Source organism: Pan paniscus, chromosome 14 (genome assembly GCF_029289425.2).
Source record: "Pan paniscus chromosome 14, NHGRI_mPanPan1-v2.0_pri, whole genome shotgun sequence".
NCBI lineage: Eukaryota > Metazoa > Chordata > Mammalia > Primates > Hominidae > Pan > Pan paniscus.
In genome coordinates, this window is record NC_073263.2 from 58,226,127 (window position 1) to 58,298,215 (window position 72,089).

A 72,089-nucleotide genomic window follows, 5' to 3' on the forward strand; every position below is an offset into this window, starting at 1 on the left:
AAAATGGACCAATCAGCTCTCCATAAAACAGACCAATCAGCTCTCTGTAAAATGGACCAATCAGCAGGATGTGGGTGGGGCCAGATAAGACAATAAGATCAGGCTGCCTGAGTCAGCAGTAGCAGGTGGTTGTAGTCGCTTTCTATCTTGTGGAAGCCCTGTTCTTTTGTTCTTTGCAATAAGTCTTGCTACTGGTCACTGATTGGGTCCACACTGCCTTTGTGAGCTGTAACACCGCCAAGGTCTGCAGCTTTGCTCCTGAAGCTAGTGAGACCAGGAACCCACCGAGAGAAACGAAAAACTCCAGATGCACCACTTTAAGAGTTGTAACACTCACTGTGAAGGTCTGCAGCTTCACTCCTGAGCCAGCGAGACCACGGACCCACCAGAAGGAGAAAACTGCGAACACATGCGAACATCAGAAGGAACAAACTCTGGACATGCCGCCTTTACTGTAACACTCACCATGAGGGTCTGCAGCTTCGTTCTTGAAGTCAGTGAGACCAAGAACCCACCAATTCTGGACACTATCGCTTGTTTTCTGTTTCTTGAAATAGCCATGCTAACGAGTGTGAGGTTGTACATTATGGTGGTTTTGACTTACCTTTTCTAAATAGAGATGTTGAGTATCTTTTCATGTGTTTTTGTCTATTTGTATATCTTCTGTGGAAAAATGTCTCTTCAAGTTCTTGCCCAATTTTTTTTTTTTTTTTTGAGACGGAGTCTCACTATGTTTCCCAGGCTGGAGTGCAGTGGCGCAATCTTGGCTCTCTGCAAGCTCCGCCTCCTGGGTTCACTCCATTCTCTCTGCCTCAGCCTCCCGAGTAGCTGGGGCTACAGGCGCCCACCACCACGCCCGGCTAATTTTGTGTGTGTGTGTGTGTGTTTAGTAGAGACAGGGTTTCACTGTGGTCTGGATCTCCTGACCCCGTGATCCGCCCGCCTTGGCCTCCCAAACTGCTGGAATTACAGGCGTGAGCCACCGTGCCCGGTTGTTCTTGCCCAGTTTTTGAATGGGGTCATTTGGTTTTTGTTGAGTTTTGGGAATTCTCTATATACTCTGAAAATTAATTCCTCATTAGACATGTAATTTGCAGGGTTTTCTTTTCACTTTGGGGGATGTCTTTTTACTTGTTGATAGTATATTTTGATGTACATTTTTAATTTTTATAAAGTCTAGTTAGTCTTTATTGTTCCTTTGTTGCCTATGCCTTCGGTGTCACATCCAATACATTTTCTATTCTTTTTCAATGTAAGTATGTCTTTGGAACTGAAGAGAGCCTCTTAATAAACAGCATATAGTTCAATCATGCCTTTCTTTTTAATCTGTTGTGCCCAGTTATATTTCTTATACATGAAGTATAAACTTACACAAACTCTTTGTTGTTTTTAATATTTTCTATTCTATACATACAACAGTGAAAAGGTTTGCAAGTCCAATGATTTGTTTAGGACTCAGGTAGTTCTTCATATGCTGCAATTCACTTCTTTAGTTTCTTGAGAACATTCAAGGAAGTCCCTGTGCTGAATCAGCACAATGGTTGGACTAGAAATTTTCAGCAATCTCCTGCACTTTTGACATTCTCCAAATTAATAAATTGACGTGGAGGAATATTTACAAAATTTCTTGCTCTTAAAGTGCATATACCTGATGTGGAAGTTGAAAGAAACATACTATAGACAAAGATAACCACCATGGTAGGTCCCAACTAAATAGCAAAGAGTTATTCAGACTCAGGAAAATGGATTCAGTTAACAATAAAATTAAAATTAAAAATTAACGAATAAAACCAAAAAGTGAAAATCTCCACCAATAGAACATTTCAAACAGACCCAATAGGATTGCCAGCCTGACCGGTTCACTCTATTACCATTGATAAGCTACATAAGGAGCAAAAGCCTCTTGAGATTATTCGGTGAAGATAAAATGTGAAAAAAAAAATGTTAGTAATGCAAGTCAAAGGTATATTGTCAGGCTCTGAAAACCGATGCCTTAGGTCCTAAGGTACGTATCTCCACCATAGGGTTATACTTGGCAGAAAAATCAGATGGTAGCATTAGTCTGGTAAGGCATTTTTTCTCCTATACAGGGTTTCATTAGATAAAACCCTTCTGACTAATTTAATATTTCTGCATAGACTCTGTCCTTGAACATTACATTAACTTATAATTGTATTCTCGCTTTTTTTTTAAGACAGACTTGAGTTATTAAGGGACGGTTCTTAATGTACCTTATATTCAAATAATATGAACTTAAATTCTCCAACCTATTTGAGTATTTTTAGATTTCTGATAGGATGTGGTGAATTGTGTCACTTACCCTGTCTGCACTTCTATGATATATTTCTAAAACAACCTGCATCTTGGGATACTGTCGTAAGTTACACATGTCATTTGTCTCACTTACATAAGAAGACAGCAACAATATTGATCATTACTCAGGATAAATAAATGTTTGAAATGTAACCCTTCCCCTGTGTGACAATATGTAATGTGGGTTCTACAAAGGTGGGGCAGAAAGAGCAATTGTTCAACCTATGGAAGGATAATTACTGGAATACAGGAGGAGTCCATTGTAAGACTGCAGGGACACCCACATCTTGGCCGCTGAGGGCACCTAAAGCTTTGAGAATATCTCTGCTTTACAGAGTAGAGAATATATTATTCAGGTCAGTCAGTCTAAAATGATGGACCAAATTGAGCACTTTCAATTTCAGACTTATTTACACTGACAAGACATTTTAAAGTAAGGGATTACTAGTGTTTGAAGCTGGGAAAATTGGTCCCCATTTTAAAACCAGATAGCTTATCCTTGCTGTTACGGGCCTCATCCTCAAGTTGGTTTTATTTAAGCAGTTTAACATTAATAGACTTATTTGAGCAAAGGACGTATTTGAGGTTGATGTATGCTCAGAAAAAGTCATTTCAATATCACATGGTCATGCCTACTTTGAGCATTTATTTTAATGGCTCAGAAATGAAAAAGCTACAAAATCTATTAGTAATCAAAATCTACAAAATTTATTGAGAAGTTACAGATTAATGGTCAGTCCTAACTAAAGGATGATAGATAGGTATGCAGATAGATACTAAACATGCATATAACTATACATATATACATACCACTGATATTTGTTTCCTATATCTGATTGGTAAGATACTATTACTTGTACTACCTTATGTTAGATAATACTCTTATACTGCCCCTTCATTTTTGAAATAATTCAGTTTATAACTTGGTAATACGTTGTAGAAGTGGTTGCTGTTAAAATTGTTATTGGCAGTTGTAGTTCTATGAACTGGTTGACAATTTAGGTTTCTATAGAGCATAGCTACTAAAACCAATACAAAAAAATAAAAATTCTGGATAAAAAGCATAAAATTTTGTTGATATAAATTTTAGAGCTGAGTTTATTTTTTAAAATTTTTCTTCTCCTATAGAATTTTCTAAGGCATTATTTTATTTCATTGTAGATTTCTTCATTATATTTCTCAATCATTTCTTATGTTTTCTGGCACAGGTACATTTGTCCACAGTGCTGTATTTGCTTTCACAGACTTTAAGAAAAAAAATAATTTTTGAGAAAGGATGGTAGGGATTATCACCTCAATCAACACATAATTTATCTTATTATGCATGATTTGGATGTGAAAATATTTAAAATGATTACAGAACTGTGAAGCAGTATGCCCTGAATAAGTTTCTTCCTCTGTGTTAAAACTCCAGAATATTTTTGATCATTCTCCAATCATGACAATAAAGACCATTAATTTTTGAACACTTCTTATTTCCCAGAAACCTTAAATATATTGTCCTTTATATTTCTCACATCAGCTTTGTAAACTTGATATTATTGTCCTCACAGTACAGATGAGGAAACGGAGATTCAAATCAATTTTCCTAAAATTATAATTTTTAAGAAACAGTACCAGAAATCAATCTTAATAAAAATGTGATATTTTTCACCCTTGCTTTCTGGTTATTTTGTCTCAGTAGAAATTACACTGTTGAACATGATGGAAGTGGAAACTACAGAACAAAGTCCACGTAATAAACAACTACATTCTTTCTGCTCCACACATAGCATATACTTGGTAAATACATGCCAGTTTTTTCTGTCTCACAGATACTGTGTGTCAATGTTCTCTCTCACAGTCACTCTCAGGGCTGGTTGTCTCTGATTATTAGCAAACTTCGGTCAAGAGACAGTCATTAAGAACACGTTTCTTGGATTCAAATAGTAGAGCCGTGCTTCTCAAAGAGGGCAGTTGTGTACATTGGAGGCATCAGACAATGTCCCAAGGTATTTTTTGTTGTTGTTCCAGTGTCAGAGTGTGCTACTAGCATCTAGTGGGTAGAGGCAAAGGATGCTGCTAAACATGCCACATTTCACGTAACAGTCTCTGACAACAAAAAGTTATCAGGTCTAACATATCAATAGTGCTCAGGTTGAGAAACCCTGGTGGATTGCAATATTGGGTCTGCCTTTCCTAACCTAGATTATTAGCCTGCTTCAAAGGTTTTCTGATCCTTGCTTTTATAAATTTTCAAAAAGGGGTATTTTCCATTATTATAAGGTAGTTGGGAAGATTATGTGGGGTATTGTGTGCTATCCATTTAATACCATGCCAGAAACAAAGTTTAGAAAATCATTATTATTGATATGGGCCACTAATCAATCCCTGACATATTTAATGTAAATTATTTTACTATCTCAATGAAATTGATGGTATATTAAATATTTTCAAAATCAGTTATATTTTAATTAGCTTTATACATAATATCCTTATTAGTGCAAATAATAACTTGTGAATTAATTATTTTTATTTTTCAAAATATTAGCTAAATATATTTTAATATTTAAAAATTTAATAAATGTATAGGAGCTCTATTTGATGATCAGAACCAATAATAGGAAAATTAAAATTATGCTTATGTTTATAATTTTTCTATGCATCAGTACAAACAAGCATATTTGTGTGCATGTTTATGTGTATATAAATATATGTGCATGTATAATAACTATATTAATCTCTTCATCTGAGACAATATATCGTTTTTATTCCATGTGTTATTTAATAAAAATAAAATTTTCTACTTTGTCTTTAATATGCAAAAATTAATTATCTCTGAAGTTGTCTGTGCCTCCTACACTATCCCCAGAAATTTAGATGTTTTCTTTTAAAAGGGAAATAAGTTGAAATTGTAAATTGAAAAATCTATACTGTTTCTATATATGTGGCTGGGTATGTTTGCATATGTGTGTGTGTGTGTGTCGATATATATATATACGTAGGGCTGAGAATATTTTAATTCTGACAGTAGAAATAAAGCAATAGATATAGTAGGTGTTTAAAGGCCTGATTTCGATAAGGTGTTTTAACTTTATACACACTGCTAGGCATGGAAATAGACATTCAGTTTTTCTTTCTCTCTTCTTTCCTGCCTTTCTATGATCAATTCCACAAAATTATATTAATTGCCTAAAGGCAAGTTTGGCCTCTGATGGCACAATTACACAGAGCTTAGTAATGTACTGTTTCCACTCTCTAAGAGGATACAATGTGGCATGCACCCTGACAGATGAGGCAAATGCAGCACATGAACTGAGAAAAATAGCCAGTGGATGATGTGACAAATAATGTCCAAATGCTACCAGAGCATCACAAAGCTACTGATTCTGCCTGTGAGGGTACAGAAAAGCTTCCAGGAAACTGGAGAGCTGAGGAATGAAGCCTAGAAGTGTTTTAATTTAATTATACATTTAAAAATAACTAAAAGAATTTAATTTCCCACTCTTCAATTTTGGTAACTGAATTTCTAGAAAAGACCAATGTAGCCATTTTCTGAAATAGAAATCTGACTCTCACAGAAACATATTTTGGTTTGTTAATAAAAGATCTATGTATTATCAGTAGGGTAGGTGCCATACCAACCCTCCCCCACAAAAACTGAGCTTCTGTCAAATATAGGGACTCTCCTACTATTAAAAAGAAAACAAAGAAACAAACTCTGCTAGAGCAAAAATCCAAGACTACACAAACTGAATTAATTACTGCTTTAGATTTACTGTTTAATAATTGAAGTTGGTGCGAGCAAATAGGACAAAATTGAGCACAAGCATATTCAAGAAGAAAAGAGTGCACTTAGAGGGAAATACAGTCTCTCAGAGAGCACTCTATAGCAGTATCTGACTTCAGGAACCGAATACAGGTGAGTGCCTTAAGGTTATTGCCCTGCTTCTAAGGCAGATCTGAGCCGGTTGACTAGACTTAGGTATATTTTGTCACAAAGGAAAGAAAGTGAAAGGAAAAATTTTTTTAAAAGTCAGAAACCCTCTATTGTTAAAGCATTCTTTTCCTATGACCACGTATTTCTCCTAATTTGTAGTAGTTCCTGGCTTTTAAGGGTTCTAAACTATGCTTTTTGCCTCTGCATCACTTTCCAATGAAATCATCTAATTTAATTTCCTCTCAGGGCATTCTGACAAGGCTGGGGTCTATTATGAAAGACATAAAGTAGAAATATTTGTTATGTGACTTGTTCTCTTTTCCTGTTAAACCTGCTCTAATGGGCTAACTGAAACTAATACCTGTACAAGCATCCCCTGGGCACAATTGCACCTTTTCTTTCTTCAAACCCACTAGTTTCTTGTCAGCTTCATGCATTTCTTTGTCTGGGTTCTCTTTTTATTTTTCTGTGACTTACTCATTGTTATAGTACTTCTTTGCCTCCTTTCTCTATTTTTTTCTTATATGCTCACCATGTTTTGCCTTTCATGGCTATTGTTTCCTTCAAAAACAAAACAAAAACTTCTTTAATGTCTTTATTTTCTTTTTCACTTCTAACCCATTTTTGTCTTTTAAAATTGTTCCTGTAACTCTCTTTCCATTCTGTGACTTAATCCTGTTTTCATATTCTATAATTCATTCTTTTTAACACCCCTACTTTATTTTCACTTATAGTGTGGGCACTAAACAATGGGTACACGCTGATATTAAGATGGAAACAGTAGATACTGGGGACTCCAAAAGCGGGGAGGAAAGGGGAAGACAAGGGTTGAAAATCTACCTGTTAGGTACTATGTTCATCATTTGAGTGATGGGTTCACTAGAAGCCCAAACCTAGGCATTAGATAATATATCCATGCAACATATCTGCACATATACCCCCTGAATCTAAAATTAAAAAAAATACTTTATAACATTCTCCACCTTCGATGTTTCCATTACTTTTATGTTTGTTATTACATTGCTTTACCTATACTGCTCTTTTATTTTGTGTAGCCCTGTCCATTGTTTATTGCTATCAATAAAGAAGGCAAAATGAATTATAAATAATTTGTTGACTGATATTTATTTGCTTCCGCTACCCTATCATCTTGACCACTGCTCGCCTATATTTTGAATGGAATGATCATAAGCTGCTAAGGTTTCTTGGACTCAGATAATGTGAGTGATGATTTAATCCAATGATCATAATAAATATAATAAATTCCCTTTGTTGCTAAAAAAGAAAATATTCCACATAATAGTTAAGTTGTTAAATCAAACATGTTTAACACTCATATATGGATCAGAACATTTTAGTTACAGTATAGATACAAAAAATTGAAATCTGGATTGAGCCTATTAAAATATATACTATTGCCTCTTGCAATAGTATAAGACTTTCTCTTGAGGTCTAGAGTTATGATTACTACTTTTATTTTAAATAATTGCTTGATAATGTTAAGGCTTCATTTTGTAACATGCCATTGTGCTGTCAGATTTACAAGTACATAGAAATGTAAATATTTATGTATATATATGATAGCAGCAGGAGGCAGACAAATTCCTAGGCAGATAGCGGCAGGTCCCCAGTGAAACCCGACCTTCAAGCCTAACACAGCTTGAAGCCTGAAAACAGGGCTTCCAGTTCCAGGTACAATTCACAATCCAGAATAAGAACTTCCTGATGCCTTGCAGTCAATCAAATGCTGCTATTTCCAGGCCCACCCATGGACAAATCAGCATGCACTTTCTCCATTCTGAGCCCATAAAAACCCTGATGGACTCAGCCACACCTCAGGACTGTTGCCCCAGGGTAAGAGCTACCCACTTTGGGTCTCCTCTCTGCTGAGAGCTATTCTGTCATTTAATAAAACTGTTTCTGCCTTGCTCACCCTCCAGTTGTCCCTGTAACCTCGTTCTTTCTGGATGTGGGACAAGAACTCAGGACTCGCCAAGTTGTGGGCACAAAAAGGGTTGTAACCCTTTCCTGGCTGGATTGCCACACTGTAGATGGGGGCAAAAGGGTTGTAACATATTCCTGGCCAGCTCGCCAAGCTGCAGGCAGTGACGTGAAGAGCACTGACCCTTCTGGGATCCCATATCTTGGGATATCCAGAGTCAAAGATGTAACATTATACCCTTCTACCGTTTGCCCGCCATGGGCAGCCACTCCACGTGATAGGAAGTGGGGGCGGGGCTGGGCCAGCCCAGGAGCCATGAGCCTGAGTGAGGCAGCAGAACTGAAGGAGCTAAAGCAGGCACCCCCGCCCCCGCCTCCCTGGCAAAGTTGTGAGCAGCCGGAAGGAAAGAGCTGTAGTATATACCACCACCCCCCTAGTATACCACCACCCCTCAACCCGGCCCCCACCGCTAACAAAGCTGCCGGTTGCAGGAATGAGAGAGTGGTAGAACGACACCCCCGTCTCACTCCTTGGGACTCCTGAGTTGCTGGCAGCTCCAAGTTTTCAGGAGCCACGGTGTTCCCCTCTTCCAGATGCTAGTGCCAACAGTGGAAGCAGCTTGCGATATGCCTAGTCCAGCTACAGCCTCTTACCGAGCTGGCACCTGTATCTGCTCCTGGAGCTGCCGGCTCCGCCGGAGGCAGCTGGTGCACTGGGCTGTGCGCAGTGGCTGGACTTTGCACTCATCCACTCACACACCCCTCACTGCTCCACGCCTGGCTCAGCCTCCACCGAAACGGGATCCCGGCCAGAAGCACGAGCCTAGTGCATCCTGATGAGCTGAGTGGGCGAAATTAGCACAGCGAGTGCAAGCAAAACTCAAGCAGAGGTGCTGCCAGCCACAGAGTTTTCCAGCTAGCTAAGTGACACCCAAGGGATCCTGTGACATATACATATATATATGATATGTACATATAGAGATATATAGGTTAAATACGTATATGTGTATATATACATATATCATACAATATATATTATATATACATATATACTATATACTATATATATTGTGTGTGTATATATATGTATATCAAAGCAAATAGCTTTATGCAGATAGGTGGTACAAGATCTTATTCAGTAACAAGCGGTTGAGACATAATACGAGGAAAATATCATGGCATATGGAAAATTAAGACTTGTGTTTGACACACAAAATCAACTATTCATTAGTTACTGGGCAAAAGTATGTATTTTCTAAGTGGAAGTTTATAAAAATTGTACAATATTTTAAAAATTTAAATGAAAGTAAATAATGTAAAGCATTATACCTTTTAAAATGTAATGCATGATGTAAATTATTATCACTAATAACAGAAGAAGAAAACAAACATTTAAGAATGTTTGCTTAAGATACAGGCCAGGCGTGGTGGCTCACAACTGTAATCCCAGCACTTAGGGAGGCCCAGGAGGGTGGATCACTTGAGGTCAGGAGTTTGTGACCAACCTGGCCAACATGGGGAAACCCTGTCTCTACTCAAAAGACAAAAATTAGCCTGGTGTGGTGGCACACACCTGTAATCCCAGCTACTCGGGAGGCTGAGGCAGGAGAATCACTTGAACCCGGAGGTGGAGGTTGCAGTGAGTTGAGATTGCACCACTGCACTCCAGCCTAGGTGAGAAAACAAGACTCTGTCTCAAAAAAAAAAAAAAGATATAATCATATGTTATAATCATATTATAGAATTAAAGACCTGTCATTATTGTGTGGGTTTTTACCATGGAATGATTGAAAGAATTATGAAAAGGCTATGTGTGCTTTGGAAAAGCGTGTATTTGGTTTATTTGTATTACGTTAATAATACTCATCTGCTAAAAAGAATGTCGGAAAAATCAAATTGCTTGAGGGACTTTAGCCAGATTGGTGAAAAAATTTAGATTATTGTTGCTCATGAGTACTAGAAAGCATTATGCAAATATGGAACAGGTTATAAAAGCACTTATTTTTCAAACTATCAAAGGTTTTTAAAATTAATGTCTTAGCAGAAACCAAACTATCATATCATGTTGGCAAACTTTATATAATATGACTTTTCTGAAACTCAATCTTTAAATTACTGTTACATTTTGGAAACTCTTTAACAGTGCATGAAATGCTTGAAATAACCTAAATGCATTTTTACTCGCTTTCACATTGTCTTATTGGATATAATTTGCATCATTTTCCACAATAACTAATGTATTATTATTTACCCATAGGGAAAATGTTTACTAGGCCCTGAATAGTGCCTTGAGCTCCACAGAGCAAATGAAAAATTAGACTCTGTAATAACTTCATGGTAATTGAATCTTGGTCTTTACCTCAAGTGTACAAAAACTTTCAACTGCCCTGAAATTTTGTAAATTAGTTGTTGAAACTTCTTCTGGTTGTTTTGGGAAATTTCTTGTCATTTGTTACCCAAAGCACTGCAAAGATCTGAAGTCTGCATATTGCTAAGGCATTAGATGGGATCTTTAATAATTTCATCAGTCCGCATTGGCTTATTGCCAAAATAACCATTACTTTTGTCTACACGGTGTCTTCAACCCTCTGATTCTGTGTCTTCCATATCATCCTTGGAACCTGTGATTTATTAATGAGGCTTGAAATTCCTCTTTATGGGATTGACTTTTTCGTCACATGAAACAAACCCAGTGGACACTTCCTTTCAGTAAGTGATATCCCAGAGGTTTTATTTAAATCGTTTGCACAAACATCTTCTGAGGGAAGGAAGGCAGAGCTAATTATCCCTTCTGATGATGGATAAAGAGAGAATCACAAAGTAATAGCTGAAACTTGATGCCCTCACATATCCTTTTATTTTGAAAACAGAGATCAAGCATGCTGCACTGAGTAGTAACATAATATTGGCAAAAAGAGCTATATCTCCATTCTATTCACTTCCATAAACATCTTTTCAAGTTAGAATTTCTGCTGTAATATTTGTGAGGACATCTGGGAGCAGAAAGAGAGATGAAACAGTATGCTGGGACAAGAGGGTATGGCAGTTGACTCAGAGCTTATATTTAGTAAATTAGCTGTGGATTAATGATGATATAGCTGATGACTAGTAATCACAAGTACTAATCTATGTTCAATATCCATAGCATTTTGGTATGTAATGTAAATATAAGCTAGCTGTGATTTTAGAGACAAAATTTAATAATAAAATAATAAAATATTGCTCAGTTGCTGTCCTGATACTGTAACTTCTAAATTCACGAGAATCTTATTGATTCTAGTTGAGCTCCTATGCTGAGTTACATTGTGGTATACCTGACCTTATTCACTGTACTTTGGAAGCAGCCATCTTGGAAGGGTGGAATGGAAGGAGCTGTAAACTCTCTGCTAGAGATCCCTACATTTGCACAGTAGCTCTAGTTCCCCTAGAGACCACTGTTTTGGGGATAGTTATATGGTGATGTACCTTAAAAGAATGCTTGCTTTTTTGTTTATTCCCTAAGAAAAGTCTTTTTTTTTTCATGTTCTCAGAAACCACCTTGTATTTTCCAGCATTTGAAGTATGTAGGCAAAATGAGTTACCAAAAAATGTACTGATAAATTTTGGGCAAGAAATTAAATTTCTGCACTTCTTTTCTAACAGATTTTGAGAGTATTTTTAAAGTTATTTTGTTGCAAAATCATACTGTGTTGATGTAAATATAGTATAGGTTATGATAAAATCCTGTAGTAAAGCATAAGTTTGTTATAACCATTAATATTATACTAGCACTGAAAAAATAATTTAAGGCTACATAGTCAGAAATAATACATTTATTTGTATACTGGTAAATACTAGGCTACAAAACTCTGTATAAGCAAATACTGTAATTTATTTGAGTAATGATGGTAAGTAGAAAGCAGGACATAATGTACAATAAATTTGAATGAATTCCTATGTAGCACATGGGGACAAGGTAAATATGAGTAAAATTTCATACAAAGCAGGCAGGAAAGCAAAATAAATTTCAACAAATTCTTGTATAGTTAACCTCAGTACATGTAGACAAACAAATATTTCAGTAAATAGTGTTCTAATGCGGGGCCAGGTGCAGTAACTCATGCCTGTAATCTCAGCACTTTGGGAGGCCGAGGCGGGCAGATCACAAGGTCAGGAGATTGAGACCATCCTGGCCAACATGGTGAAACCCTGTCTCTACTAAAAATACAAAAATTAGCTGGCCGTGGTGGCTCATACATGTAGTCCTAGCTTGTAGGGAGGCTGAGGCAGGAGAATCGCTTGAACCAGGAAGTTGGAGGTTGCAGTGAGCCAAGATTATACCACTGCACTCCAGCCTGGTGACAGAGCGAGACTCCATCTCAAAAAAAAAAAAAAAATTCTAATGCATTAAAAATAGTGTATTGAAAGGAATTCTAATGACATAACTAAGTATTCAGTAAAAGTAAATAATATGAATTATTAGTTTAGTAGCAGAAATAAAAATATATGCATTAATGTTTATTAATGACAGGTATTAAGGAAGGTCATAGCTTTACAATAATCAGCTATAAGATCCATTCCAAAACTATTTCAAATATTTCAGTCTTCACTTTAAAATCAAATAAATAATTTCAGCAAAGCCAACTCACCATACAATTAAAGTCAAAAACCAAAGTTGTACAGCAGCCTTTCTAGTCAATTAATTTTATAGCAGAAGGGGATTCTGCCCACTCTTACAAAGGTCTCACAGAACGACCTGCAGTCCAGCTTTCTCAGAACTACTACTCAACCTTAAACTCCTTCTTTCAGCATCCAGGACTGTGGAACTAGTTAGCAGGGAGAGAGTATGCATGATTGATCAGACTCAGCATAGATGTTTGCATTCATAACCAAAAGCCATTTGATGTGACATACTTTGTGCCTCTTTTCTCCTAAGTAGGAAGTTTTCTTAGTCTGTTTTTTGTTGCTACGAAGGAACATCTGAGACTGGATAATTTATAAAGATAAAAGGTTTATTTGGCTCATGATTCTAGTGGCTGAAACATTGAAGATTGGGACTCTGTATCTCATGGTAGAAGGCAAATGGGAGTTGGTGTATACAAAGTTCACATGGGAGAGAGGAAGTAAGAGAGAATGGGGAGGTGCCAGGCTCTTTTTAACAATCTTCTTTCGTGGGAACTAGTAAAGTGAGAACTCATCACTGAGAAAAGGCAATCTATTCATAAGGGCTCCAATCCCATGATCCATACACCTCCCATTAGGCCTCATCTCCAACATTAGGGATCAACTTTCAATATGAGTTTTGGAGGAGACAAACATGCAAATCATAGTAGAGGTAATTCCATTTTTTATGATTGCAAATTATATACTTAAATTGACATTCACAATTTGACTTTTTTGACACATTTCCTGTCTCAGATTTTAAAAATCTTCAAACATCTGGGTTAAATATGTAATGACCCAGTGCTTAGAGGAAATTATACTTTATTTTCTTCTCCACAAGAAATAGCAAATTATGAACATACACTGGGGAAAGGACAGTCTTTTCAATAAATGGTACCAGAAAAACTGAATATCCACATGCATAAAAATAAAACTAGATCCCTATATCTCACCATGTATAAAAGTCAATTCAAAATAGGTTAAAGTTTTAAATATAAGACCTGAAACTATGAAACTACTAGAAGAAAACATTGTGGAAATGCTTGAGGATATTGGTTTGGGCAAAGATTTTTGGAGTAAAACCTCAAAAGCACAGACAACAAAAGCAAAAATAGTCAAATGAGATTACATCAACTTAAAAAGCTTCTGCTCAGCAAAGGAAACAATCAGTGTACATAAGCTTGCAATTCTGTGTTACTTATATTCTAATAAAATGGAGGATTTAGTAATGTACATATGACTGCCGCTGCTGTCATATTCCTGTTGCTGTAAACACAGAGAATGGAGTTAAGGAGCCACTAACCCAGGGATTCTACAAAGGATTCGAGTGATGTTTATTCCATCAATTTACATGAATTATTTGTCTTATCCTTCTTTATTTTTCTATAATACTTGCCTAAGATAGATGATCCTTGAGTGGCAGTCACTTCATTGCTAACATGATCTTTCAATTTGCACAAGCACATATTCATTTTCTTCCCTTTTCACAACTCTGTGCACTTTACAATAAACATCTTTTATTTTTTTGCATCTTCGTTGCTCAAAGTCAAGGTTAGAAGAGACCCTAAACTGTTCTGTATCAACAGCCTCCACCAAATAAACTAAATGGCATTTTCATTCACTGTGATTGTTAGTACTGACACTCAGTAAATACGTTCTAAATAAATAAAATAAGCTCTTCCATTTTAAAACAGCTCCCATGCTGGGCATGCTACCTGAGCATTCTGCTAGTTGCAGAGAGCCCAGCTGTTACTACTACTAATCTGTTACCTACAGGCATAGAGAATTAGCTCTGCTGAATTCTTACATCTGACCAGGCCCTAAACCATGGTTATATTCATGAGCAGTAGCTGCGTAAATATTTATATTGAGAAAAATTTAACTGTCCTGCCCTGCAACATTAGAGAAAATGGAGTCATATTTCATTATCCTTCTCATTGTAAGGCTTGGGCTTTCACTAAATGTGCGCCAAAAGAGTGGAAGAATCTTACAGTATTTGTATAATTGTTAATTCTAAAATGTGTGTTATATAATAAGAATATTAAACTACTTTCCGCTTGTTTATTTCAAATATTAGCAGCTGGTTAAACTTATTTCACTTGACATGTCAGGTAATTGATAATAGAACACACCTTCTACTGTAAAAAAATTAATACCACCTCACGTGTTTGTTATTCATTGAGTTCTGGGCAGAGTTGAGCAGATTGTTATGGGTGATTTATAGGAGGTAAGGTTGGAGTAATCGGAGACTGCCAAGCTTTTTTGGCAGAATGGGTTTTTTTTTTTTTATAAAGTACTATTCCACAAGTATTTCATGAGAATTCACAATTCTAAGTGCAGCAAACTGGGTTAAATATTGTAGGGGTATAGACAAAATAATGGCACTCATATTGCAATAATTATAACTAAGCTAGAGTTATAAAGATTAAAAATCACCTAAGAATAGATAAGAAAAGATGAGATGAACAAGTTGGTTGGAGAACCTTCACAGGAAAGCAAGTTTTGAATTAATTTCTATTGGAAAGGATGGGAAAGAATTGTCAGAGACGTGGAAAAAGACATGTTGTCTGGAGCAATAGCATGAAGGGCATTCCAGGACATAAAAAGTTTTAGAAGACCAATTTACACAGAAGCATACTTTCTGGTAGATATGCTTTGATAAAATATTCACTAAAAAGTTTATATGTTCCCTAAATTTAGCTATCTCTTATTTTGCAGCAAATTATTTGTCAATATGTCTTGTTCTATTCTTACCAAATCACATTAATATTTTATTGATCACTTCAAAGAAATGAAAGTAGCACCTCCTCTACTGGAAATAAGAGCAAATTTTATCCATTAAATAGCATAATACTAGCTAAAAGAAGCAATAAATTTTGTGGGTACATTTGTGCGTAAAGAAAGCTGTTGGGGCTCAGAAAACAATACTCCAAATATGGCACCTTGACACGCTTAGTACTTTGAACTTAAAGAGATCAGTGTCAGATGCAAGGTCTCTCTAATCTTTCATCCTCCTGTTTCCTGTCCCCCTTTCTTCTCTGGAAGAAAGTGCAAGTCATAGAAACCAGCATTGCTCTTCTCCAAGGCAGGTCATGGAAACTAGAACTCCTCTCCCCCAACGCAAGCCACATATAACCTAGAAAGGTCATTTTTTCCCTTTCTTTTCTCCCTTGAAAACCTTCATTCCAGAGGAGTCCTGCTGCTTGCCTGGGAATAAGGAATGCTACACAGAGAGGCCAAAAGAGTTTGAACAATTAGGACTTGACGAGTTCCTCTGCTCAGTCTATTACCATTAGATGACACCCTTTGTCCAGTTACATTTCTACATGGCTGTTCATTCTTCATTGAACCTAAGCATAAAAATCCTTTTCCCTGTGTCTTTGGGTCTTCATTTCTAAAGACTCTCATGTTACGTAAAACTTTGATTAAATTAATTTGCTATGCTTTTCTCATTAACCTGTTTTTTGTTATAGGACTGTTGGCTGCGACAGTTTGGACACTTAGGTAAGAAAAGGTGTCACACTTTTCTGCCTCTGCAAAGCCGACTGAATATAGGAGAGTTATAAGTGAAACCAAAATCCCATAATTTGGGTGAGTGAAAACTAAATTATCAATATAGCTTTTAAGCACCTTAGTATCTCTTATTTAATGTGTCTAGCAAAATAAACTTAATCAACAGGTAATACTTAAAATAAGTAAACATCAAATATTAATATCAATTTTTGTTTTTTATTATTAACATTAATATTTGATGTTTAATTAATATTGATTAATATTAATTTAATATTAATATTAATAGTTGATGTTTATTAATTAAAATTAATATTTTATCATATCAAACACATGTTGCAATTAATGATAATATGAATATTCTAAGACATAAACAGGTAAAGATTACACAACAAAAATTCCAAAAGAAAACCGTGTAATGACGAATAAGTGTATAAGACATTTGCAATACCAAGAGTAATCTAAAATATCCAAGTAAAATTAAAATGAGAATTTTCACTTACCAAATAGCTGGATATTTTTTAAAGTGATGATACTCAGAAGTAAATAAATTATGAACGGAGTGCCTATATGAAGCGGGTGGGAAGGTTTAATCTGCAGATTCTTTCAGCTGATGCTAATAGAAAACAACTAACAAAGTCTAACAGATAAGTATTGTTGTGTATCATGAAACAGCCTTGGCCAGGCGCGGTGGCTCATGCCTGTAATCCCAGCACTTTGGGAGGCCAAGGTGGTGGGTCACCAGAGGTCAGGAGTTCAAGACCAGCCTGGCCAACATGGTGAAACCTCGTCTCTACTAAAAATACAAAAATTAGCCAGGCATGGTGGCTGGCGCTTGTAATCCTAGCAACTTGGGAGGCTGATGCAGGAGTATCGCTTGAACCTGGGAGGCAGAAGTTGCAGTGAGCCAAGACTGCGCCATTGCACTCCAGCCTGGGCAACAGAGTGAGACTCTGTCTCAAAACAAAACAAAACCAGAAAAAAAAGAAAGGAAATAGACAGGATAGGCAGTTCTGAACCGGTATGAAAGCTTGAAGCTATCACCCACTAGGAACTTCAGTCTCTACTTTTTTTTCACTAGACATATCTTTTAGCTTCATTTTTGGCTTCAAGGTCACAAACAGATATAGCAGAATTTTGTAGCTGTGTAGTTCGTTTTCTTATCACTAAGTAATAGCTAATTTGTTTTTATGATGTTTAATTTGCAAAAACAGAATTCTATTTTTCTTCCAGTCTTGCTATTTTTACTCAATATTGTGTTAAATTTTACTTCAGATACATCTAGTTGTATAGTAATTCATTCATTTTACTATGTGTTTCACTACCAACCTTCTCATTTAGATGTCCATTTATCCTTATCTCTCTTTTACACATTTTAATCCCTTTATTTATCTGTACTTTCTTCTTAATAATATTCTTAGCCCCTTCTTTTAGATTATTAATTCTCTCTTTACCTTAGTCCAAATATGTGGTTGAATCCATCACATGAGACTTTAATTTTATTTATTTTACTTTTATTGCTAAAGATCTTGTTTTTATAACATTGCTTACTATTTACTCACATTTTCAAGTCTTATCATTTTCAGTATATTAAATGTTTAATTTATATTCTGAGACTGATCATCACAGTGTTTGGTGTTTTACTGTCCCAATTTTCCTCTTTATTATTTACAATTTTTATGTCTGACTTTTGATAGGGAAATTCTTTTTTATCTTGAAATTGTGCCTAATGGATTTCAGGTCTTTGAATGGAGGTATTTATCACATAGGGTTTGCTTGTGTTTTTATTAGCTGCCTAGTGGACCACTTCTTCTGGAGTCCCGATAAAATAAATTCTGATATTGAGACTGTTAAACCACGGTAATAGTGTTTATTTATGCTACAAACCCACAGGAGAATGAAATTATGGATATAACTTCTTAGAATAGATGATTTGATTAACTTTCTATTTCTACCTTTTGAGAATAGTAATTTTCATTCCAGTTCTCAATTAGTTAGTTAGGAGAACATTTTATTTCTCTTTCACTTTTGTAGGAGGGTCAGTTTCATGGGAGAATAGCTTAGTAACCTATTCCCTGAATAATTTACTTAGATATTGGCATTTCTTTTGTAAGAGCTGCAATTTCGAATTCTATGAAGGCACCATAAACAAAAAGCAGTAGACAGATGATGTTAGGGTGCTGAGTGAACACTTACTCCCTACTTCTATTTTCAGGAAGAGAAACTCCACTAAACTTAATACCTCTGGTCCCTCTCCATGCACCTCACCCACATTTCCTTTTTCTTACTGTAATTCTACATAAATCTGTTATGCTGCTTGTTTCATAAGAGTAGATTCTGTCCCTGTGAAGGGAAGTTTCCAGTTGCTTCATAATATCTGTGATTCTGTTGAAAGCCCAATCTTTGTGTTCAGTATATAGGAAGCTTGAATACCCAGTATTGTCCTTCAACCTATACTTCATCAACAGTAGCATTCATATTTTATACCTATTATTCTCATCTTCTATTTGTCTCTTAACTACTCCTTAATTTGAGTAGGAAATATAGTAAATATTTATTTGGTCCTGCTCAAGCCCAGTATGGTATTAACATATAGAATTTTAGGACTTAGTAAAATGTTAGAAGTTTTACTAAGCAATAAACCTCTTATTGAAATGACATCAATTTCATTAGAGAAGAAACAGACAAGTATAATTTGCTAGCATGTCTTTTATATGTCAGAGTTACCAGAAAATCGAGAACTGTATACATTTTTTCCATGTTATTTCCAGTTTTTTTCTATACTTGTGGTATTTTATTTTTCTTTAAATTATAGAGGATAGTATCTGTTTTGGGGGAAAGTTGAATTTGGGGGAAGTGCAAAAAAAACTTTAAAACTATAAAAATGCCCCCCAAATACTCCTAAAAAGAAAGTTTCCTGCTAGAAAATAAAACAAGCAACATGACTGAAGGATATGGAATAATAGCTGACTGGAAATAAGACATATGGTATTAATTTGATCTTAACGTCATCTAGTATTGTAGAGAGATACATCTGATATTATACAGGGATCATTGTTTCTAGAAATACAAACTTTGCAGAAATACAAACAAATTGTTTTTAAGTATATTTCTTTACATTTTTCAGCTTTATTGAAATATAATTGACAGATAAAAATTGTATATATTTAAGGTTGTGATATAATATTTTGATATACATATACATTATAAAATTGATTTTCACAGCCAAGTTAATTAACGTACACATTGCCTCACATAGTTACCTTTTTGGTTCTCTTCCTTTGTGTGGTAAATGTATTTAAGCTGTAAAATATTTTAGTGGATTTTGAATATACAATATATTATCATTAAATACAGTTATCATTCTGTGCATTGTATCTCCAGAAATTATTCATTTAATATTGCAAGTTTGTACCCTTTGATCCTTTTCATGTATTTTTTCCTTTGTATCTTTTACATATATTTATCACAAAACCTACATTTTTCTGACTATATCACTATTTAAAAAATGGTAATTGAGGATGAACAATACCTGTTGACTACTAACATAAATACCTAAAGGGAAATTTCTCCCATAGCCAAGATTCATGGGCCCAGGAATCGACAGGTAGAATGGGAGTGGTACTCAATATTAGCCATAGTTAATGTTACCCACTAGTGAATTTTTTTCTTTCTTTCCTTGCCATCCTAGCTATGCTAGTATAGAAGTCTTAATTTCAAAGGGAGGAATGCTTGCACTGGGAGATACAATAGTGATTTCATTGAAATAAACTTAAGACTGCCCCCTAGCTACTTTGGGCTCCTCATGCCTCTGAGTCAACAGATAAGTAAAGGTGTCACCTTACTGACTGGGGTGATTGATCCAAATTATATAGTGATAAATGGATTCCTACTGCACAATGGAGATATGCAATAGTATGTCTAAAATAAAGAACATCCCTTAGGGTAGCTGTCTTAGCTTCGGCTGCAATAACAACATATCACAGACTGAGTGACTTAAACAACAGACATTTATTTCTCACAGTTTTAGAAGCTAGCAAGTCCAAATTCATGGTGCTAGCAAATTCAGTTCCTGGTGAAGGCCTTCTTCCTGGCTTGCAGATGGCTGCCTTTTCACTGTATCTTCACGCGGTGGAGAGAGAGAGAGAGAGAGAGAGAGAGAGAGCACATGCTCACTCTGGTCTCTCGTCTTTCTTCTTTCTTCTTTTTTTTTATTCTTTCTTCTTTCTTCCTTCTTCTCATTCTGCTTCTCCTACTTTTTTCTTTTTTTGAGAGAGGGTTTTGCTCTGTCACACAGCTGGAGTATAGTGGCGTAATTCTGACTCACTGCAACCTGTGCCTGCCATGCTCAAGTGATTCTCCCACCTCAGCCTCCCCGGTAGCTGGGACTACAGGCATGCTCCATCATGCCCAGCTAATTTTTGTATTTTTTATAGAGACGAGGTTCACCATGTTGCTGAGACTGGTCTCGAACTCCTGGGCTCAAGCAATCCACCCACCTTGGCCTCCCAAAATGCTGGGATTATAAGCGTGAGCCACCACACTGTCCTTTCTTCTATTTATAAGGACTCTAATACCAAGAAGGCCAGCCTTCATGAACTCATCTAAACCTAATTACCTCTTAAAGGCTTACCTCCAAATACCATCACATTAGGGGTTAGGGCTTCAACATATGAATTTTGAGAGACACAGACTTTCAGCCCATAACAGCATCTATTAGTACAACCATGCCCTGTAAGTAACATGGATGGAAAACTACAAAAAATCAATTTATATTTGACTACTAACGGCCCAAACCCTTCAGGAATGGAGAAACGCAACCAGCTGAGGTCCTTACTAAGGACAATGAGAATGGGTAGTAGAAGAAAGTAGCTACAAATAACAGCCACAACCACATAATTAGTTACAGAGAGGGCTGTAATTATTATGAATATGTGTGTATACGTATACAGCAATTATCTTTATTATCTTCCTTCTCTTATCTCTTTATTATATACCATAAGATGTATTAACATTATATCATAATATTTAAGTTACAGGACATCAAGGAAAAGAGCAAATATCACCCAGAGACTTAGCATTAACTTCTGGAAAAATGGTGTATTAGTCCGTTCTCCCACAGCTATAACAAAATACCTGAGGCTGGGTAATTTATAAATAAAAGAGGTTTAATTGGCTCATGGTTCCACAGGCTGTACAGGAAGCATGGCAGCATCTGCTTCTAGGAGGTCTCGGGAAGCTTATAATCATGGTGGGAGGCAAAGGAGGAGCCAGGCACTCCACATGGCCAGTGCAGGAGGAAGAGAGAGCGGGGAGGTGCCACATACTTTTAAAAAACCAGAACTCACTCACTATTATGAAAGCAGTACCAATGGGCATTGTGTTCTACCATTCATGAGAACTCTGCCCCCATGATCAGATCACCTCCCACCAGGCCTCACCTCCAACATTGGGGATTACAATTCAACATGAGATTTGGGTGGGGATACAGATCCAAACCATAAATGGTTAGTGTTCTTTCAGTTGTAAGCAAGATAGTTCTACCATTTTGGTCAAAAGTATTCTTTTGTTGATGTCTTTATTTAGAGATTAGATATGGCTCAAGAAAATATATATAGTGCCATGTTCACATGGGATGGACTGTGAATATTAACTTTATTTGTCAACTTTGCTAGGTCATGGTGCTCAGTTATTTAGTCAAGCACCAGTCTAGATGTTGCTATGAAAGCATTTTTTACACGTGATTAGGATTCAAGTCAGTAGGCTTTGAGTAAAGCGAATTACTCTCCATAATGTGGGTGGACCTCATCCCATCAGTTACAGTTTTTAAGAGAAAAAACCAGGTTACTAAAAAGGAAAGAATTATTCCATTCAACTCTCTTCTGACTTAAGACTACATCATCAACTTTTGCCAGAATTTTCAGCCTGCTATCTTATCCTTCCTTGAAAACTATAGAAGCCAACTCTCACTATCACATGAGCCAATTTCTTAAAATAAGTCTCTCTTTCTCTTTCTCTCTCTCTCTCTGACAAACACACACACACAGACACACAGACACACACACACACACACACACACACCCTCTGTTGATGATGTTTCTCTGGAAAACCCTGATTAGTACATAAGGAAATCATTAAGTACAGCTTGAGAGTTCCAAATCTCAAAATTTCAATTCTGAAATGCCTCCAAATCCAAAACTTTTGAGCATCAACATGAGGCTCAAAAGAAATACTCATTGGAGCATTTCTGATTTAAGATTTTTGAATTTGGAATGGTCAACTGCTTCAATGAAAATATTTCAAAACCTGAAAAAGATAAAAAATCTGAAACACTTTTGCTACTAAGCATTCTGGATAAGGGATACTAAACCTGTAGTATATTTTAGATAATGGTATCTTTAATGAGTTAATTCAACTGCTTAAAATGACATAGAATAAGCCCTATATTTCTGCAGGGTATTCAACTGGTGTCTATTAAAAAAAAATCTAAATTTTTAGAGAGCATTGGGATACTTCATCTAAATTCTATGAAGTTTACCAATAGAGGATCAATAGGAACACAGATTAAAATTGATGTTTTCAAAGATAACACAATTGTCACAGATTTGAAATACAAGATTTAAAGACTTTTAATTTCTTTCTTTCTTGTTTTGTTGTTTCTCATGCCAGGACAAGTTTTTAAAAAGCATTAAGTCATCTTTGGTCAGGCAAGTACTCTTTTCAATAGCCGTCTTAAGTGTTCTGTTTGAGCTTGTAGTAATGAGAAAATCCCTACATTACCTCACAAAGCATACATGATTTTTAAATAAGAACCTTCTGATAGTTCAGGAATTTTAAGCTTAAATTTAAACAAACAAAGATTTAAAAAAAAAACAACTTTTTCACGATTTTGGGAAAGAAAAGCCGGAGTGACCTGATTAAGAGATAAATAGATAAATGATTTGCTGCTTTAGTTAAGCCTGTTGAATAGGTATAATTTGAAGAAAAAAATAGCATCTTAAAGTCCTTAGTATTAGGCACTATGTGTCTGTTCAGTGTGGTATGATTTATGTGAGGGTTGTTCTTTTGAAAATTTTGTATATTTACAGTCTTTCATTTAGTTTAGGGTGTGCTTTGGTTTGAATGTATCTCCAAAACTTCATGTATTGGAAACATCCTCAAATTTACATGTTGACTGGAGGTGGAACATTTGTGAGTTAATTAGGATTAGATAAGGCAATCAGAGTGGACCCCCATGCTGGGACTAGCGGCTTTATAAGAAGAGGAAGAGAGACTTGAGTCGCCATGTACTCTCTTGCCTTCTACATTTTGACGTCCTCTGCCATGTTGTAATACAGGAAGAAGGCCCTCACCAGATGCTGGTGCCATCCTCTTGGCCTTCTCAACCTCCAGAGCTATTAGAAATAAATGTCTTTTCTTTATAAATTACCATTCTCAGATATTCAGTTATAGCAACAAAAAATGCACCAAGACAGGGTCTATGTAAGAAACTCCAATTTAAAAAAGAAAAAGCAAAACTAGAGGCATATTAGCAGTATTTTTTTAAACAGGTAGGCCAGCTCAATATCATACAAGTTATGCAAATTATTAATTGGTTCACACTTAAAATTTGTCACACAAATACTACATAATTAAAATTTTTATCACATGACCTTTTCTTTTATAAAATTATTAATAATTTGACATAGATTTACGTGCAGCTCTAATAAATAATATAGATAAATATTTTGTAGAGTCTATACAGGTTTCTCTAAGGATAATATCTTGCAAACTATAGTGCTGTGAAAGGAAAATATCTTGGGACCCCAAAATCACTAAGCTAAAGGGAAAATTCAAGCTGAGAACTGCTTAGGGCAAATCTGCCTTCCATTCTATTCAAAGTTATTCCTCTGCTCATGGAGATAAATGCGTATCTGATTGCCTTCTTTGGAAAGGTGAATCAGAAACTCAAAAGAGTGCAACCGTTTGTCTGTCACCTGTCTGCGACCTGGAAGCCCCCTCCCTGCTTTGAGTCTTCCCGCGTACCAAACCAGCGTAATTCTTACATATATTGATTAATGTCTTCTGTTTCCCTAAAATGTATAAAACCAAGCTGTGCCCCGACTACCTTGGGCACATGTCCATCAGGACTTCCTGAGGCTGTGCCATGGGCACACGTCCTCAACCTTGGCAAAATAAACTTTCCAAATTAACTGAGACCTGTCAAATTTTCCGGGTCCACAGTATAATATCACGACCAGAATGCTAACATTAAGTCAAGATAAAGAACATTTATATCTCATCATAGACTATTGCCTTTTTATAACTACACTCACTTTACAACAGCCCTTATCTCCAGGCAACCACTAATCTGTTCTCTATTTCTATAATTTTATCATTTGAAGAATGCTACATAAATAAAATCAAATAATATGTAAATTGTAGGGATTGCCTTTGTCTCACTCCCCATGATTATCTGGCAATTCATACATGTGGCTGTGGGGGTGGAAGTCCATAGTATGATGTATTGATTATTGTTTAACCCTTCTCCTCTTGAAGTACATCTGAGTTGTTTTCAGTGTTTGGCTGTTATAAGTAAAGTTGCTGTAGTCCCATCACTTTGGGAGGCCAGGGCCAGGAGTTCAAGACCAGCTTGGGCAACATGACCAAACTTGTCTCTACAAAAAAATACAAATATTACATGGATGTGGTGACCCACTCCTGTAGTCCCAGCTACTCAAGAGGCTGAGGTGGGAGAAACACTTGAGCCCAGGAGGTTAATTTATACTTGAATTTTTGTCCTAAATTTGTAGTTGTGTTCACGTTATCTTTTATGAGTATAATATGGAATGCTTACTCAATATTAAATTGTGTTTTCTCCATCTTCCATATTGGAATGGAGCATATTTTTGGCAGGATTGTTTAATATCTCCCAACAACATTTTGATACGAATGGTAGTCTAGCAGTTTCTGAATACAGTGGACCAGTTAAAGGTTTTTGTGGTCACTCAATAGTCCAATAGAAACCTTCAATTATAAAAACTTTCCTTCTAATACTGTGCCCTTTTGGAAATACTAACCAGATGTATAGCCCTTTCCAAACTTGAAATTTATTATTTGAGTAAGCATGTTTATCCTGGTTTATCAGGACCACAATTACTTTTAGTGGTGAACAAATGGAGAAAAGGTGTTTTATTAAATGGCTGGTATCTCTCTGCTGTCACGTTAGAAACAGGTAAGTGAAAATTCAGCTTCACTGTGCCCCAAAGAAAGTTCACTTCATTTGTATAAATTAGTTTATTATTAAGGAAACTTAGAACAATTCCATTATAAGCAAAAGAGAGACAGGTGTGTATGGGATGAATATCATTATAGAGAGAAAGTTTAAAAGGAGCTGTAAAGCCCAAAGGAAATTTTGAAAAATGTGAATAAGTGGGAGAACTGAAAGTACTTTCCTTCTCTGAAAGCTAGAACCCTGCTTATTTCTCTATCTCCACCCTGTTTTGTTTCTATGTCTCTCTCTCTTTTTTTTGTCTGCCTGAGGCTGAACGCTGGGGACTGGAAAGCAAGGGTCTTTTAATGGGAAAATTCTTTCCTTGGAAAATTTCCCTGCAGGGAAGAATGAGAGTTTAATTTCTTTAACAAATGATGAATTACTAACTCAGTTTGAGGACATTAGGTTACGTGTTCCATGTCCTAGATTAGATTCCACCTACAAGATTCCTTTCACATATCACATAGCTAGGAAAGCAGAGATAACAAAATTGCTGGAGCAAGGGATAATTAAAAACCTGTTCAAAGACAATATTCACTTATAAATATGTCAGGATGGTAAGTCATTGCATTACACTTTTAAAAAATGATAACCAAAAGAGGAGATAGATGGATATATTAAACAGGAGAAACACACACACACACACACACACACACACACACACACACACACACACACACACACATAGTGTCATATAATTGTATATTTTTCCTACCAAAATGCAAGGAAGTAAGCTTTTTCAATTTGGATTACCAGTGAATCTGATGCAATTGAGAAGTTATCAGGGACCACCTAGGGTACCTGAAATCTTAAGAGGGAATATGCCTTGTTCCTCACCTGATGTCATCAATTTAAGGCTCTTTTCCATGTTTCAAGCAGCACTGCATGAGTTTGCAGAAGTACTCCAGAGTGCTTTCAGTGTACAGGCCTACACCTGGTTATACACACCACCTACTGCATGCAATCCTGCTCAACACCTTTCTCATTTATTGAAGCAAACACCTTGAAAGCCAACAAAAGAAATCTACCCCATTAGGAGACCCCATGACCATGAAAGTTTAATTATCCATCAACCGTGACAAGGAAGGTAGGGTTGAGTGCAAAAAGCCCACCAAGAAAGATTGCCAACAACCATGGTCAAGCTTTTACTCAACATGTGAACTGGGAAGAGTATGTCGTTGTACCGAGAAATCAAATGAGTTCCCAACTACTTTCAAAGAGTGACTTGTTGAACCTTTCTCAAACTTTACAGGAATGAATCTAGCAGTAAATCAAAATCCTTCTGCCAGGGCTAGGCACTGTGGCTCACACCTGTAATCTCAGCACTTTGGGAGGCCAATACAGGAGGATCACTTGAGTGTAGGAGTTCAAGACCAGCTGGGGAAACATGAAAAAAACAAAAAACAAAAAACAAAAACAAAAAAAAACATTGCTACAAAACTTAGCCAGGTACAGTGGCACAAGCTTGTAGTCCCAGCTACTCAGGTAGCTGAGGCAGGAGGATTGCTCGAGCCCAGGAAGTTCAGGCTGCAGTGAGCTGTGATCATGCCACTGCACCACAGTCAGGGTGACAGAGTGAGACACTGTCTCCAAAATAATACAGTTTTAAAAACCTTCTTGGCAGTTTCTACATAGAGTGGAGCAGGTGAAGGTTTTTGTGGTCACTCAATAGTCAACTAGAGACCCTAAATTATAAAAATTATCTTGTTAGCTCTCTTCTCTTTTGGAAATACTAACCACATGGATAGCCTTTCCAAACTCAAAACTTATTATTGATTAAGTCTGTTAATCCTGGTTTAACCACTTTCTTTTCAGATCTTTTGCCTACTCTCCTAGCTCAAGTTAGCAAATAAGTGAAAGGTTGGCAAAAACAAAAGTTATTACTGAACAAAATAACTTCTAGTCTGGCCAACCTATGAAGAAAAAACAAGGAAAATCAACATGTCAATTTGTAGAAAGCCGGCATTTTGGAAAAGGAATTATAGAAAGAAGATGCAGATGTTTCAGGAAAAAGGGAATCAGGAAATCCCAGAAAGACAGAACCATACAGTAGGGAATAATTGGGAAATGGGTCAAAATTAACAGTTTGGGGAATCTTGGAGGCAACAACTGCTAAACCATATGTTTGGATAACTTTTCTCAGGTAATCTTACTTTACCATTCTTGATAGATATTGATACTCCTTATTTTGCCATCCACAGAAAGTTCTTGCTTTTCCATTTGATGACAAATCAATACAGGCTATTTGTATTTCTGGTTAGCCTTCTACTTATTCCTTCTTCACCATGGTTCCCATAGAGATAGATAGGTCCTCTGAGAAAGAGACATGCTTTCTAATTTCTGCTGAAGCTTCTGTAAATCCACTGAGGAGAGAACTGCTGTACAAATTAAAAGCTACCATATTCAATACTCAGCAAAAAGCATCTATGATGCACCAGGTATGTAAGGCTTGATTTGGTTCCTGTGTGCTTTCTTTAAGAAAAGAAGATTAGAAGAAAGGGGAAATCTCACTCCTTTCTGGGATGCACTCTGAGCTGAAACAAATTGATGCATCATTTTTGGCCCTAGGGCATAATAATATAGGTTTAATCACAGATGTTGAGCCAATAAAATAGCTTATCAAAAGGATAAGCTGTGGCCATGTGTAAATAATATCCTTTAACAAGAGCTCAATTAGAGGAAAAAAACAGTTATAAAAGAATTCGATGTACAAGGGATACAAAAAAGTAAATAAATTTGCAAGTCATTTAAATCATTTCTTTAATCCATATAAATTTGTGCTTTTCAATTCTTCTTTGAATACCTTATACCATCTGTCTGGCTCACTCACATCATATTAATTAAATAAAATCTTTAACTTGTTCACTTTCATGATTTTACCCTTTTCTGAAAGTTATCTTTTAAGAATTTTGGAGGTTTTCAACTCAGATGCTCCATGGATTCACCTACCAGAGCCTGATAAATTTTGTCATCAGAGAAGTACACCTTCTGTTAGGTACAAACCTAGGTGTATCCTTGCTTGGTTTCCAGAGGGGAATTCAAAGTAGCAATAGGATTGTGCTGCTTCACTGTTTTTCACATTTAAAATTTTCAGTCCACTAATTTTGTTTCTGTTTTGAAAAAATTCAGTAAATTATTTCCCATTGACAAGTTCTGTGGTTTAATGATTTCTGAAGATAGATTGTATCGATTGTTTAAAGAGATCAATTCTCTATTGGGTGACAGATGATAGAAAAACTTTTGTTGTTGTTGTTGTTGTTGCTGTTGCTGTTAATTTTTCTATTTGTCTCTTTTTAACTCAAATCAATTAAAAATGTCATACCTGTAAAGAAGCGACATTTGGACTTAAATACAAGACAAGTGGTTTAAACACAATAATAGACACTTATTGTCTCTTGTAGTTTATAAATAGATGTTAACTATGACTTGAAGAACTGGACAATAAATTGATGAACACCAAAGTTTCACAGAGGTAGAAATTCCATGAAGCTACTCTCACCCATAGAACTTGAGGGACCCCCGAAAAGGCAAGGATTGTTACAAATATAGAAGAAGGGAGGAGGGGTTAAGTGGAGAAACATAGCTTTAGGAGAAGAGAGTGTTGCTAGGCTGAAGTTAGTGACTGTAAGCTTGAAAGAGGGCTCTGCAGAGATGAGACTCAAACTCTGAGTTTGACTACTAATTTTCTGACACTGGTGTTCCTTGGGGACATGACAATGCTGGTTTGGCTATTGTTAAAAAAATTGCAAAAAGTATTCAACAGCTGATACTGGAACTAACTGCCATTTTCACAATGAAAAAATAAGTATTTCTGAGAGATGCTGACAGAAACTTGCAGTAGAGAACCAACAGAATGAAACAACCTTTTCTTCCTTCAGCCTTTTAATCTCTTTCTAGGGAATCTTATTGCAGAACCTAGCACAGAACCTACTTACGAAGCTTAAAGTTTTTGCAGTTGTTCTAGCCAAACATCATAAAAGAGGGTACAGTTAAAATGAATTCGTAGCTGAGAGACACTACATCAATAACTGGCACAGTTGTATTCATGAAAATATTGAACATAGACTGAAATTGTGTCAGGTATAAGTTGCCTGAGCTTGACATTGATCCCCTTCTTATATAGAACCTGCTGAAATCTCCCTTTGCCCTGTCCCATCCAAAGGGATTTCTTTTTACGAAAAATCCCTGATTTTCACCTTGTGAAATTGCCAAGGTGAAAATTTCATTGTCAAGGCCCTGAAATTCTGTATTGACAAGTCACTCCACCTCATCTTGCAATACTGTTTTAAAAAATCTTTTTACTTACTCTAGAGATGGCATATATGTATTTCAATGTATTTGTTTTTTCAAACAGAAGCCATAAATCCATTCAAGTGGCTTTTGCTTTCTCTCCTATTACAGCTGTCTTCTGAACAATGAAACACTGCTTTTACCCTATCCAGCTGTGTAAACTTGGGAAGATAGCCTAGCTCTATTTGTACCCCATTTTAGCATATTATACTGGGAATAATATTTCTAACTCATAGGGTTTTCAGGTGGATTAAATAAATCAATGTGAACATATTAAGAAAGTATCTGGCATAGACTAACCATAATATATCATTATCATTATTGACTTTATTACTATAATAAAACTGTTATTATCATGAATGGGAGTAGTATGAAACAAATTTAGCAAAATTTATCCAAATTCCATAATTTATTTGCAAAATATACAACCACAAATTAATATGGCTAACATATGTAGGGAAACTAAAGTTGAAAAACTATACTGTGACAATTATAGAAAAGCAGTCAAGGTATTTTACACCAAATAAAGCTTTGTAACTGAATTATCCATATAATTGTGTCAATTCTCCAATTTATTTTCTCAGTTTAGTCCTTATCTCAAGTAATAATTTCATTGACTCAATAATTTGATTTAATAATAAAATAAAAATATCACTAGGATTTAACATAGATAGCCGTCTTTACAATGCTTCAGAAAACCATTTAGTCTTCAGTGAACAGAAAACATGATGCCATGTTACATTTAAATCTATATTTTAAAATATTCACATGAAAATCACTTTTGGCAATTGGATTTTGAATTGAGCAGAGTACATCATTTATATCACACATGCATGTAATCATTCATTGACTTAATATGCATTATAGGAGAGCCATCAAGGAAAATAGTACATTGTTATTAGAACATGAAATCACATAAAAGATGAATGATAAGAAAATAACCATAATTGTATTGATTCTTCACACGGGAGGGAGCTTGGCTCAAATAGGAAACTCTATAAGCACATTTCAAATGCATCATATTATTAACAAGTTATATGACATATATTTTTAATTTAAAATGTTCAGTTATGAGAAACAAGCCATTTAAGAACACTGAAGTGCCTTACAGTGCTTTTCAAATGTGAAATTTCTATATATTATAAAACTGGGTTGTTGAAAATAAATGCATTTATATGTGGATAATGGAGTTTATAAAAATGCCGATGATATTTGCATTTCAATCCCTAACCCCACTCCTACCCCAACAAGCAGGCACATACTTACAAATTAGTAAGTGTGTGCGTGGAGGAATGGAAGTAAGAGAAAGCTTCCCCTTCTCATCAAATTTGGCAGTTAACACTCAACCAGATACCTTTTATTTTTGAAAATGGTTTGGTCGTTTTTATTATTTCTGTACTGGAGGATTCTAAGGTGAAGTATTGGAGTGGCCAGTAGAAATAACTTACAATGAAACAAGATTAGGAATAACAAAGGAAGAAAAAGGTTTGTGGTACACCCATGAAGTATTCTTGAGCTTGTTCAGAGAGTGAGAAAGATGGCTTGCTTGAGAGAGAAACTATTATTAAGATCCATGCCAGAATTCCAAAATGGAATGCAATTTATACTCCCAGAATTTTATAATATGATAGAAGTCAGAGATAAGAAGATATGGAGCCTATTTTCTTATGATACTATTGAGAAATGTGAAGTTGAGATTTGCCTGTAAATCATCCAGCTAGTGTTAGCAAAAGAACTTGAACTCAGACATCCTCACACCAGAATAAGTATTCACTTTCCTCTTGAAAGTCAGAGAATATCTTATTGAGGACTGAAAATTATTAGTAATTTATACATCGTATTTCTTACTAGGAGAAATCTGCCTCATTAGGAATGGGCATGAACCAGAGAGTTAATTAAAACCGAAGAGCATATGATGGAGATTAGATAAGAAAACAAGGAGCACATTCATCCTAAATAGCCCAAAGACAGCTGACTCACTGATGCCACTGCTGCTTCTTTTCAGGATACTGTAGGATCACCAATATCTGAGAGAGGAATTACTCATTAACACTCATAGTACATTGTGCACTTTACATATATCTATACTAAATATATAATACTATAATTATTTATATTTATACATAGTCATTTTTACATATAATAGACTAAATATAGTACTATAATTCAAACATTTTAAGATAATGCTACTAAACATATATATAAAGAGAGTACTATATATATATTTAGTATAGATATATAATTTGCACAGTGTACTGTGATTATTGATGAGTAATTTCTCTGTCAGATATTGGTGATCCTACTGTATCCTGAAAAGAAGTAGCAGTGGCATCAGTGAGTCAACTGTCTTTGGGCTATTAGGGATAAATATGCTCCTTGGGTAGTATAGTGTAGTATAGTATAGTATAGTATAGTATAGTATAGTATAGTATATACTATAGTATATACTATAGTGTATAGTATAGTATATACTATAGTATATACTATAGTATATAGTATAGTATAGTGTGGTGTATATATATATATACACACACACACATACGTATGTGTGTGTATATATACCACACACACGTATATATGTGAAATGTGTATATGTAGTTCTCTACTTTTTTAATGCCATTTTCTCTGAGACACTTTCATTCCTCCTTACTTCAACTAATTCTTCAAAATAAACATCAATAACTGACTCTTTTTGGAAACGTTTTCTAAATGCCTCCTTTTTTCTCAGCCTCAATTGAAGGATCATGCCTTTCTTCTTTATGCTATCATAGATTCTTATGCATACATCTAAGCTCTGTTTTATGGCTATATATTACTTGTGACATTTTATTTTGGCTTCTCAGTGAAATCAGAAGTATTCTGCACAAAGACTCAGTCTTGTTTACCACTGGGCCAAGAACAGAAATTGTTTAGAAATTAGAGGTACTTGCTGTTAAAAGTAATGTTAGCAGCTATTGGCATGAATTCCAACATTTGAGTGACTTTTGAGAAAGTGATTTATTACTCATTTATGCAACATACAATTGATGGTGGAAGTTCTCTACTATTTATAGTCATTTAGGACCTGGCTGACCAACAAAATATCATGACTGTGTGTCCTAGAGTTGACATCTCACCACCAGACAGCAAAAGACTGTAGAGGAGACTATGTGGTAGTTTTTTTTTTATTGACAAGCCAGAACTGGCGTTACATCTGCCAAGATTTCATTGGCCGTAACATAGTCACATGGCCATAACTAACCGTATGAAAAGTTGGAAAATAAACTCTAGCTATGTATCCAAGGAGAGAGGGAAAGCAAGTTTTGGTAAATACCTTGACAGGCTTTACCACAAAAGCATTTTGTAATTATTGATTGAATGAATGAATAAACAAAAGCATGAATAACTGAATGAATATATGAGTAAATAATCAACATGGTCAAGATCCTTTGGAATTGCTGCCATTTCCTATTATTTCTTCAAACTTAAAGGCTTTGTGATACTTGAGTTGTACTATTCCCTGCCGTAAAGCTGGACATAGCAAAGCTTAGAACAGATAGAGCGAAAAAGACATCTCCCACTTTTTAAGTCTTATTTTATAATATTTATTTATGTATTGTCTCTTTTTAATTTTACTTTAAGTTCTAGGGTACATGTGCACAACATGCAGGTTTGTTACATATGTATACACGTGCCATGTTGGTTTGCTGCACCCATTAACTCGTCACTTACTTTAGGCATGATACTGGTACCAAAACAGAGATATAGACCAATGGAACAGAACAGAGCCCTCAGAAATAACACCACACCATCTGATCTTTGACAAACCTGACAAAAACAAGAAATGGGGAAAGGATTCCCTATTTAATAAATGGTGCTGGGAAAACTAGCTAGCCATATGTAGAAAGCTGAAACTGGATCCCTTCCTTACACCTTATATAAAAATTAATTTAAGGTGGACTAAAGACTTAAATGTTAGACCTAAAACCATAAAAACCCTAGAAGAAAACGTAGGCTATACTATTCAGGACATAGGCATGGGCAAGGACTTCATGACTAAAATAGCAAAAGCAATGGCAACAAAAGCCAAAATAGACAAATGGGATCTAATTAAACTAAAGAGCTTCTGCACAGCAAAAGAAACTACCATCAGAGTGAACAGGCAACCTACAGAATGGGAGAAAATTTTTGCAATCCATCCATCTGACAAAGGGCTAATATCCAGAATCTACAATGAACTCAAGCAAATTTACAAGAAAAAATCAAACAACCCCACCAAAACGTGGGCAAAGGATATGAACAGACACTTTTCAAAAGAAGACATTTATGCAGCCAACACATGAAAAAATGCTCATCATCACTGGTCGTCAGAGAAATGCAAATCAAAACCACAATGAAATACCATCTCACACCAGTTAGAATGGCGATCATTAAAAAGGTAGGAAACAACAGGTGCTGGAGAGGATATGGAGAAATAGGAACGCTTTTACACTGTTGGTGGAAGTGTAAACTAGTTCAACCATTGTGGAAGACAGTGTGGCGATTCCTCAGGGATCTAGAACTAGAAATACCATTTGACCCAGCCATCCCATTACTGGGTATATACCCAAAGGATTATAAATCATGCTACTATAAAGACACATGCACACATATGTTTACTGTGGCACTATTCACAATAGCAAAGACTTGGAACCAACCCATATGTCTGCCAATGATAGACTGGATTAAGAAAATGTGGCACATATACACCATGGAATACTATGCAGCCATAAAAAGGGATGAGTTCATGTCCTTTGTAGCAACATGGATGAAGCTGGAAACTGTCATTCCGAGCAAACTATCACAAGGACAGAATACCAAACACCACATGTTCTCACTCATAGGTGGGAATTGAACAACGAGAACACTTGGACACAGGGCAGGGAACATCACACACCAGGGCCTGTCATGGGATGAGGGGATGGAGGAGGAATAGCATTAGGAGAAATACCTAACATAATATTTAAAATCATAATATTTAAATGATACATTAAGCACTTCACATAAATCATCAGTTCTCAAAAAATGCTAAGTAAACATTATCATTATTTTTCAGATAAGAATATAGAATATATAGGGTATCGAGGTTGTTTTTCCCAGACTACTTCGCTAAAATCAGGGGTCTATTTGAACTCAAAACCTGTCTCGTCTCAAAACCAATGTGTTCCCCTTTAAGATACAATAGGATTACATCTTCTGCCATCTAACGTTCCCAAGAGTACAGCGACTAGCTTTCAGTGTTATATTCTAAACAATATTCATAAAGAAGTAAAGTTGTTCTCTGATTTTTTAAGCTATTCTGAAAACCATCATGGATTATAAATTAAGCTATCCTGATAAATGTTATAAAATATCAGAAAAGAAGCAAGATGATCACAACTTCACAATATGTTGTAGTGTATTTAGAAATTATAGTAATATTTGACATTGATAATTTACAACTGAGTGTCAGTTTTAATAAGAGCTGGGGAAACAGATGTACTGTGATGTCTGTGTTTCTTTTGTAGTTCTAAGCATTTTGGAGCTTTCTTTGGAAAAATAAAACATCAAAGTCTTGACGTGTTACCTCCTTAATCCACTATCTTTTGCATCTGTCCCTATGGGAGATTAGAAAATAACACCTTGCCAGACACACGTGTCAATTTTCAGAGGAATTCTACATCTTCCTGCACACATGACTCTATTAACACTGGCAAGGGATGAAGTGGAACAAAGACAAATAAATAATTAAGACATTTCTATCTTAATGTGATGTCATAAATTGATTCTTACTTAGAATAAAGAGGATTTTGTCACAAAAGTAAAGATTATGTTCCACGAAGTATGTATTAAACATTATATACACGTGGAAGGTGTATTAAATTAAAGTTACAATGCCATTAGATGGAATTTCTAAACTACCAATGCATTATCATGCCAAGAATTGAAAATAATTTGAGATTATTCAGGCATTTGGAGAAATTGGCGAATCATTGATCTTAAGTATTTGATATTAAAGCATTTTTCAAGACATAGCAGAGGATACAAGAACATGTATGCTATATACTGTATATCAGAAAGCATAAGCTTATTTGAAAATATAACCACTCATAATCAATATTAAAAAAGAAATTTATTATAAAACATTATTATAGTTAAAACACTTAGGAATAAACACTATGTAGAAATGTTATTTTGTAAATAACACAAAAATTGTTGAGATGGTTCCTCTCCTCCACAGATGAATTGGGATTAAGCCTACTAACTACAAAAACTGAGTAAGAAAAATTTCATGGAGAATGAGGACAATAATTTATTTATTCTATAATACTTAGTGAGTACCTATGATGTATAAAACATTTATTAGATATATTGATGCAGACATCTCAGTGCTTGAAACATATTGATGAACACAAGTGAAACAAAATAATAAAAATACAAAAAACCAAACACTGCATGTTCTCACTCACACGTGGGAATTGAACAATGAGAACACATGGACACAGGAAGGGGAACGTCACACACCGGGGTCTGTTGTGGGGTGGGGGGAGAGGGGAGGGATAGCTTTAGGAAATATACCTAATGTAAATGATGGGTTAATGGGTGCAGCACACCAACATGGCACATGTACACATATGTAACATACCTGCATGTTGTGCACATGTACCCTAAAACTTAAAGTATAATAAAAAAATATAAAAAGACAAGTGTAATTATCAAAGTTTATATTTTGTAGATGGTGGAAGAGATAATTGAAGCAACCTCGGCTCTTTGAAAATGTCCTTAAATAGCTGAATGGTGAATGTCCAAGACCTTCTGTAGAATTTTGTTAAATTCTCAGGAGCCTAGTTTTCTCAAGGTACTCCCTTCTATTTGACTTGTTACTTTGAGGAGTTGGGCAAGGGGAGAGATTGAGACAGAGAGGAGTTTGCTTACAAAAAGCATGCAGAATCATTGATTGACTAATAACATGAACGAATTCTATATATTTTAGTATTTCAACACAATGTTAATTCTGGAAATCTCAGTCACTTCTGAATGTAAAAAACTCAAATTAAAGATTTAAAAAATAAGTTTACAGACAGGCATTATTTTATTGAAAAACTGATACTATAGTACTTGAGTACTTTCTGGCATTTCCCTATATTATTCTTTAACAGAACCCTGGTTTAGATTGAGGTGCAAAGTTAATATGCTTGGGAATAAATAATAACTGATCGAATTTGAATTTTACCAGTGATTGATCTAAGGATGGAATTCGGCTGGCTGTTTGCTACATGATAGCTAGAGCTAAAGCCTCCCCATTGCATAATAGGCGATACGCTTCACAATCAAAGCCAATATCTAGGGGAGATTGAAGCAAGTCTGTAACTTTTAGAAACTGAAGAAAACTCTAGTCTGTCTGCTTCCTGGTATCACAAAAAATAAAAAATATGTTTCTATCGTTAGACCCATTCATAGTCTGACTAAAAACATCACATCCTCATCTGTATTGCGGCAAGGAATTGTATTAAATCCAAGAGGCTCTAGTTTCCTTAGAGGCAAGATGAAGCTAAAACAACATGTTAAATTAGCTCATAGGAAGAATATAAAATAAAGCACTTAATTTAATTATTCATTCATGTGTTCATCTTTACCCATTACAAAGAGTAAAGCAGAGGATAAGACTTGTTTAAGATATTTATTAAACAGAGAGAACACTCTAAATATTTGTGAATTATAACAAATTATTATTAACAATAAGTGAAATTAGGAATATGGACTTCTTATATAACTTATTAGCTTCTTTCTTTTAGGAAAGTGAAACAATTTCTTTTCACAACCTCAAACATAAAATCCTGTTCTCTTCAGATTTACACAGATCAGTGGGCTTCAAATTTTGACTTCCATAATACCTTTACAATCTTAAAAGTTATTGAAGGCCTCAAATACTTTTATTTGTGTTATATTTGTTATATAGTAATAAAATAGAGATATTTAATTATTCATTTGTATTTAAAATGTCAACAATAATAAATGTATTGACCTAAATAATGCATTTTATGATATTTTCCAAATTTTAAAAAAAGTTATTGCAAACAACATCACTGTTTTGCATTTTTTGCAAGTATCTTTAATTTCTGGCTTAATAAAGGAAAGCAGTTCTCTCATATCAGTTTCTACGCTATGTTGAGATATGCTGTTTACGGAATAGTATATAAATATAATCCATCCTTACATACATTTGTATTTGAAAAAGGTTGGTCTTTTCAGATAATTGTAACAATTCTTTTTTGATACCGTACCAAAACTCAACAAGTGATAGTTTCTTAAAATTTAGTTGAAACTTGAAACCTGAAATCATCTGAACTTGCTGAAATTTGTTACATTCAAGTGCATTATTCTATATTACCCTTTGACTGGTATTTTACCCACACATGAATGTGTAATATTACACATTGGTCATTTGGAAACTATGTGCTTACATACTCACACATAATGTCTGAATTTTGACATATTCCCTTACAGTATGTTAAAACTGATATCAGCGTTCAACTCCTCAGAGGTTTCTTTAAGTCGAGAAGCTGTCAAGATCATGCATACAGATATAACTTTTCCCAGACTCTAAAGTTTACATAAAAGCTTGAATTTTATCATTAGAAAAAAAATACTGTGAATTGTTTTTCTTGAAATGGAAGACTCACTTAGTTTATTTGAAAGAAAATTCTGCTAAATACCTAGATGTAAATAACCATAGTCTTTCTATCAGTTGTTGTTACAAGTAAAAATCGTGTTTCATGAGACTACTAACTAGTTTGTCTTTCAACCCAAAGAAAAATCACAAGCGCTTTTCCTGAAGGCAACCATTATACTTTGCAGGAAAAGTACATCATGTATTTCTTCCATTTCATCACACAGTATATGAAAATATTACATACATAAAGGCTGTGATTTAATAACATTGATTATATTTACATTTATTTAAGGACATTATTCAATAAAACTCTTTTGTTGTTTTTAGTATGTCTTTCCCATGCTCCCTTCCTTCAAAGTATGGAGTGAATAATTCAATGACTACTAGTGCAGTTTAGTGCCACTACCTTTATAATCAGTCATCAGGAGTTCTACCCCACCACTATTTTACACCATCATTGGAAATAACAACAGAGCAAAGCAAAAGGGAAATCACATTTTAGCATTAGTATGAATGTACTTTGATCTCAGGAAACTGAATGGTCCCTAGGTCCATTCACAGGTTCACAAACTGTCCTCAAAACATTCCCGATATAAAGCAGCATATAAATGTAATGGTATTTAATAGATTTATTTGATCACTTAATAGATAGCCTTATTCATAGTAACCAACTTAAAATATTCAATTTAATTGACATGAATTACAAATTAAGTAATGGAACAATTACATTTTCTAAAGGGTGAATAAACTTCTTTGAGAAAAGAAAATGAAAGATTTGTTTCACATTATTTTGATTTTGATTCCAGATCAGCAATTTCTAGAACAAAAATTGTTTCATGGTTAAAGCTTCAATTTACCTGCAATTCAATATACCAAACAACAAATTCCAAGTTTCAATTTCACTGCTATTACATATGTGCAATTGAGTGTCTTGAAACACAACACATATTTATTCTTTAGCTTATAAGAAATCAGAACAATGCAAAATATACTTCTCATAAAATGGAAGGTCTATACCAATGAAGCATACTTCTGGATGTAATCAAAATTAGTTTACATAACTTTAGGTACTGCAAAACAAAAACCTCAACATATGTTATAAATGTTGATACACAAACTATAGATTTGTTTAAAGGCTTCTATATGCTTCTTTGAAGTTGAGAATTCTACCATGTACAGTGCATTCTTTAGTATAATTGCAAATGATGGTTTACAATATGAATTTGATAATCAATTATAGACACCAAATCCATAAGCCATATTATGTAATCAGTGGTCAAAGATAAATACTTTGAAGAATATGCTTTACATTTCAGATTCTAATTAATGTAGCATATTGATCCTAACTATATGCATGTTCAAGAGCTGTTAAGGATTCACTTTTAAAAAGATGATTCTCTAAAATGATTTAGAGGAATATTTGCAAGTGAAATTTTTATTTATTTTTATCTACAATAAAACCAATTAAAGCAGTATTTCCTTTTAAATATTCATAAGTAATGCATCTCTGAGTAATAATGAGAAATAGAACAGATGACAGCCTGATTTTATGCAACTATGCAATTAAAATAATTTGCTCTGGCTGTTTTCATAGGATAGAAATCACATAACCTTACTTCTTTACAATTTCAATTAGACCTCTAATTAATTGATGCCAAATTCCTTTGCTATCTTATGTAGAAATAATATGAATATAATAAAGATGTATTTTACATGGAATTATAAAATACAATAGTCATTTCGATATACACACAATTCTAAGAAATAATATGTAGCAGAAAAAGTAGTACTCTACCATATTATTCTTACTACCTTTCCTTTTCAATCTGTGTGTTGCTTTACCCTGTGAAATAGTTTACATTTGCTGTTTCTCTAGGGGGTGAAATCCAGAATTCTGTGACAGTGGATTGTAAGAAACATTACCAATAATAAAGTTATTTTACCATTATGTTTATTTTGTCTCATAACCTCTGAAAATTTGATATCATTTGTCTTGTCAAATGTTGATCCTATTGCTACTATTATATCTATTTTTCCTACATTAATTATTGATTCACAAGTAGCAGAAAGAAAATGATGCTTTGTCTAAATTCTTCCACTTAAAAGCCAAATCACATGGAAATTTTATGTAAAACATATGACTTATTCATTATATTTTCATCATTTTTATGAATGAGTAGTGGAGTGTATGAAAAAATAAAGAATCTTTATGGTCAATATGTTTGGATTAATGTTTATTGAACACCTACTTAATCTTCAATGCATTGGATACTGAAGAACAGATTGAAGCCCTGCACCAGGATAATTACAGCCTAATGGAGAAGACAAGCATTTATCAAATATTCACACAATTTAATATCAAGATACACCCACAATATGTATTTCTGGCCGTACATGGTTTTATTAGAAACTGTAATTGGAGATTACTTTAGGAAGATACAATTAAACTAAAACCAAAACTATGGAAACAAGTTTATTGTCTAGCTAATTTAAAGGAGTTTTACACCCAGATGGAACGGCATGGACAAACACACTTTGGCAGGAGAAACTGAAAGGTAGCCAGAGAGACTGCAGTGGAGAGGTAAGAGATGACAATTCATGGGGGAGGGAGTATTGAAGACAGACAAAGGAAGTTTTTAGAACTTGGTGACAAATTAGATTTGGAATCCAATAAGGCTCCTAAGTTTCTGGCTTACACAATTATCCAAATTCACTGAGATATGAGCTATTGGAAGAGAATCAAATTTTCTCTTCTGGAGCGAAGAGGAGGAAAGGCAGTATGGAAGGGAGAATGAAAGTCAGCAATTTGTTTGTATAATTGAAGTTTCATTTGCCCTTAAAATATCTAAAAAGTACTATGAATTAGAATTAATATAAGTTTGGAATTCAGTGGAGAGATTTTGGTTTCATAGGTAAATTTGTGTCATCTTTATAGAAATAAATGTTGTAACTTTGGGCTTCAAGGATTAATAGTGACAGGGGAAGAGGTCCTAAGACTAAGACTTGGGGAACTCTAGGAGATTGAGTCTGAAAAGGAGTCAGGCAGGTTAAGAGTGAAGGAGTAGCCCCAGGAGAGTGTTGTGTTACAGAAGCCACTTTCTTCTGTTTTCAGAAGGAGAGAAATCAGTAGTGTGAATTCCACAGAGAGATGAATTAAATGAGGTTTAAAGACACAGAAGCCAGATAAAACATTTATGTGAGGGTTATTAAAAATCTGGTAGACTGAAAGCCATTTCAGAGTGGTTTCTTCAAGAGATGGAAGGTGATACAACACACAGAATAACCCTAGAAAGATTGAATTAAAGATTGAATTTAAAAGGAAGAGCTTTAATCCAAGAGATCATTATGGGTAACATATTTTTCAATAATGCAAGCAGTGCTGGTTAATTATTTGTGTCTACTTGGCTAGGTTAAGGGATGCCCAGAAAGCTGGTCAAACATTATTTCTGGGTGTATTTATCAAGTTATTTTGAAAAATATTAGCATTTGAATCAGTAAACTAAATTTAAAAATTGCCATCACCAGTGTGGACTGACATCATCCAGCCCCACCAAGGCCTAGCTAGAACAAAATGTCAGAGGGAGGGTGAATTCTCTGTCTCTCCTTGAGCTAAAACTTTCATCTTCTTTTGCTCTTGGATGTCAGAGCTCCTGGTTCTTGGGCCTTCAGACTCTGAGACTTCCACCAGAAGCCCCCTTGGTTCTCAGGTCTTTGGACTTGGCCTGAATCACACTATAGATTTCCTGTTTCTTCAGCTTGAAGATGTCATATCAAGGGACTTCTTGGCTTACATAACTGCAATATAAAAATGCCATAATAAATTTTCTCTTTTATATGTATCTATGTATAGCCCATCCTACATATATCCAATGTCTCAGTAGAATTGTAATACATCAGCTTTATGTTCTAAGATTGGGTAAAAATATAAATAGTTCTCAATGATTAGACAGCTAGCATACATTAACAATAATATATAGAAAAAGCTAGACGATAAATGTTTAGGGTTTGGAAAATTAGATTAGGACTTCTGACTTGGCAGAGTATTTTGTTTTTTGTTTAATCACACTTTTTTTTAAATATAATATTTTGCCAGTATGATAAACATTAAGCCATTTGATTTAGCAACTTACATTAAAGTTAATGTAATAGCATTTGTATCACTTTTAATACAGATATAATATAATTAGTATATCCTGCAAAAAATATTACTTCCAAGAATAACTTAGCATTTCATGAAAGCCTCAGAATACTGATCCATTGTTGGAACTCTAGTATTGCATGTAACTAGATTTTGTTTAGAATTTTGATTATTAATCATATACTTTAAACTATTAATCTTCCTGTAGTATAGAAGTTTAGATGACTTTTGCATATCTGATACACATATTTATATAAATGTATGTATATAGGCATACACAGTTTTATAATATCTGTTGGATAAACATACCTTCATTACCTTTTTGTCAGGTATGATATAGGAGATAGGCTACATTTAATCATTTGTGGACATTATATTTTTAATAAGTTTTTTTATGTCAAGCATGTGACATTTTACTTTTCATAAAGGTGAATATCATTTCACCTTTACTTAGATTTATCTCATTATTTTCTGCTTTGGAATTAAAATTTGAAATTTATTTTTCGAGGAGAAAATCACCAGTGCACTCTGCATAATAAAATATACTAAAACAGAGATTTGAAAAGTGTACTATAATTTATAACACAATGAGGCAAGGAAAGGTGAATCTAGACAGTCAGGACACAAAACAAGGAGATAGGGAATGAGAGTTCCTACTGGGACAAACTAATCTGGACTGACTGCCACACTGCATACACTTCAACTGATCATTAAATTTGAAGATTAATTGTTTTGAATTGCAGGAAACTCTAACTACATAGCAGAAAACAGCACCTGAAAGTTAAAAAAAAAAACAGACAAAATATAGTTTATGTAGAACAATATTTGGCATTTGAAAAATCCAGTAGAAAAATGGGGTAGAGTTGGACCTTGACAGAATAGTGATAACGACTGGGTGGACAGTTGCTGCTTCTCAGCAACCAAGATAGGTTTCAAGAACAAAACTCAAGTTTCTGGACACTGGGAATTTTCAAGACATATGAGGGCCTACAACTATGGAATAACATGAATTATTAATATGGAGCATTGGCCCAGGTGTATAAGACAGGAATTTAATACCATGGCTGGAACAAAATGGCTCCAATTTGGAGAAACTAACAGACCTAAATGCATATCTCGATTATCAAAATTAAACTAAAGTTCTTATTTAAAGATAAAAACTTTTTAGAAGCCTAATGTGTTCTATTTGGTAGTCTCACTGGCCCAAAATCCTTGAGGCTTTTTCCTAGGAGGCCCATGTAAGGATGTTACAGCAAGATTGTAAGGATTTTACATGAGGCTTTCCTAGGAGGAGGTACAGGTTATAAGGAATTGCGACAGCACAGAGGAATGGGATGTTCTTAGTCACATTTCTGAGGTTAAAACCTGCTTGACATTTCATAATTTTCGTTGTGGAAACCTTAGTATAATGGATGACTCCCATTTATACCGGATGGTGAAGATTAATGAAATGCTGTCTTGGAAACAGAAAGTCAGTGAATATCTTTTACAACTCTGTGCACACTTCATCTCCCCAACCTATAGAAATAATAAAAACCTTCTGTTTATTGCATTGCAAAAACAAAAGTTACAATAAGCAAATTAGGGATATATTATCTAAAGAGATACAAACAATATTCTAGTCTACCATTAGTATGATGTATAAAAAGTATAAGTTATGATTTAGTATTTTTCAGACATGTGATGAGAATAACACCAAAAGTAGGGGTATAGCTCTCTTCTGTCAAGTTATGTGTGATCGTGAGTATTTCTTAAAAACAAAAAGAAAAAAGAAAGTAACCCCTTAAGGTGCCTAATTTGCTAATAAGTTGTCATCTATTAAAAAAACAGTTCTCACCATCTAGAAAGTTTTCAATTAAACAAAAATGTAGAATTATTTGAGTATACACATATCTACTTATTATTTTTCAAGGATGCACCTTGTAGTAAGCACAGATCTCTCAGTCATGCTTTTCTTTTCCTGAAAATTCCAACTCAAAATATATCCTAAACAATATGGCTATCAATGGTCTTATTCATTAAAAATTTCAGAAAATATATGTTTCTCTGTTTAATTCATCAAAGCCAAAGCTTTTTTCACCTTTATATTCAATCAAAGTTATGATGGGCTTTTATTTTCATTCTACTTGATTTACAATTGGTATACGGGTACAACAAAGCAAAACATTGTTGAATCTTCATCCCATCTATAAGGATAGTCCAATATGTGTCCTCTGAAACCTCACTGATGGAAATTGTGTCACATAATTATTGTCTGGCTTAAGCTAGTCAAAATCCAACCACTCATCTTGGAAGGAGGGAGCCAACATCCTCTGTAGCGTCTAGCCTTCAAATTACAACAAAGTCAGAGAGCAGTGCACAAGGAATAAAGTAAAGTACATGTTGCCTGCCATGCCAGTTTAACCTTTAAGCTGAGTCTGTAATTTTGCATTATTTATTTCTTCTTTCTTCCAAATTCTTGTCTTCGACCAGATCAGTCACAAGATAATAAGACTGACAAGGCCCCTGTGAAGTAAAGTTACTCAATAATGACAGACAACTGCTCCATTCTTGTTTTGTCACCATTCTCTTATGTAAAAACTAAGGTGATTAAGCCATTAAATTGCAATCATGAAAATTAAAATTGCTTTGAAGACACAAGCAGTTATTGGCCATCATATTTTTACACAGTGATTCGTATTAAGAGAGAGAATATAGATCATTACTACTTTACAAAAAGCACAGAAAAGTAAAAAATATTAAAAACAATGCAGAAAAAAATCCATATATCTAATTGCACATAAAAATTGCAAACATTTAATTGCACTATTAACTGAATCTCATTCTGTGTTCATCTTCTAAAAATTTTAATCTATTAGATACAAGAGATTGCGTTATTACCCATGAATGCCAAAACATTTCTCATTAATAAAAAATTTAGCTCCTTGACTGCATTGAGAATGGAATAATCTATAAAATGATTCTTTCTGATTATTTCCATCACCTTTTCTTCAAATTTTGAGGTTCAAATTTGGAAACTAGGGCTTGAGGAAAACTGTAACAATAGCTTGCCTTAGTGGTATAATTCCTGACTTTCACTTACTATATGTCACCAAAGAGGAAAGCCCCAATCATGTCTACTTGGTTTCCAAATAAGAGATAAGAGTTAGGATTTAGCACATTTTTTCAAAAGAGTATTTTCTTAAACTGCTATTGCTCTTGTAATAAATGGACACAAACTTAGTAATTTGAAAGAAAGTAAATTTATTACTGTGCAGTTCTAGAGTTTGGAAGTCCAAAATGGGTTTCTTGGGACTAAATCTCAGCAACTACATGGCTGCACTCTTTCTGAAGGCTTTAGGAGAAAATCTATGTCCTTACCTTTTCCACTTTCTATAGCCTACCTGCATATGGCCACCTTCCTCCATCTTCAAAGCCAGCAAGGTAAAATCTTCAAATTTCTATGTGATTCTTTTTCCATCATCACATCCCTTTCTCTGACTCTTTTAAGTATTCTTGTCATTATATTGGCCTTACAGAGATAATCCAGGATAATCTTCCTATCCAAAAATCTTTAACTAGATCACATTTATAAAGTCCTTTTTGCTACATAAAGTAACATATTCACAAGTTCCAGAAAGTAGAATGTGGACATCTTGGGGGAGAAATTATTCTCCCTGCCATAAGTATTATATTCCTTTGCCATTCAAAAATACACATTTTTCTATTGTATTAAATAAAATCAATGAAGAAAAAAGGCTTATGAGCTCCAACACCTATTTAACGAAGCCTCAGTAGCAAGTTCCTCATTACCACTTTTCCTGAAATACCTAGATCCTCTCTTTGCCTGAGTTCCTTCTTAGCACCCAATTGACACCTACTTAGAATATTTCCATTAGCACTTTGCAGCTGCATATATGTATATGTATATGCACATATATACACACACATACAGCTGTGTATGTGTGTATATATACAGCTGTGTCATGTGTATATACACACACACATATATACACATACAGGTGTGTGTGTATACATATGTGAAAACCAATGTTTTCATCAATTTCAGATTTATTAATTTTTTTTAGAAAAGAAAAATATTTCAAAAATGAAAATATGTAATCCAATGAGCAAACAACTTCCTCTCCTCATCATAATCTTATTCTGGTTTACATTTATTTTCTTTCAAACCATCAGAGGTGCTGAATGCTCATAATAAATTTTCTAATGGAAGATATCTGGGAATATTAATTTAAAAATCAAACACAAGAATTAAATGTCAGGTGAATGAGTTACTCCAGAATATTTGGCTGTATCAGAAAGCATAAAGTATCACAATTGGCCTCTCTCATTTTTATATTGTTATTTTTATTTATGTATGTATGCATGTTTTTGAGATAGGATCTCACTCTGTCATCCAGGCTGGAGTGCAGTGGCATGATCATAGCTTACTGGAGGCTTGAAATCCTGATATTAAGTGATCCTTCTATCCCAGCCTCACAAGTAGCTAGGGCCACAGGTGCATGCCACCATACTTGGCTAATTTAAAAAAAAAGTTTTGTAGAGATAAGGTCTTGATATGTTGACCAAGCTGGCATTGAACTCCTAGCTTCAAGCCATCCTCCCAGATTGGCCTTCTAAACTGACCGTATTACTGTCGTGAGCCACAACACCCAGCTCATTTTAATATTATTTATAAGCAAAAGTTATGTTATGGAACTTTGGAGTGGAAACAAATTTAAACAAAAAAGATCATAAAGGAAAGATAAAAGGTTTTAATAAAGAGAAAGTAAATAATTTCTAAACAAATATTGGGTCAAGTCTCTTCAGTTATTTTAACTAAGTTAGACCTGTGTGCCCAAAATACAATTATTCAATGCAGTTTTGAATGTTAGAATTGTCCAATAAAAATTTGATATCAGAAGTTTGATAATTTATGTAAAATTAAAAGAGAGAAAAATACTTTGAAATATTATCTGTGACATTACTATTTTGTAGATACAGATATATATGTTTTCTTCCTAAATTCAGATGCAAAATAGTGTGTTTTGCTTATTTTTTTTTCTTTTAAAGTGGTGTTGAGGCTTCCATAAGTACAGACAAACAGAGTTTTGTTTTTCTCCCATGTCCATAACTTCTTAAACAAATTTTTTCATATTAAGAGACCTGGAAAAGAACCAAATGGCTAAACATGGCTGCCTAACAAGAGATGTAAGGGACTATAATGAAGCATTCAGGAATGATAAATAATAATAAGCTGTTTGAACCAAAAATAAAATATATTGTTTCCTCATCATTTGGGGATACAAGCCTAGATATTAGACATTCTGAAGCTTGAAGAAGAAACGTTTGCTTTGCACATATTTACTATTCAGAATTTCATCCTATTCCATTTTTCCAAACCACACCTCAACGAACCTACTTTTTAAAAAGCTAATCTTGTACTTCTTATGGTTTCTGCTGTGCAGCTTAACTTCTCACTAGCTTCTTGCTGTGCTCAAGAACAGTGTTCGCTGCTTATCTTCTCACTTCTCATTTTAGTGGTTATCTCTTCACCATCTGATTCAGAGTCTCAAAATTGTGATGTAGTTTTTAATCCTTTGACAGAATATTCCTATCGTTTTCATTGATGTTGTCTTGGATACATCCTTTTATTTACTAATGTTAGTAGAAAAGTTAAAAGAGACAAAGAGAAGAAGGAAAATGCCATTGGTCTAATACTTTATTAAATTATGAATATTCCTAAAATTTTTAATACATATATCTTTCTCCAACTTAGGAAAATGTTATACTCATACAGCCTTTAATATTGTTTTTGTTCCAATTCTTCTAGTTTGTGCATCAGAAAATATCATTGATATTGTACGTTTATTCTTATTGTGCCTTTCATATGCATTTCAAATGTCTTCAATAGACATTTATTTTTTAATAATTTCCTTTAAGGTATCAACGAGCTTCATTTTTTTCCAGATTGAGTAATCTGCTTACAACATTAATTTTGTTAGAATATACTCTACAAAAGTTCAGACAATTTATTATGTTGGTGTTGCTAAATAATTTCTGTAAAATACCTAGAAGAGTGCATTGATGATATGTAGCAGTTGTTGACTCAATAAATGATTGGTGTGCAAATAAAATTATTATTATTCTTTAACTCATTTTATTTACAAAATCTGAGCTTTTCTTTTTTGTTTCTCTGAGGTCTTTTTAATAGATATTATTTTTACCTCTTACTAAAAGAAACAATATTTTCAGTTGCATTATTTTTTAAATTATTCTTTTACTATTTATATACTAGATACATTTACTTTTCAATTGGAACTTCTTTCAAAATAGTGATTATGTGTTCTGTTTTGCAAAATGGGAAATTATTTTGTTCCACTGAAAATTTTAAAGTGAAAGAAATAACAAATCCAAGAATCATTTAAGAAATATGTTTCCATTTATTTGGATGATGATTATGGAATTATTTTAAACCTTCCAATTTCAAATTCTATAAACACTTCTAGTAGTGTTTTAATATGCAATGACCTATACAACTTTAATTATAGTCATATAAAATAGGTATGAATAAGCTCCAAATACAAATTTACCAAAATAAAATTGGAAATCATAAATATGACACTATTAATTTTGTTTACTTGAAAATTATTGATGAAAAAACACATTTAAAGAGGATTGATTTAGAATTCTTACATATCAACCAGTAATAAAATCTATTCAAATTCATTCAAATTATAGTCTCAATAGTGTGTTTTTGACAGATCAAAATTTGTTATCATTTATTGCAAATTAATTTTTTAAAGGTCAGATTACTTCAAAATCAGCCTGGCACTATTTTCTATTTTCTAGTGCAAAAAGTTTTTCTATATATCATATAAACAATACAAAATATTTGAATAGGCCACAGGGAAACTGCCTTATTTCTTTATTCTTCATTATTAATCTCAAGAACTATAGGTAAAGAAATAAAGAAATATCACCAAAGTAAATGAATTGGCTCCAAAATAATGTATTTATGAAAGCATGTTGAGAAGGCTCTTGCTTATGGCTCATTTTTAGAATACAAATAATGATAGAATATTTACATTTTAACAACAACAGTGCTGTCATAACAACACAATTTTGACTGCAGTGAACATGTATGTGAAAAATGCCCTGGATCAAAAACTAAATCCAAAACAGAAACAAACAACTCAACTTTTAAGATATTTGCCTCAATTTAATTGTAATGTTTGACTAAATATATCTTTAACATATAAAAATGAGTTCTCCATAAGGGATTTTCTGACAGTAGCATGCATCTGGCATCAATATATAGTTATGATTAAATTCAAAGTTTTGAATTACAGTTAAGTATAAGAGAATATTTTAATCATCCAAAACTTTGAATTAAGAGCCTCCAATGAACCAATAGTGTGCCTAGCAAAGGAATGTATGAAACTAAATTCTTAATAAAATCAATCATTTGCCCCTGATGTCAATTGATTCCTGAATTGATAATATTTCTGTTAATAAAGTCAAAGTTTGTTTTTATAAATCTGAAGTGTTGATTGTATGAACACTTAGTATAACCTGGACTACTGTGAAATAAAAAGAAAACATGAAACTGTACCTTAATATATTGACCCATTTGCCATTATAAAATGGTATTGATTTTTTTGTATCAATTATTTTCTGAATAATTATATTTTCCAACATCAGCAGAGCCTCTACAGATTTCTTTTGATTATATTTTTAAGGATAAGTCTTCAATCCTTTATATTTCAAGCTATTTGTATATTTGAATATAAACTCTATCTTTTGTAGCCAGTATATAGTTGGATCGTGTTTTCTTTCTACCATTCTAATCCATTCTACCAATGTAATGTCAATTAACGTAATTTGCTTAATCCATTTATATTTAATGTAATTATTAATAAAGTTGGGTTTATGCCTACCATTTTGTTATGTTTTCCATATGTTTAATGTGTATTTTTTCTTTTTTCCTATATTACTGTTTTCTTTTTTGTTGAGTAGTTACTTTTTGCACACCATTTTAATTCACTTTATTATTTTATTGTATTTTAATTATTTTCTTAGCATTTTCCATGGAGATTAGAACAATCCTTTTAATTTGTAAGAAACTAGATTATAATAATAAGCAATATTAATAACACACAAAACTTTTCTCTGTAAAGCTCCACTTCTCTTCCCTCACATTGTTTTGCCATAAAAATATATCAGTTTACATCATGTGCTCATCAATGAAGATTTATAATTATTGAATTAAACATTGCATTTTTAGCTACATAGGAGAGGAAAAAAGTTATAACCAAAAATATATTTCTACTGCATTTTATATTAATCTATGTGTTGGCCATTATTGGTGGTCTTTATTTCTTTATGTAAATTCAACTTACTGTCTAATGTTTTTTTCTTCTTTCCTGAAGAACGAAGTAGAATGATTGGCACTACATAATTTCAAGACCTACTATACAATTACAGTAATTAAGATAATGTGGTACTGGCAAAAGGATGGGCACATAGATCAAAGGAACAGAATACATAGTTCACAAATAGACTCATACAAATACAGTCAAGTGATCTTTGGCAAAGAAGAAAAGACAATTTAATAAAGAGTAGCCTTATCAAAAAATTGTGCTGAAACAGTTGAATTGTATATGTTAAAAAAGAAAGAATTATATATACAGATCATGCAACATATACAAAAATTCAAAATTGATTTTAAGCTAAATTTAAATTGCAAAATTATAAATTTTCTAGAAAAATTTATGTGATTATAGTTTTGGGGATGAGTTTGTAGACAAAACACCAAAAGCATGACACATATAAAAGACAAAATAAGGTAAAATTTATAAATCATATTTATATATGTACATATATATGTGTATATATGTACATATATATGTGTATATATATGCATATGTGTGTATCTATATATATATATATTTCTGTGCTGAAGATTAAAATATGTCTTGGACTGATAGAAAGTATTTGCAAAGTATATATCCAATAAAAGACTTTATCTAAAATATACAAAGAACAGTTAAAACTGAATGATGAGATAAAAAACAACTCAAATGAAAAAGTAAGTAAAATTTCTAAACAGACACTTCATCAAACAAGATATATGGATTGCAAATTAACTTACATATAAACAGAAGCTCAACTTCGTCATTAGAGAAATGTAAATTAAGACAACAATGAGATTTTACTTCATACCTACCAGAATGACTAAAGCTGTCATTCATTGCTGGTGAGAATATTTAAGCTATAGAAAGTTTGGAAGACACTTTGGCAGTTTCTTATCAAGCTGGACATAGTTATACCATACAATCCAACTATCATGCTCCCAGTTATTTATCCAACTGATTGCCACTCAAAGACAAACATGCAAATTTTCATGGCAACTTTATTCATAATTGCCAAAAATGATACAACTAAGGTGAATAGATAAACATATTGTGGATCATTCAAACAATGGAATGCTATTTAGCTACGTAAAATCATAGATGAGCTGTTAATACATATTGCTAAGTGAAATAAGCCAGTCTGAAAAGGCTATATACCGTATAATTCTATTTATACAATATTCTAGAAAAGGCAAACCTATAGAGAATGCATACCAAGGTATGAGGGTGAAGTGAAGTTTAAATAGGTAAAGCACAGGATATTAATAGGGCTGGTAAAGTTATTCAGTATAGTACTTCAATGATTGATATCTGACACTATGCATTTGTTAAAACCCATTAAAATTGTGATCATTAGACATGGCTACCCTATGTAATTAATTAATACTATAGTCCTGATTGATAAACATCTGGTCAACCAACAAAACCCTGTAGATAGGGTGAACAGACATTTATGGAGGACTATATGCTAATTTTGTGTATCAATAAATGAGCAAGGAAAGAAAAGAGGCAGGGATGACTAACCAATTAATCATTTTTATAAAGGTTTTACAAAGCCTTTGCCAAATTGCCAGGTACTTCTGGAGTTAACAGGTTTTTATACTGAGCTGAGAAGACCAAGCATTTACAGCTCCTACCAGATCAAGAAATGACTTCAACTGAGATAGTCTCTGAAACTGAATTAGAGCCTGGAGGGGCTGAAAATGGGATCTGAGCACTGATCATTCTCCCAAATAGCAAGTCCTTTTTTGGGCAGAATATCTCTGTGTCTGCTACACTGATGCAATAAATTGCAATGTAGAGAAAGTTTAATTAAAACATGCTTCTAGAAATTGGGCTTGAAATATTGCATTGCTTATATTCCTAATGTATACTACATCATCAATTTAATAAAATATTACATATTTTCTCAGCAAAAGTAGTTTCTATTGGCACCAATTATTGTGGTGTCCAAAGAAGACTGAAGGTTAGTTAGGACAGTGTAAAGAAAGGTACATTAAAGTTGGGGGATAAGAGAAAAATGAAATCAATTTTCTGAAGTGAATTATTTCTGTTCTGAATTTTCAAGGCTTTTTAAAATTATTATTTTAAAAAGTAGATTAGAGAGAACAAGTTACCAAGTAAGAGAAATGGAGTTGACAAGGTAAAAATGCATAACAATTGGCAGAAACTATGCATACTGGTAGTGAAATATCTATTTAGGTACAGAGATTAAATTAGGGGCAACTTAACCCCTTGATAGAACACCAAGTGAAAATTGTCAAGAAATTAGCCAAGAAACACTAGGGAATTTATTCATGTTGAATTGTCAGATAATTTATTAAGGAGTGCTTTAAATACGGTGATGAAGACTTTTAAGTTAGCTGAATAATGTATATGCCGTTGCTTAAGTAACATTGAAAATTAAGACGACATAGTATCTTCAGAGGTACATGATTGGGTCTGATCTTGCTAGGGTTTACATTATATTTTCAGGGAATAGAAAGATATAAAAAGCATGATTGCTTATGGTATTTTGTAGATAAAATGTGACTGGGATAAATAAAGTTTTATCTTTATTTTGAATTAAATTTGAGTTGCTGAGCATACAAAAAATTGTACATTTAAAAATTACAAAGAAATTACAAATTATCAGGGAAGTAAACATCTTAGAAAATGCAAAAATTGATGTTTCTTAAAAATGCATACATTTGCTAATGAAAATACCATATTGGAGCTTTCTACACAGGATCTTACTCATTTTGCTGTTTCTGTTTCTGAAAGGTATAAATTTGTCTATGTTAACTTTGCAAATTAATATAGCCAACATGAAAGAAAAAAAATCAATGCCACATATTAGCATGCATATATTATAGCTGAGCTTAAAAAAAGATATCTTGTATTTGTGTAATTTTTGTAGTTGTTATTGTAATGCTGTATAATTTAAGCAGCCTTTCTGATAAGAAATATTTATTCTTTATTTAACCTTCATTTACATTTTGAAACCAACTAAAATGACAATGCCCTTTTAAGATCTTATAAACACATTAAACTTTTTTATTTTACCTCACTATCTAAAGAATATAAATTCAAGATTGCCTTATAGTAATAACAGTTGCAACTGATAGAGTGTCTTTTACAAAAAATTATTTTAGTTTATTTCTCAAGGTTTATTATTATTATTATTATTATTACTTAGTTGCTCCATATATTCAAGTGGGAAAATAGAATAAGGAAAAACTCGTTTACTGAGTGATGTTTTGTTCCTTGTGCTGTGCTAAATCTTACACAAAAATTATCATATTTAATCTTAACAATGTACCCTGTGAGTTCAGTATTTTTATCCTTTATGGAAAGGAAGAATAGTGTGTCACAGAAAACCTCTCTCATGCATCACCAATTGCTCCTTTCTTCCTCCTTCCTCCATCCTTTTATGAGAGAGGGAGGTGTTTTTACATCCAAGAGGATGAGTAGACTTTCACAGATTCCAGATAAATGCATCTGAAAAAGAAAAACTGTTAGATTATATTCATTTCGAGATCATCATTGCTGGAAGTCAATTATCTATGAGTCTCTTGCAAACAAGAGCAAAGTCTTTAAAATTGTTGTTGTTTGGGACTCTTTTCAAAGACATTTTATCATAAACAGCATTGTATAGCATATTACGAGAGCTTCTGTTACACCACACTGTCACTAATGCTGATAGTTTTTATTTTTGTGCTGCAATTTCTAGTTGGAATGTAGAGATACGGTGCTGCAGTTTTAAAATTCATTCCCACAATGTTAATTATTTTTAACATGTTCCCATGTGCTTACTGGTAATTAGGCTCTCCTTTTTTATAATATACCTTTTACTTTTTTGACAATTTTTAAATTGCCTGTATTTTTTAATTAAACATATTTTACCCATTTTGTACAGTATAAGAATCTTTTATTCAATAGGTGCACAGTAAATATATTTTCCCACTCTTTGATTTGTCTTTTCACAATTTTAATAGTAGAATTTAATATGTAGAATATCATAAAATATTAAAATCAATTTTATGAATCTTTGATATTTTAGTTTGTATTATTTTTTGTTCTGGATTAAAAGAAAATGCTTTGACTCCCCCAACATCATAAAGATATCCTACTCTATTATCTTCTAGAAATGTCTGGTTTTATCTTGCAACAAGCTCAACTTGCTGATATTTTATTTTTTAATGTATAATAATATTTGTTTAAATTATGTTTGGTTTTGGTGTTTGTATTTATTTTCATGAGACTGGTTAGATTATACTTTTCCTATTTGAAATATTCTCAGCAGATTTATATAAGAATGCCATATTCTCTTTAAACATGTTGTGGTAAGTGTTTTCTATTTTTTCCTTTTAATATGGATAAGTTTTTGCAACGTTATCATTATTTTATTTTGTATGCATGAAGAATTCAAAGTGAAGTGAAGCCATCTTGGCCTGGAATTTTCTCTTTGTAAAGATTTTTGACATTTGGTTTTGATTTTTTTTTCCTTTTTTAAATTATACTTCAAGTTTTAGGGTACATATGCACAATGTGCAGGTTTGTTACGTATGTATACATGTGCCATGTCGGTTTGCTTCACCCATTAACTTGTCGTTTACATTAGGTATTTCTCCTAATGCTATGCCTCCCCCAGTCCTCCATACCACGACAGGCCCTGGTGTGTGATGTTCTCCGCCCTGTGTCCAAGTGTTCTCATTGTTCAATTCCCACCTATGAGTGAGAACATGCGGTGTTTGGTTTTCTGTCCTTGCGATTTCTTAATAAATACAACAATATTTATACATTCTTCTATAAAGTTTTACTTGTTCTGCTTTTCAAGAAAACCTCATTAAATCTACATTCTCAAAAATGTATTGACAATTCTTTTTATGTTATACTCTTCAGTCTTTTTAAATATTACAGCATCTATAGCAATGGCCCCTTTTTAATTGATTTGTCAATTGTTGCCTATCCCATTTTTTCCTTGAAAATATTAGCAGAGTTTTATTAATTTTGTTACTTTGTTGAACATTGTTATGTGCCACACATAGGCTTCTTCAGAAAGTTCAGACAATTCCCCCAGCTACTGAGATTACTGCTGAAGATGGTGCTAGTCTATCAGCCATCTTTGGCGATTGCCTTAGAAATGGAATACCAATTCTTCCAAGGCCGTCAGTCTTTCCAAAAATAGTCTGATTCAATAAGTGAACAATATAAAAGTAAAAATTCACAGCCTTTCAAGAAATCTGGGGACAACTTTAAAGGCTATCCCAACTCCAGACATCCCCATGTATTCAGCTGCAGCCTTCATCGGGTCATATAGGTCTATAGTCTGACTGCATGGTATCAAGGGGGTTAAAACATAAATTTAGCTATTAAAGAGATTATCAGTGTTGAAGACTCTCTGAGTATACATAATTTAACAGGAAAAATTATATAAACACGCTATATGAATAAATCATAGAAACATGAAAAAAACAATGGCATAAACTAAGTGAGATAAAAATAACACAATGGCTGTGGTGGATGGTAGAAGGAATTGAATGTTTCAGAAAAATAAACAGGCTAAGTGGATTCTCTAAGGCCAGCAAAAGAAGAGTTGGCCTTAGGAGGGCTCAGATACAGCAATCATTTACCAAAGCAACAAGAAATGTGCCAGTGAAAGGGGCACCAGCATCACTGAGTTCCCAGGGTGCTTCAGTTCTGTAGGAAAGAGTTGATGGTAATAGAAGCCATTAAAGATTAGGTCCCTTTAATAGTAATGGAGTAATTATAATAGAGCAACTGTAATCATATTAGTAATAGTGATAGAACCTCTACTCTATAGAGCAAACTTGTCCAACCTACAGCCCACATGCCACATGTTACCTGGGACAACTTTGAATGCTGCCCAACACAAGTTCCTAAACTTTCTTAAAACATTATGAGATTTTTTTTTTTGCAATTTTTTTAAACGTCATCAGCTATCGTTAGTGTTAGTGTATTCTATGTGTGGCCCAAGACAGTTCTTCCTCTTCCAATGTGTCCCAGGGAAGCATAAAGGTTGGACACCCTTGAGAGGAGAAGGTTGTACCATTTAACTGCAAAAGCCAAATGGACTTAATTATCTTAAGTGGCACAGTGGAGCTTTTCTAAGTCACTTACCCACTTTTCTGTATTTTCCTTTATTTCTCAAACTAGATATTTTTTACTGGCCATTGTCCAGTTCACTTATCCCCTTTCTTATGTTTCTAATATGCTTTCAAATATAAATACTAATTTATGAATTTTAATCTTGCATTTTTTCAGTTGTAAAATTTTAAGTTGATCCTGATTTTCTGGTCAAATCTCTACCTTTCCACTGATTTTCTTCAATATTTTAATAATTGCTATCTTATTTATTTTAAATTTTTTTATTTTTAATTTTAATTGCTATTTTAATGTGTGTCTTAAAACTACATTTTGTGGATGCCTCTAGATATCTTTTTTATTGCTTCTTTTTTTTCCTATTTTTAGTCATATGATTCTGTCCCTGGTGTGATTTGAATCATTCAATTTTGGCTTTGTTACATGAAAAAAATGTAAATTTGGGGGGATATTAGATTTCTCCTTTAATTTTGCTCCATCAGTTACAATACAGACATATTAGATTGATCCAATTAGAGCTAGATTTCAGAATTTGGAAAGGCTGTACTATTTCTAGTTTGCCCTAATTTTTGGACTCAGAACTTATGTAGAGATACCATCTGAATCTTTGTATATTCACTGCAGCCCCACTTCTCAGGATGTCCCTCATTCTATGGCTTGACTTCCCTGACTGTAAGATTGACAAAATTTTCACTTACTTTCAGAATTTTATCAGTTATTTCTATATTGCATCTCCACCTCTGACTAAATAAGTGATAGTTTAGGACTCAGCAAATATTTTTAAAACCAATCACATTATAATGTTTGTGCATTATTGTGCGATCTTTTTTTCTCCCAGATTTGGCCTCTTAGGTCCTGACTTAATCCGTAGCCTTTAATTGAGTATTCTCCCTTTTCTGTCTACTGATAAGGCTACAATAATGTTTAGGTTGTTTCTTTCTGTCAGACCTCTATAGCCCACGCTGTAAGTGGATAAGTGCCTCTAAGTGGGGAAAATGCTAATGTAGGTGTCACTTCAATGAATTCTTTTTATCTTTAGGACCTTTATTGTTAAAAACCACACAGCCTTGCGATATCTACAGTCCCGTTCCAGGTTTTGTTTTGTTTTGTTTTGTGGAAGAACTCCATCACAGTAGGAAGAGATACCTCAAAAATCAAGTTCTTTTTGAAATGTGATCTTTCTTCATAGTTGTTTATTGTCTGGAATATTTAATTTCTCACTCCCCTCTACTGTTAATTAGTGCAGTGAAAGCATTTCCCACATTTCTTCAAAATAGTCATATATCTTTCCCCAGTTTACCTCTTCCCCACAATTCCTATTTACTGTAACATTCTTGTGGAAAGGCTATATGTCATATACATCCCAATGCCAAACATACCTCTTGTCTTATACTTGGAATGAATGATTACTGGCATCACTGGGAGGAAGATGCTCTTTTTTATGGATCATATTAACTCCTGTGATATTCATTTATTTTTTACACTGTATTGTCTATGACAAGATGAAAGTGTCAACAGCTGTTTCAATTGTCCAGACTAGTTATTCTCTTAGTATTACAACAAACCCATTTACAGTTTGTGCTACTTGCTTTACTCATAAAAACATTCAATTCAACCCAGCAAGCGTAAAGATCAAACAAAAGTGTACCCCTCAAGCTTTAGCATTTTCTGTTTTATGACTTCCTTAAAATTCTTGTTTTATGAAAGAAAAGTTTGTGTTATTTGCTGCGTAAGGAGTTGAGTATTTCATTGTTGGAAAATAATGTCAGTGAATTTGAGATTCAAAATTATCTCCACAAGTAATTCTTTTTTTGATCAAATTTGCATTTTAAAATATAGGAATATATATTTATGTATGAATATTTGCATCTTTACTGTTTAAACAGTTGACAGAAAGGTACTTTCTTGAGAATAAGAACAGTTTCTTCTCTTATACAGATACCACATAATGAAGATGTTAAGAAAAGTGAGAATTCATTTGTATTCCTGTTCTTGGTAATTCTTCCCTAGGACATACTCCAGATACATGAATGAGTATTATTTCTTTTGAAGAAAGAAGGTAAACAACTGTCATTCCTGTTTCTTTGCTATATATGCTATCTTTGATACAAAGAATTTCCAATTTGCTAGACTTCTGCAACTTCAGTACAGGCTTCAGACTTCTAAAGTGACATCCCATATAATGTTAGAATAGTTAGTAATCATGTTAACTTCTTAATGTCCCCTATACTGTGTGTCATCAGTAAATGCATAGGCAATTGAAATACATGTCTACAAAATGTCCGTCCAATCATTGTACATGTTTACCATCAGATTAATCATTCTTAAATATCAGACTCCTATCTTGAATAAAATCTATATTCCTACCTTGGCTGTACTACTCCTCTATAATTTGGCTGCAATCAATCCTTTAAAAATTATTCTCATACTTTATCTCAAATTCAGACTGACACAGCTAATATTGATTCCTTAAATATCTTCATTCACTCATTTCAAGTCTAATTTGTACCAGGAAGGTTTTCTTCTAAATCTATTTACATTTATTCCACTGTCAAAATTTAGGTCTTCACTTTTCCTAATGTTCTTTTTAAAACTGCAAAACTTGGTAATTTTCCATACCATACTATCCCAAAGAAGCTTAAATATGATAAAATTGAATAAATGTTTAGCAAACCAATCCTTCTCTCAATTAAATAATTTACAATACTTTTTGTATCTAGGGGTTATATAACTTTTCACTTGGGTTTATGATTTCTACCAAGAATTGGAGAAGAGAAATTACATCTTAATGTATTCCATTATGCCTATACAAATTACATACTAAGTAAATTTGTTTTAAAAATGAGATAAAAAAATTAAATTGGTTTTTTGCACTCTTTAAGTCTAAATTGAAGAAAGGACAAATCTGTTTATATTTAACCCTTTAGAATAAAAGGTTTTATTAGTATGCATATGTAGATGGTAAGCCATTAAAGCAAACTAAAAATATGTAATAAAATTTAAAATCTGTGGATTCCTACATGCCATTCAATTATTTTTCTATAATTTTAGAAAAATATTATGAAATTTTAGATACTTGTGAATTACAGCAAATTGTTGGCATCTTTTCTCTTTGAATACAGTTGAACACCACCTGAACAATTTTATTCTTAGAAAGACTTGTTGCTTGCTTGGTAAAACAGACACAGGTTAAATTTTAATGCATTGACTAAAATGCTGTTATCTTATTTTCAATAAGCATTGTTTACAGATTTCAAAGCTGGCTATAAAAATCAACTTCTGATTCTTGTAAGAACTTTACTAACACAATTTATTATTGACAAATGTAAAAATTAGTAAACTATACTTTGCAAAATTTAATATCTTTTCATAATCTACTTTCTTATTTAAGGAGAAATTAAATACACCAAATACCTCTTAGAATGTCAATGATTGAATAATACCAATATATATTTCTTAATAAAGAAATGGTAACCTCACATATTTCATATCTGTTGTAGTAGGTCATGACAAAAAAAATCAACAAAAAGAAATTATCTAAAAAACATTATCTGAAGTGAAATAAAGTTTTGAGTATTTTGGTAGGAAAACTTGAAGTATCTAATCACCTATTTCAAGGTCTGTGAAAGTTACTAGTTATTTATGAATATTTGAAGTTATTTTCTTCATTCCTTGTTAATTGCTTGTGACAGCCAAGAGTTAAAATATGGGTATTCTATTATATAACATAGGAGAACAGCTGCAACACAGTCTGCTTCTGCTGATGCTCTTGACAATGTGTCTCCTAATGCCCTAAAAACAGCTTCTCTCTGCATGGCTGTTACTTCACACTTTCTGGTTGGAACAATTGGACTACTGAAATATTCAAGTTTCACACTGGGGAAAATCCATTTCCACCCATTGCAAAGAGGTAGCAAGATAAATTTGCAGTGAGGACAGTAAAACAAAACAAATTATTGACAGCCACAATTGCTCTGGTTGGTTAAGAACACAACCAAAAAGTTTAACACTTTGCAGAAATTTGTATCAACTCTATTCATATGTAAACTTGTTCTATGAAGTTATTCGATATATTAAAAGACAAAAAATATAGAAAAATTATATATATATACATATGTAAAAGATCAAACATGGTAAAAGTAAATGTAGCTCTAATAAGTAAGGTCCCTGCTAAAATTATGAACCTCACTGACAGAAAAGTCCTCTGAAGACATCTTGCTTATTCCTTGGGAGCTTTCAGTTTACTCCTAAAATAGATTACAGGTTGCTTTTAGACAGGTTTCGCATTACTTAAGCCAGAGATCTTTTCTCGCTTTCCCAGGAGAAATCCTTCCACAGATAAACACCAGAATCAGTATTTGTAATGTGCTTCCTGCTAGTAACAACTAGTAGTATATGAAATAATTTATCTGGGGAAATGCCTGTAGCCGCTATTTTTAGTCATTTAAACCTAGCCTAGACAAAACAAACTAACCTAGGAAAATACACTGCCTGAAAAGGTGCGAGCTTTAAGACCCAAAGTGTGTATCCTCTTAAAAGGACATATAGTTCTACAAAAGTAAAACTAGATAAAGGATTCTTGGACCTCCAATGGAAGTAAATAAAAATGAAGGCTTAAAAAAATAAATCTTTAAAATGTATCTGATTTATGCACATCTTTCTATGTTTCCTATCACATTAGGCAATAGCAAAAATAATCAAAACATTTTTGGCTATATAGAATTCTTCTATATGAGTACTTTCACTCATAATTAAGAAATGTGTTAAAATCTGCTACCAATGTATCTGATTGATATGCTTATATACGTGGGTCTCAGGAAAGAGAGAAAAACTGCTCAATTACTTGGAACTCGTATCTCAGTTCAAAAGAGAAAATAGAAAGTGCACAGCACCTAAGTAAATATTTTTAAAAATTTTAAACCAAAGAAATTAAATGAGGTAGGAAAGCTGTGAGCAAAAAAGTTAATTCTCAGCAGGGGCCCTCAAAGGCATAAATGTGCAGGGGAGAGTCCCGGAGTTTTAATGAAACTTAAATATTTATTAAATTTTTTATTTTTGTAGAAAGTAACTGGAAAGTAATGTCAGAAAGTATCTACAACTAAGCAGTTTAGAATTTTGTAGAGAAACTTCATTGCACAAACAAAATGGCTAATGAATCTTAAAAGATTATGTGGCTGAATTGTGAAGAGAGAAGAATTTGCTTACTCATGAGACAATGAATTGATGAGAGAAACCTGATACACACAACAAAATGACCTGACTTTCCCTAAATCTGACTCTCCCTTAGATTTGTGGCTATTTTAATAAGAACTACACTGATTTCCAGATTATCGAATCAAGAAATCAAAAGTTATTCATTCTATCAAACAACGTAAAGGACTGACATTTTTTAAATGATGAAAATGACAGTAAAGAAATACATTATTACTTTTTTGCGGTGAAAATCCGTTTAAGGTAGACAATGAGAAAATATTCCAAGTTTATTCTTTTTTAATAACTTTTTTCATGTTAAGTTAGAAGTATTTCATGGTTAAAAAATTGAAAAATAAGAGGGTAGCTTGAACAAACAACAAATTATAAAGTAGTTTCCACCTCTTAGGCAATTATTGCTAATGTTTATATCGTTTCTTCTCTTCTTGATGCGAATTTATTATGCATCTGTATTATATTAACATTGCATATGTTGTTGAATATAAAATTTTCACAAATTCCTTTTTCATTTAACAATATATAATGCAAATTTCCCTATTTATTATTGAAAAAATATTTTTAATGATGGCATATCTCAGTCATCATTTACTATTTTCCCTATGTTCCATGCCCACATAATTATATGTGGCTATGAATATCAATGGACATACAATTTTTATATATAGTACTAGGTTTTTCCTTAAATCTGTTTCTAGTGATAACATTAGCTCACAGGTTAAAGGACATCAATAATTGATTGTCTGTGAAAATAATTGTGAAACATAAAAATATTTATTCACAATTTATACTCTTCCAAAATGTTGAAATTATTCAAGTCCTTTATCCTACTTAGCATAGATGAATTTATCAATGTTCTTTAATAAGATAAGCCAAAATTGGAACATACCTTTGGCTACTAGTAAAGTTCACTATTGTGTCAATATATTTATTGGCCATCTATTCATTAATTAATTCATTCTTTATTTTACATTTTACTATATATATATATATTTATAGTCTCTCAGATTCTAATCTGCTGCTGATCCATGAGGTAGCCTGTTTCTGATGTAAGTGAACCATATCTATGTAGCTTCTAAAAGCAGAAAATGATATTTCTAATTAATAAAGTAAGAAAAATAATACAAATATACACTCAGTTTTTAGATCAGAAGGCAGCCAGAAGAAGATTTGGCAATGCTTTCCTTGTAGGAAAGTTACTGTCACTGATATATTACTGCTATTACTGTTGTATATGTATGTGTGTATGTGACAAGTGTGAATGATTTTTATTTGATTAGAGACAAGAGCAGTTTCAAAATATACACAAGTGAAGAATTACTTGCAATTTATTTCACTTGCATTAATTATTGTTGGCATATGCCAACAAATTAGTTTTACTTCTCACTGCATGAGGATTGTGGATGTTGAATGGAAGAATTGAAAAAATATTCCTACATAGCCTTTTTATCAGTTATATATTTGAGAAAAGAGACTTGATATTTTATGTTTAAGCAGTTTGTTTAAACAAAGTGACAGTAACACAAATAACACTTTGGAGCAATATGATGATCAGTAAGATGTTTTTAAATTAGCGTGGTGTTTTAAAATAATTCTCTTAAAGTATATTCAGATCACATGTGAAAAACAATATTTATCATTGAAGATACTTGCTGCACTATGACAAGCAAAATGAAAGAGAAGGACTCAGCTTTTAACGGAGCAGTTGGTAATAGGCTCTGGTCTTTATTTGTCCTTGGTCAAGACCAGAATACTAACTATGTGAAAGATGGATCCTTTTGTACTTGAGTGTTTCTGAAGGGTTGTTTAAGGAATTCTTCCATTGTAATCACTATTTCAGCAGCATGAGATTTCCTGTTCCCTTGTATTGTTTGTATTTAAATGTATTTTCATTCTTGAAGGATATTGGAGTCAATATTTTGTTATTTCTTCTTTGAATTGGGCAATATCTTCTCAGGTTAGGTGGGAAACCTGAAATACAGAAAATATAAAGTGGGCGAACATTTATGTTTGGCATATAAATTATTTGCACATAGCTTTAATGTTCTCTTTGAAATGCTATATTTCTTAGAAAATGAATCCCTGAGGTTTGAGATATATAACCTAATGTGACTATAGTTTTTCAACTCATTACAAAGTCAATAATTATTATTAAATGCCTATTGTTTCACAGCCCTGCAGTATGTTAGGAAGATAATATAACATAGGTAATTTAACAATTGTGAATTAATTACTTGCAAAATGTAAGGCACACTATAATCAATACTATGTATATGTGAGTTCCTTTAAGAACACCATTTAGGAAAGCATTGCCCACTGGCCCGAGGAAATTCTTGTCCATTTTCTATTTGATAAGAGAGAACCAACACCAACTGTAACCCAGTGGAACTCTGCATTATAATTGAACAATACTGATATATTATTCTCATCCAATCTTGATAAAAAGATTATTTAATTCTGAAAGTTATATGAACTGTTGGGGAAGTCCAATTCTGTAAGATTTAGAATTGCTGAAAATTTAATCCAAGAATTTCTGAAATTTATCTCTAATTTATTCCACAAATGTTCTTTTTCTCCTTAACCAATTTTTTTACAAACTTCCTTATTAAAATTAAAAAGAAAAAATATACATACGAATATTTTAAATAGCAGTGATACATGAGTATTATTTAAGCCCTGTGAATGAAGAGTAATGTATTCAAACTTTGAGTCAAGGCCCGTATTTCCAGGCTTGATGTCAGAGCACAAGGCAATCTGACATAAGATGTCTGCTCTACGTCATCCTTCTTCATTTTCCTGATATTCTCCAATTTAACCAACCTAAAAAAATGATGGAATTGTCCAAAATAAAGGTAGCTGTAGAATTACTGAGTTATACCGTATTTAATTTAATGTTCAACATTAATAAGGAATGCTAGAATGATTTTTCATATAGCCTTCAGTAGCTATCATTTCCAACTCAGGGAAAAATACCTCAATATTTTGTTATTGCATGTTAGATTTACTGGAGATTTTGGTTAATGTATTATCGGAATAAAAAAAATTCTTCCTATTCCTAGTATTCTGAGTTTTTTTTTAGTTTGTGCATGAGAGTGGACTTTTTTTTCAAATGGATTTTTGCATCTATCAAGATGACTACATGTTTATTTTTTCTTTTGCTAATAGGATGAAGTACATTGATTGATCCACAAATTGTGTATTTTCACTATTATTTTGCTTTTCATATTTTCTCACTTGTGTACACCTTTTTCTTTGACTTATGTATTATTCAAAAATATGTTTATATTTATGATCATGTATCCTTTCTCTGTATGGATTTGTCTCTATGATCTTATTAATGTTCTTCCTCATCCCTTGCATTCCATATATATTTTCTCTCTTTTCTTGCTGTATTCATTTTTTGTATGCATATATTTTATATTACTTTTCTCCTCCGACCATTTAAAAGTTGAACACTGTAATAATATTTTTAAGAGTACCTACTCTAGACATTTTAATTTTTTTTATATTTAAAGTTAACCACCATCTGTACTCTAATTTCAAACAATACAAAGTGTTTTAACATTTTGATTGTCATAACCTCCCTCCTATATATTTACTTCTTTGGTTTTTAGTTTAAAAATTATTGAAACTCAAAAAAGATTATTATTTTTTCCATTCTCTGTCATTTTTTGTTTGATTTTATAGTTATCATCTTATTTGTTCATTCATTGCTTCTTGCAATACAAGCTTTCCACTTGAATTTTCTTTTTCTTTTAATAATCTTTGTAATTTCTATTAATGAGAGGAAATGTAGTAAATACAATATTTGTTTGTTTAAAAATAATTCTTTTTGCCCTTTTAACAAATTCTACTGAGATAATATTCCATCATATTTAAGATATGTGTCCAATGTCTTCTAACATCCATTATTAGTTTTGAGAAACTGTAGTAGACAGACTGTACAGTGAGCTGCAATTATTCTCACCTCCTAGTCTCCTTGTGCAATCTACAACTATTAAATGTGGGCAAAATCCATGACTTGCTTCTAATAGAATTTGATAAAAGTTGCCACATCCATGTTGATGTTACATACTACTTTAATCTCAAACTTGGGAGCTGACTCTGGCTTTGAAAAAACAAACTGTGATGCTGCCGTACATTGCTCTATAGCAAAGGACTTAAGGCAGCCTTTGGCTGATATGCAGTCAGATACAGAGGCCCTGAGTATGAGAGCCTTCATGGAACAGAATGCTGTCAACCATCCATATGAGCTCTGAAGTTCAGGAAACTGGAGATTCTTCCCCAGTTGTATTTTCAGATAAGTACACAGGCCTGGATGGCACTTTCACTGAAGCCTTGAAAAGGACAAGGCTAAGTCGTATCTGGACTTCTGGCTCACAGAAACTATGTGATCATAAATGCACATTGTGTTTTGTTGCTAAGTTTGTGGTATTATAGTTGTGGTAACAATATATGATACACATATTTGTAATACCTGAAAGCAGAGCTTTGTGATAATTTTGTGGCAGTGGCTTTCTAATTATGCAACGTACTGAGGATGAAGGAATGTTGATGATATGATATTGAAAGTCTAATTTGCCTTTTACAGGCTAGTATTATTAGAAATCTAGATTTGAAGGACGCAAAAGGAAGTGAGAAATGTATTATTGAAAACTGGGAAAAGGAAATTCTGTTTATATGGTGACAGAAAAGTTAGGAAAGGTGCTGACTACAGTTAAGTGGAAGGTAGAAGAAATAAGAGATAAATTTAGTTTATAGCGAAGGAGATGTTTAGGCAAAGTGTTGAAATTGCTGCTTGGTTTCTTCATGCTGTTTATAAAAGTAATAGAAGAGAGATAATCTGAGGGATTAGTTGTCAAACAAAAATAAAGCGTGTCTTGATTCTTAACCTCTTCACTTGTACAGGAGATCCAAAAATTGTTTGGGAAAATAATTTCAGCAAAGATTCTACCAACTTGGCTGAAAAAGACAGAGAAAGTACACAATGATAGGAGGCCATTTGATGCCCAACATTCTGTTGTCAGTCAACAGGCTGTTAAAAAAAATGATTTAGCTGCACACATGTGATACATTTCATTAATGTATCACTATAACTCACTAATAGTGTATTAGTGAGTTCTCATGCTGCTAATAAAGACATACCTAAGGCTGGGTAATTCATAAAGAAAAGAGGTTTAACTGACTCACAGTTCCACATGGCTGGGGAGGCCTCACAATTATGGTGGAAGGTGAAGGAAGAGCACAGTCACGTTTTATGTGGCAGCAGGCAAAGAGAACATGTGCAGAACTCCTCTCTATAAAACTCATGAGACTTATTCACTATCATGAGAACAGCACAGGAAAAGACCACATCCATGGTTCAATTATCTCCCACTGGGTCCCTCCCACAATATGTGGGAATTACAGGAGCTACAATTTAAGATGTGATTTGTGTGGGAACGCAGCCAAACCACATCATTCCACCCCAGCCCCTCCCAAGTCTCATGTCTTCAAATTTCAAAACCAATCATGACTTCCCAAGAGTCCCCCAAAGTCTTAATTCATTTTGGCATTAACTTGAAAGTCCACAGTCCAAAGTCTCATCTGAGACAAGGCAAGTCTCTTCCACTTAGGAGCCTGTAAAATACAAAGGAAGTTAAGTACTTCCTGGATATAATGGGAGTACAGGCATTGGGTAAATATACCCATTCCACATAGGAGAAATTGGCCAAAGCAAAGGGGCTACAGATCCATGAAAGTTTGAAATCCCATACGGCAACCATTAAAACTTAAAATTCCAAAGTGATCTCCTTTGACTCCATGTCTATCATCCAAGTCTTCCTCATGCAAGAGCTGGGCTCCCATGGTTTTGGGCGCCTCCGCCCCTGTGGCTTTGCAGAGTACAGTGAGACAGACAGGTGGGAGGGGGTCCCTGGAGAAACTCCAACCAGCCTGCCCACTGAGGTGGAGCCTCGGGAAGTTCACTATGTTTGTAGCAGGGAGGAGCCTGACCCCTCCTCTTCTGTGTGGAACCTGGGATTCAGTCAGCCCGGTGGGAGGCGCTCTAGCAGGACTCTGGCCTAGGGAGAGTCCCTGTTTCCTCTTTTTCTTCCTTTTCACCCAACAAAACCCTGCTTCACTTACCCTCCACGCTGTTTGCGAGCCTAAATTTTCATGGCAGGATGGACAAGGACCCCATCTTTAGCTGAACTGAGGAAAGTCTTGTAACATTTTTGGTGTGCAACGTAGGGGCTCAAGAAGTGGCAAGTGAAATGGGGACTCAAAATCTTTCACTGTTGCTCCTAAGCCTTTCCATCCTCGGATTTTTGAGGGTGAGAAAACCATGGCCCCAACCCCCGTTGCTCTCGGGCCTTTTCAAGGCCTTTTCCTTTCTTTTTCTTGACTGACCAGTGAGCAGTAGCTCCTCGCTTCTCTCCCCTGTCTGCTGGGAATTGGACACATGGCCCAAGGTGTCCAGGATGGCTGACTGGTGTCTTCCCAGCAGCTGGAGTCTTTCCCTTCCCTGGTTAGTGGGTTGAACTTTTATCAGACGGTAATTAATCCATTTATGCTGGAAGTTGCAAATTTTTGTGTGTGAAATATCAGACCTTGGTGATCACCTTGAGCAGCAGGATATAAATGACTCCCACAACCTTCGCATTCCAATAATGGAATGCTAGGTATAAATGGATTAAGCTTAAACTTTTCTCCCTGCTGGAGGAACCAGTTGCATAAGAATAAGAGATTCTTCTTCAGGCATTTTTAAACTGTTTCTTTTCTTTACCCTTCTCCACCCCATCAGCAGTTAACCTTGGAAGTTTTTTTTTTTTTTTTTTTTTTTGAGTCAGAGTCTCGCTCTGTCACCCGGAGTGCAGTGGCGAGATCTCGGCTCACTGCAACCTCCGCCTCCCAGGTTCACGCCATTCTCCTGCCTCAGCCTCCCAACTAGCTGGGACTACAGGTGCCCGCCACCACGCCAGCGAATTTTTTATGTTTTTAGTAGAGACGGGGTTTCACCGTGTTAGCCAGGATGGTCTCGATCTCGTGACCTCGTGATCCACCCGCCTCAGCCTTCCAAAGTGCTGAGATTACAGGCATGAGCCATTGCGCCTGGCCGGAAGTTTTTTTTCCCCCTCTTTTAGATGTTTTTACTAGGCCAGGCCCCCCTAATTACCACTGTTAGTACTCTCTGTAAACTTTTGATTGTGAAAAAGGATCTTGTGGGGACTGGGTTTTCTTCTGCCTGTGTGTGTATTGTGTGTAATGTCTGTAAAAATAACTCCAATTAATTTGGCCTAAAGAAAAACAAGTGCTTGGATCAAGTATTTTTTTTTAAGGGAAGTTAAAAGCTGTAGTAACTTTCAGTTTGTGACTTTAATCTTTGAGAAATAAAAACAACCTTAAAGATTATTGGTAAAATGCAGGTGTCATTAAAATGTAAATAGGTGAACTAACCTATGCAGGTAAGATGCAAGGTTTGCTAAGTGTTTTGAGGTTACTAACTGCTTTTTGGGTTTTGAGAACTATTTGACTTGCTAGCTTCACAACTGGTAAGGCCTGGGGAAATATGGAATTAATCATGCCCTTTACTAAGAAGGCAAACCTTGGCCGCAGTGAGCACACAATTAAAGCAACTTACCAAGTTTTACCTTAAAGTTAAAAATTGCTAGGGGTTAATTGAAACTACTGGGAATAGATTTATATGCAAGGTGTGTAAGAACAGTAAAATGTGTTTTTTAGTAAAAGGTTATAAGGAGGCATAGAAATGTAAATTTTGCCTAGGGTTAAAGAATAGTTTTGAGTTAGACAGGGAAAGTGAAGGTTCAAAGAGGTGGAGGAAGAATTGTGGAAATTTATCTCACAGAAGAGGTTCTCTGTGTGAATATATTGACTAAATTAAAAAAAATAAGGTATTATGTGTTTTTTCTGTAAATTGAGCATTGAAATAAAAGCATAACAAGGTTTTCCTAAGGTGCTAATCTGCTCTTTGGCAAAATTTGTGAAGGGTTATAAAAGGCTTTTGCTTCTTTAGAATTTCTGAGTCATCATTTTGGCAAAATACATAACTTATGGTAATCTGGAATTCTATTTTATAATATCAAGTCTTTTTAAAACTTAACATATTTAGTAGCCTTCCCAAAATCAAACTTAAGTTTCAAAATAGTCTTCTCTGGCACCTGACTTTCAAATAGTCCAGAGGGACTTGGAATGTCCAGAAAAAGGAAGTAAACAGGGTTATTTGACATGGTTAGGTATACGGAATTGCCAAAATGATGCTCAGCCTTCTTTAGGTTATATTTTGGTGAATAATGCTAATATATGTTTCAAAACGGTATGAGATTTTCTAAAATTCAAATGTCTGAGTATATGCTATCATTCATAATTAAGATTTTTATGTTAAGTTACTGTAAGCCATGAAGATAACCAAACTTCTTTATCATTGTGTTTTTAACTGTAACTACCCTGGACATTTTGCTATTCACAGATAATTGTTGTCTTGTTTAATCCTTTTCAAAAGATGGTTTATAATAAGCTGTAGGACTCTGATAGGTGCTCTTAAATACAATTTCTGATTGTATTTGAGGCAATCAAGTTTCTGTTAACTTTAGAGACTGTAACATTGGAACAAAGAAAAATGTACAGGACTCATGAAGAGCTGAAATAGTCACAAATATAAAGCAAAACTAGAGTTAACTAAAGGGACTGAACTCAGAAAGCTGAAGCAACCTTTTTGACTTTTGCTTAGAATATTGCTGATCCTTGTTTGTTCTACAGAGTCAAGGAAATTTATTTTGAACTATTTATAGCCTTTAATAATTAAGTAAGGTATACATCCTGTGATCAAAATTTGGAGCATGTTTGTTTCTCTCTGCCTGGTTCCTCTAGAATTTGGAAACTATCTGTGGATATTCTTAACTTATGGCAGTATAGTTGCTTGTATCAGTGCAATAAGAATCATTTTTCTTTTGCAACAGGACACAACTGGAGAAAGTGGTTATTTTACCAAGTCTTTGACTGGTAGGATATGCTTCCCTTTAAGGAGTCAGTCTCAACTTGTAGAGCCAATTAAAGCCCAGTGGGGAAACTGGCCTCATACCCCTGTCTACACAGTCCCTGTGTAGGGTTCCTGACCTGTGGTCAGTAAAGAATGTCACTTTCTAACAGGCCTAGGAGTTCCAAGTTTATCTTGGGACCTTAAGAGGAGAGGATCACCCAACTCACAGGTATTTCAGGATACAAACCCCTGGCTAGACTGGGCTTTAAAAGGTCTTATCTGGGATTCCTTTAAAAGGTCCTATCTGTGATTGGGTGCAACCACCGTGCACACAAAGTGTGGAGCACGCTTCCATCAAAGCCAATCCAAAAGGCCTAGATAGAAATAATTATTCTTGCTGCACTTTATGAAAATAATCAGGCAAAGTATAAGACTAAAGTCTATTTTGCAAACCACTCAGCCCTATGATGATTTGTTTTTTTAACAAAAATAAGTCGAGAGAGAGAGAAGTTATGTTTCAAAACTTATCATACATTTGTCATTAAATTCTAAACTCATTAGATGTTTTTAAGTTTTTACCTACATTTTAGACTAATTCTGCTTGTTCCTGTGAAACAACCAGCAAACTCCAGCTACAGATCAGAAAGAACAAGAGGGATGAGTAATGTAAAAGTCTGGATAATATTCTAGTTCTGAGCAATTATCTGGCAAATCCTGCCAGGTGATGGAA